The sequence below is a fragment of the Bubalus kerabau genome, chromosome 5 (genome assembly GCF_029407905.1).
Source record: "Bubalus kerabau isolate K-KA32 ecotype Philippines breed swamp buffalo chromosome 5, PCC_UOA_SB_1v2, whole genome shotgun sequence".
Lineage (NCBI taxonomy): Eukaryota > Metazoa > Chordata > Mammalia > Artiodactyla > Bovidae > Bubalus > Bubalus kerabau.
Genome location: NC_073628.1, coordinates 11,520,027 through 11,592,115, shown reverse-complemented (window position 1 = coordinate 11,592,115; position 72,089 = coordinate 11,520,027). Strand labels below are relative to the sequence as shown.

At 45.5% G+C, this 72,089-nt stretch overlaps 1 protein-coding gene and 2 pseudogenes across 1 annotated transcript in view; all 3 read left to right on the top strand.

Annotated features, from left to right (window-relative positions):
• The first annotated feature begins 4,798 nt into the window (after positions 1-4,798).
• LOC129654146 (pregnancy-associated glycoprotein 2-like) lies at positions 4,799-13,196 on the top strand (annotated as a pseudogene).
• Positions 13,197-24,303: 11,107 nt separating this feature from the next.
• On the top strand, positions 24,304-33,831 carry LOC129654145 (pregnancy-associated glycoprotein-like; annotated as a pseudogene).
• A 37,231-nt stretch (positions 33,832-71,062) lies between these two features.
• The window catches only part of LOC129653623 (pregnancy-associated glycoprotein 2-like), a 9,520-nt gene continuing 8,493 nt past the window's right edge, over positions 71,063-72,089 (top strand). The window contains exons 1-2 of the mRNA XM_055583367.1: positions 71,063-71,339; positions 71,920-72,070. Of these exons, the coding sequence (XP_055439342.1) occupies positions 71,239-71,339; positions 71,920-72,070 (252 nt within the window). The 5' untranslated portion in view covers positions 71,063-71,238. The remainder of the gene's footprint in view (positions 71,340-71,919; positions 72,071-72,089) is intronic.

The window sequence follows — 72,089 nt, the reverse complement described above, 5'->3', positions numbered from 1 at the left end:
GCCGGGATACTTGGATAAATAGGAAGTACTTAAAATGCTTTGGATGACCTGCCATAGTACTGCCTAGCCTGGGATGATGCCCACACTTAGAGTCGAATCAAATGACCCATGGGGAAGCTGTCTTTCTCCCCGTGACTCATTAGGAGTGAAGCCAGTTCTATCCCCTCCATGTTCAGAGCAGGAATTCCAGCAGGAAGGATGTGACCTCCAGCATGGTTAACAGAAAGACCTAGGTAGGTCTGGTCCTCTGGTAGGCATCATTTTTTTTCCCCAGTGCTTCTTCCTTCCTTCCTGGGTCCTGAGCAAGATGTCTACCTCTTGGTTACTGGGTTATAAATTCCTCCTACCTTCCCTTCCAAATATCCCTGCAGTCCTACTTGTGGCTCCCTTCCTACCCAGGCCCTACCCCTCACCTGAAGATGGCACTAAAGAAGGGAAAACCAAGGAGGAGGATGCCCAGTTCATTCTTTCTAATAATGTCAATGTTCCTTCTACCTCCAGGCCCTGACCTGATTCATCAGAGTCTCCAGTTGGATGACATCCACCTTAGCTGGGGGAGGGGCAGGGGTGGGGTGGGAATGAGTGGGGAAACAGTGATCATATGACAGGAGAACAGCTGACCTAATGAGCTCTATGTCTGTAACCACTCACCCAGTGGTGGCCTTCCCAAGCCTGCTTTTCTTGTGCTATTCAAGGTATAACTAATGGCAGAAACTTCAAAACGGACAATTTGTAAACTTCTTATTACAAAAAGATTTCAAACATTGCAAAAATATAAAGAATAGTAGCATGAACCCTGTTATTTCATCTGTCAGCATCTAGAACTACAACACTACTCTGTTAGTCTGTCATAGACTGGAGGCTACACGTCCAAGATCAAGGTGCTGGCCAATTAGGTTCCTAGTGGGGACTTTCTTCTTGGCCTGAAGACAGTTCTCATCTTGCTATGTCCTCACACGTGGTGGTGGAGGGGTCGGGAGGCAAGAAGGGGGCAGAGAGAGGGAGAATAAAAGAGAGAAAGATTGAGAGAGAGGAAGAGATCAAGGAATCTCTTAGGTGTCTCTTCTTCTAAAGACACTAATGAAATCATGAGGGCCCCACCATCAAGAAAATTGTTGAGCAGTCCTCTAAAGCAGCAGTCTCCAACATTTTTGGCACCAGAGACTGGTTTCCTGGAAGACAATTTTCCCAAAAACCAGGGTGTGGGGGATGGTTTCAGGATGATTCAAGGGTACTGCATCTATTGTGGATTTTATGTCTATTACTTTTGCATTGTGATATATAATGAAATAACTATACAAGTCACTGGTAATGCAAAAAGAGTGGGAGCCCTGAGCTTATTTTCCTGGAATGTGACTGTCCCATCTCTGGGTGATGGGAGAGCGATGGGGAGCAGCTGTAAATACAGATGAAGCCTCACTCACTGGCCTGCTGTGAGTGAGGCTTTTCAGCAAAATTATCTCCCAAAGGCCCTGCCTCCTAATACCATCACATTGTGAGGTAGGGATTCCACAACTGACTCTGAGGGTATAAACTATTCAATCCATAGCAACTATACAGATCTGTTTCTTAAATCAAGACAGATCCTCATTTATAATTATTCTTTGCTATTTATTCATTCTTAAATGAATAAATATTCATTTTAAGTATTTTAAGGAAGAGATTGCCATTTAACAAAATATATATACCCACAGTACTCTTTTGTTCCAAACAAATTAACATCTAATATCCAGTCCATGTTCAAATTTCCCTAATCCTCTAAAAACAAATGTATTTTAACAGTTTACTGATTCAAATCATGGACTAGACAATGCAAACATATGTTGTACTTGGCTGTTCTCAGACTTTAACTAGATATCAATCTCCCACTCCCTAGCTTTTTGTGGCATTTATTTAAAAAGTGGGAGGAGGCGGGGTAGTTTGTCTTATAGAATGTCCCACGTATTGGGTTTAAAGCAGGGCTCCACAACACGTACCAAGACCAGTACCAGTCCTTGGTCTGTTAGGAACCAGCCGGCACAACAGGAGGTGAGCAGCAGGCCAGTGAGTGAGGCTTCATCAGTATTTACAGCTGCTCCCCAGCGCTTCCCATCACCCAGAGATGGGACAGTCACATTCCAGGAAAATAAGCTCAGGGCTCCCACTCTTTTTGCATTACAGTGACTTCTATAATTATTTCATTATATATCACTATGTAATAATAATAGACAAATCCACAATAGATGCAGTACCCTTGAATCATCCTGAAACCATCCCCCACACCCTGGTTTTCGGGAAAATTGCCTTCCAGGAAGCCAGTCCTTGGTGCCAAAAATGTTGGAGACTGCTGGTTTAGAGGATTGCTTCTCTATTCCTTTATCTGTGTATTTCCCTGAAAACTGGAAGTTAGATCTAGAATTGAGTTCAACATCTCATCCATTCCACTCTTCCCTCCATCCATCTTATACAGTTATTGGGATGCTCTGTGTCTTATTCCACACACCCCTGTGGATGGTCATTTTTAATAACTTTCAAATCTTTTGCTTTTAAAAACAAAGTTGAAGTGAAAAGCTTGGGCATATGGTTTATTTGGTCTTCCTTGGTGTCTCAGCCATTAAGATTCCACCCACCAATGCCCGAGACTCAGGTCTGATGCCTGGGTGAGGAATATCCCCAGAGGAGGGCATGGCAACCCACTCCAGCATTCTTGCCTTGAGAATCCCATGGACAGAGGAACCTGGTGGGCTTCAATCAATAAGGTCACAAACGGTCGGAAACAACTGAAGTGACTGAGCGTGCATGCAGGAGTGTTATTCGACTTTGAATTTCTAGCATGTAACCCAGACCCCAGCACACAGGGTTCTCCTTATATGTTTGTTGGATAACATAAAGTATCTTGTGGGTGCACATATCACATATTTTCCAATATGAAACCATGCAATTGTAATACTGCTCTGGTCTAGCTCTTTGATACAGATTGGCATCAAAGGTGCCTCTGATCTGTGCTATCTGTTCCACTAACTGAAGTCACTCACAGGTTGCTGGCCTGCCCCTGAAGTCTTCACTTTGCCATTTGACCTCTTATCCTCCTAGCAAACTCCTCTCCAACTGAAGACTGCAATGCACATCTCATGACATGTCTAGGAAGACCACATGAGCTCAGGAATCTCTAGCTTGGCCCCTGGCATTTATTTTTATCACCTTATTAGCATAGGGTCACAAAGAGTCAGACTCGACTGAAGCGACTTAGCACAGCACTCAGCAATAGTGTTTTGTCTCCAAATTGGCAAAAGTCTCCCCATTCTTAGTTCAGTTTGGTTTTTCAGCCAAGCCACAAGGAAGAGATTACAGTAGAAACTCTGCATTCTGATAATTTTCCAAATCAACTCCCCTTGGACACTGATGGAGGTAAAGATTTTATAAAGAGATGGGTATATCTTATCAGATCCATTAGTGGCCTAGTGAATAGAATAGTGAAGTCGCTCAGTCGTGTCCGAATCTTTGTGACCCTGTGGACTGTAGCCTACCAGGCTTCTCCGTCCATGGGATTCTCCAGGCAAGAATACTGAAGTGGGTTACCATTTCCTTCTCCAGGGGATCTTCCCGAACCAGGGATTGAACCTGGGTCTCCCTCATTGGAGGCAGACGCTTTAACCTCTGAGCCACCAGGGAAGCCCCTATTAGTGGCCTAGAGGGGACAATTTGGGCAGGTCAGAGCATATATAGCTAAGAGCTCCTGGCAACCTCTGCATGCTAAGAACCCAATTGTTTCTGAGCACTTTGGACCTTTGAAAGAACCATGAAGTGGCTTGGGCTCCTTGGGCTGGTGGCCCTCTCCGAGTGCATAGTCATATTAGTATGGGGACTATAAGTAGCATCATCTCTTTCTCTGGGATTTTTTTTCCCCTTTCTCTTATTCTTTTACCCATCAGGGTTTGAAGAGAATGTAATCATTCCCTGACAGTCTTACAGTTCAAATTTCACTTATCGATAAGAACCTTTCCATTGGCAGCTGGGGCCCAAGGTTTTTGAGGTAGGCTTGCAGAATTGCACAACTCTGGGGGTGCAGTCACATCATGACACATGTGGAAATGGCACTCCTTGGAATTGCTCAGTGCACAACCTGTGCAACTGGAGGTGTGGTCCTGTGGAATAACATTTCTCTTGCATTTGTTTCTAGGTCTTCTCTCTGCCCTTTCTCCATTTCTGTGTATATGTGTCTGTGTCATCATCTCCGTGTCTATCTCTCCATCTCTCTGGATATCTCTGTGCATGGAGAACTCTCTGCTTTCTTTTTTCTATTCTGATTCTTCCTTACTTCTCTAGCTTCTTAATTTCCCTAATTTATTTCCCATCTCCTGGCTTCCTCTCCTACTCCTCTCTTGTGCTTGAGCCCCAGAGAAAAATCAGAAGTACTACTTCTAGGCTGTTATACCTCTAAATAGCAGTGTGACCACAGCCAAGTCACAAACTCCTTGCATTTCAAATTCCTCCCTGTAAAAAAGAGGATGATAAACCCACTTCTACCTTATTCCCTGTGTTTCTTTGAGAAAGATACAGTAGAATGGCCACAGCTATGGTAAGTCACTGTTGAGACTTCATATATATCAAGTATATTACATCCCTCATTTCACTTAATAACCAAACATTCTATATTGGTAGGGTAGAGATTTTTACATTCTACCTTTTACCACTGGGGAAACTGAAGCTTCAATTGTTCATAAAAATGGAAAATACACTGCCATTACAATACCACATATGACAGTCATAGTATAACACAGACAGCTGACTGCTGCCCCTTCTTTGCTTCCTTTTCCCCATGCTTGGTGAAAGAATCCTGCTAACAGAGATGAAGACCATGCAAGACACTCTCCCAGAAAAAAAGTGCTGAAAGATTTCCTGGAGAAACACGCTTACAGACTGTCCCACAATTCCACCAATGACCCAAAATTCACTTCTCACCCCCTGAAAAACTTGCAGGATGTATTTGGGGAGGGTGGTGCTCCACAACCCCCACTGGTGCTCTGGCCTAGCACTGAGGTTCACCTGGACTTTTCAGGTGGGATGTTTGGGGCTCCTGCAGGAGGCAGAGACAGTGGGGAACAGGGACCCCATTCCCAGAGGAGAAGACACTCTCACCCTCAAATCTTAGTCTGTGTTTACTGGGACAAACAATGACCAGGTGGAGGTAAACATCCATTTCTGTGTCAAAGTTGTGGCATTAGTTTCAAGGAGACTGTTATTTCTGAACCAAGTGAACCATTGAGTTACAAGTGAAGGGTGCGCCATGTCTGATCAAAAGCAAAGCTAACTGCAAATCAACTATGAAACCCTGGGCAGACAAAGTTCAGCCTTTGCAGATCCAAGAATGACACCATTTAAAAAAAAATAAAAAGATACTGAACCATGGTGCTAGTGGAGACATAAGAGATGCAGGTTTGATCCCTGGGTTGGGAAGATCCCCTGGGCATGGCAACCCACTCCAGTATTTTTTCCTGAAGAATTTCATGGACAGAAAAGCCTGGCAGGCTATGGTCCATAGAGTTTCAAGGAGTTGGACTTGACTGAATCGCCTTAGCACGCACATAGCATGTGATATATAAAAGTCTAATGCTATAGCTATTGATTTGAAAAATGTCTCCTATCTTCTTCCAGAATATGCAGGTCACCCTGAGACATAGGCAAAGAGTAGATAGATGTCAAATGAAAGGGCCACCTGCACAATATTGACAGGGTACGGTCTCAGTTTAGAGAAAGTGGCCCAGGGTGACCTCCAGGAGGGCCACCTGGACAAGGCTGTGTTCATGCTGAACATGATGAGGAGACTGGAGTGTTTCTCAAATGAATGCACTAGTCTGAGCAGAGGCTGTGAGATGGGGGACAGGTGGAGGGGGTGGAGGGTTGGAAAATGATTTTACAAGACATGGGAAACCCAGCAGGAGGCAGTACTCCAGGAATCAGAGGTGGCCAGGCAGTGAGGTCTGCCCTAACCACCAACCTCCGGCCCCTGTAGTTCACCTACCTTGGAAAAATCACCATTGGAATACCTCTTCAAGAGTTCCGGGTCGTCTTTGACACTGGCTCATCTGACATGTGAGTGGCCTCCATCTACTGTGACAGTCCAGGTTGCTGTAAGTACCACCCCAGCCCCGACCATCCCAGACTCCCCATCCCACCTCCTTCTCCATCCTTGGCACCTGACACGCTCATCTCTTTTGTCTCTAGCTGCACTATTTCACTTCAACCCGAATGCATCCAATACCTTCCACCCCTCAAACCAGTCTATCAACCTCATCTACGGCTTTGTGTGGATGAAGGGAGTTCTTGGCTATGACACCGTTTGGGTAAGTTAGAAACAAAGAGCTGAGTCAGGACAGGCTTTAAGAGTGACTGCTGCTCACAAAACAGACACAGGACCAGATGGCAAAGCCCTTCCTTCTGAAAGTCCCTTAGTGACTGGCTGTCTGCCCCTCAGACCTGTCCCTGGAGCAATAGCACCTCTGTTGACACACAACCTCCCAGAAAGGCCAACACAGAGAGTGGATTAGGGTGTGGACTTGCAGCTTCTTTGCCCATAAACAGCTCAAGGTTCATTTTGCTGGAAGCAGGGAGAGAAGGGGCGAAGCACCCACATTTATTCTTAGACTATGCCAGGTACATTCATGGTAATAACTTGTTTAATCCTACAACAATTCCACATAGCGGGTACTGTGATTAGCTTCATGATACAGGCAGGTAAGAGAACTGAAGTTCAGAGAGCAAGGACCTTGCCAAAGTCACACATCTGGTAAGCAATGGAGCTGGGCTGGCCAGTCAGGGCAGTCAAGCAGGTGTGGAGTGTTTCAGGAGAGGATAAAACTGATCTGGGGCCACTGGGGGCAATTCAGGGCTTCAGTTATCCACACAGGGAAATAGGGAGCCACATATGCTGGTGGGGCCTGATAAATGGGTTCTCACTCTGGGGGACCATTGACAGTCTAGTAAAAACTATGGCCTGTCTCCCCCAAAGTACCTAACTATTTTCCCTCTCTATCTCTCAGTCACTCACTCTCTGTCTCTCTCCCTCACACACACACACACACACACACACACACACACACACACAAAGGCCCAAACCTCTCCAAAAGCATGTTTCCCAGGCAGAGTTTTCACAAGAATGATGCCTGTACACAAGAACATTGTATAATGGGCTTCTGTCTTCCTGGGCAGCTACAGAACCCACAATACATTACAATGAATGAATTAGGTCCATTTCTGTCATCAGATCATAGCGATACCAAAGAGAAGGCTACCCTTGTCTCTATACATTTTGTCCTCAGGTGGGAACCACTGGGTCCTGTCCTAAGTCTTTGGTTGCCCCATCTGTACAGAAAGCATGAGGCCAATTTGACTCACACAGATGGTGTTTGCAGGAGTAGTTGGTGTTGGTTAAAATCCACATCCCCACACCAACGGAACCTGAATTCCTGTCCCAGCTTGGTCTAACAGTCTGAAGTCAATGCAGGCCATAGTCAGGCCTCAGTTCTTCTCTGCAGCGTTAATGGCATCTCCTCCCAGTCTCACTTTCCAAGCCTTTACATAGGCACACTCTCCTCTCCCACAGATCAGGAACCTTGTCATCGTGAACCAGACATCTGGCCTGAGCAAGGTATACAACAGACCCGTGGAATCCCAACCTGTTGATGGTGTCCTGGGCTTGGGCTACCCTAACTTAGCTGTCAAAGGAAGCACCCCGATCTTAGACAACCTGAAGAAACAAGGAGTCATTTCTGAACCTGTCTTTGCCTACTACTTGAGCATATAAGTCTGAGCTGGACAAGCCATGTCTCCAAGTTAACTGTAAGATTCTTTTAGTTGCATGAAAAGTTATAGACAACCTGATCCAGAATATTCCTGAGAGATAGTCTATGCAAGGAGAAATGCTGCCCTAGGGACCCACCTGGCCCCATCACTTGTTTTTGTCAAGAAAATTTTTTTGGAACACAGCTTTGCTCGTGGGCTCAAGGGGAGCAGTTTGGTCCAGAAGGGCTCGGGGAAGAGGAAGAGCAATAGGAGGTGTCAGGAAATGGGTTGGAGAAACAGGTAACTCGGTTTGCTGGTGGATTTGATATGGAAGATAGGTGAAAGATGGTGAGAATGTTCCCTTCCTCACTAACAGTTCACCAGGAGCCCAGGACCAGTGACAGAATTTGCATGGAGTCAATGCAAAATAAACATGTGGGACCCTTTGTTCAAAACATACTAGGAATTTCAAGGCAGGGAGAGCAGAGTTGGGGCCCTGCTGAGTGCGGGGCTTCATAGACAGCATAGGTCACAGGCAGGTGAAGCCAAACCTAGTTGACCCTGAACCCGAGTCCTTACCACCCTGGGGCCTTGGTCTTTCTGAAAAATGACAGGCAAAACAAGAAGGGGTGCTAGACCCCTCCAGCATGGTTCCTCTGAGGGTATCTGTAAGAACTCAGGTCACTGGAGGGGACCAGGCCCTCCTCAGAAGGCTGGTGGTCAAAGCCAAGTTGCTCAGATTCCAACCTCTTCAGTGGCACTCATTAGATGGTGACAGACCTGAGTCAGGTACTCAATCCCTCTGAGCCTCGATTTCTGCATCTGTAAATGGGGACCACAGTAGTGCCTCTGATGGGTGGGTAAGCACAGCCCTCAAATAGTTCCTGGTGTTACTGTCCTCATGGTGCTCCCCTCTTTCCTTCTCTCGACAGCCGGAAAGAGAACGGCAGCGTGGTGATGTTTGGCGGGGTGGACCACTCCTACCACAAGGGAGAGCTCAACTGGATACCAGTGTCACAAGCCGGCTTCTGGCAGATAGCCATGGAGCAGTAAGCCTCTCCCTCTGAGGACCACCTCAAGTGATGCTCCCACATGTGCACAAGGACACAGGCAGACACACACAAGTGCATGCACAGACACACAGACATACACACCCAGAAAGACACATAAAAACACATATGGAAACACATAAATACACACATGTAAACACACAGAGGCACACAGATACACGCAAACAGACACACACACACAGAGAGACAGAGGGAGACGTATAGACGCACCGACAAACAAGCAAACACAGATACGGAGACCATCCATGGGTTTAAAATCACCCCAAGCCTCCTGACCAGGCCTCTGGCCAGGGTCCTGAAAGGGTCCAAACAGGCCTGTGCAGCTGGGGGAGGCGGGAGGGGACCACCTGCTGTGCTATGAGGTGGGGAGCAGGGTTTAGGACCCTACACTGTGATGAAAAGTTGATCAGGGAGAATCTCACCAGTCTGAACAGGGTTGTGTTAAGATGTCCAATTGACCAGGGCTACCTGGGAGGGCTGTACTTCTTAGCACACAGAACTGCCCCTTGAGAAACAGAGCAAGTCCTAGACAAACTGAGAAACCTGGCCTCCTCAGAAAGAAGCTACACAGCAGTGGAGACAGGTTGGTTTCAGTGGGGAGAGGCTGTGACAGAGAGAATCAGGAAGCTGGGATCCAGGTGTGGCCTGAGAACAATGGGCAATAATCAATGGCATTCTGTGTGATCAGATCAGATCAGATCAGTCGCTCAGTCGTGTCTGACTCTTTGCGACCCCATGAATCGCAGCACGCCAGGCCTCCCTGTCCATCACAAACTCCCGGAGTTCACTCAGACTCACGTCCATCGAGTCAGTGATGCCATCTAGCCATCTCATCCTCTGTCGTCCCCTTCTCCTCCTGCCCTCAATCCCTCCCAGCATCAGAGTCTTTTCCAATGAGTCAACTCTTCGCATGAGATGGCCAAAGTACTGGAGTTTCAGCTTTAGCATCATTCCTTCCAAAGAAATCCCAGGGCTGATCTCCTTCAGAATGGACTGGTTGGATCTCCTTGCAGTCCAAGGGACTCTCAAGTGTCTTCTCCAACACCACAGTTCAAAAGCATCAAGTCTTCGGCACTCAGCCTTCTTCACAGTCCAACTCTCACATCCATACATGACCACAGGAAAAACCATAGCCTTGACTAGATGCACCTTTGTTGGCAAAGTAATGTCTCTGCTTTGGAATATGCTATCTAGGTTGGTCATAACTTTCCTTCCAAGGAGTAAGCGTCTTTTAATTTCATGGCTGCAGTCACCATCTGCAGTGATTTTGGAGCCCCAAAAAATAAAGTCTGACACTGTTTCCACTGTTTCCCCATCAATTTCCCATGAAGTGGTGGGACCGGATGCCATGATCTTCGTTTTCTGAATGTTGAGCTTTAAGCCAACTTTTTCACTCTCCACTTTCACTTTCATCAAGAGGCTTTTTAGTTCCTCTTCACTTTCTGCCATAAGGGTGGTGTCATCTGCATATCTGTGTGATACCCTCAGACAAAGCTGATGTGCCCTTTTGCATCCCATGAGCTAACTTGGGCATCCTCTAGCCACAGCCTCAGTCTGAGCCAGGTGGGGTGTTGCTAGGAGACAACGTCTCCTGGGGAGCCTGTATCTCCCCCACCCCCTCTCTGAACATCTGCTTCCCCAGAGAACCTCCATCTTCTCTGTGTGGGTTGAACTATTAATGGTCAACACCAGATACAGGTTTCTGAGTGTTCCTCATTCATTTCTTAATTCACTCATTCAAAAAAAAAAAAATACATCGTGCATCTGCTGTGCGCTGAGAAGCACTAGGGTCAAACTTGCGCTCTCGTCTAGTAAAGCAGTCATACATGAAACAAGTCACATACATAGTGAATTATCACTTTGTTACTTGCTAGACACAAGGAAGAGTCTACAGAGAGTGAGCAAGACAGGAACCTGATCTAGTCTGGTGGGAAGATTCCCTGACAAAGTGACAATTAAGCCTAAACCTGGAAGATGAGGACAAATTAATGCAACAAAGGGTATGGTGGTTGTGTGGGAAGAGCAATGGTACATGCCCAGGCCCTGAGGCATGAAAGACCTTGGTGCATCAAGAAGTGCAAGGAAGTCAAAGAAGGTTACATGATCAGAGCAAAGGAAAACAGAGTCAGGGTGAGAGCTGAAGCCCTGACTATTCAGGAGACATTCAGGGAGGCAGCAGTTGTAGGGGAGGCTACATAGTGACCCTGGTGCCTTCTTTGTCCCACTGTCTCCCAGCATCTCCATGAACGGGATGGTGATTGGTTGTTCCTGTGGATGTCAGGCCATTGTGGACACTGGGACGACGATGCTGATTGGCCCAAGTAACATGGTCGCCAAAATCTGGAGGTTCATTCACCCCAGGCTCAGTGGGAAACCCGAGGTGAAGGGTCATGCCACAGGGTCCCTCTCTGGCTCTCCACACCCCAAGGATCAGCTGAAGCCAATCTCTCTCCCTATTCCTCTAACAGATTCAGGTTCCATGTGATGTCATCAGTAAGTTGCCTCCTATCATCTTCACCATCAATGGAATTGACTACCCTGTGCTTACATCCAGAAGGTGAGGGGCCAATCCTGGGAGCTGGTTCTCAGATGTGGAACTTGCAGGAACCCCCGGGCTGCTGCTGGGAGGAGGGCAGCCTCTGCAGGCCAAGCCACGCCATTGCAGATGCTACTGAGCCCCTGTGGTTGGGCCACTGCCTCCCACAAAATCATCCACTTGAGCATAATGGACAGTCTGGGACATCCATCCTCCTGATATAAATATGGAGACACTACCCCATCCAGGCCTGGTGAGCGGCACAAGGAAAGGAGAACACTAAGGGCTTCTGCCCTCAGAGACCTTCAGTGCAACCAGAACCCTCAGATGCATGAACAAGGAAAGTCAGCTCTAGCAATCCCTGAAGTAGGACATGTGACAAAGGCAGGGGAGTGACTGAGGACAGTCCCAGTGTGCTGTCCCACCCTAGTCTCCCTTTCCTTCCCAAAAGTGTCCTGGTTTAGATGATCAATTATATAGTTACCCTGATCCTTGCTACAACTTCCCCTTGCTAAGCCCCAGGGCCCCCTCTGTGAGTTGGGGTACCCGACCCCTCTGTGGGGAAGTTGGATGCTAAGGTGAATAAAGGGTGCACAGTGACTGCTCAGCCCCGGCACAGGGTGGAGGCTCCATGTCAGCTCCCTGAAGGAGTTCAGAGCAGACTGATGGGCCAAAGAAGGCTTTGAGGAAGAGAGGGCATTTCAGGAATTCTAAAGCCCCAGCATCATGGAGGCATGAGGAGACCCACTTGGGTACAGGCAGATCTACATTGATTCCATGCAAATGCACCCTCCCCTTGAGGGATCTGCAAAGGAGTGCTGGGTCAGATTAGTGGGTGGGGGCTACACCAGGGGAGTACCATAGTAAGTCATCCAGCCCAGCCTGGAGTGGCCAGGGTGGCTTCCTAGAGGCCTGAGCACAGTACAAAGATCCAGGTGTGGGCACTGCTATTGAAAATGGAGAGCCAACAATGACCTCCTCTGAGGCACCTGTGTAGCTCTGCCCAGTGTGATGTGGCAGCCTGGATGGGAGGGAATTTGGAAGGAGAATGGATATCTGTATTTGTATGGCTCAGTCCCTTTTGCTGTCCACTGGAAACTATCACAGTATTGTTAATCGACTATACTGCCACACAGAATAAAAATTTTAAAAAGAAAACAACAGGTTATGGGGAAGGGGGAGAAAAACAGGCATTCTCTCCAGAGAATACAAAGGGCAGGGGTGGGAAGGAACAAAGCAGTCGAGTATGAGGGGAATTACCAGCCATTTTTGTTCTTTTTTTTTTTTCTCACAAATTTTATTGATTTACAAAATATAGTTGATTTACAATGTTATGTTAATTTTTGTTATGCAGCAAATTCACTCAGTTACATGTATATATTTACATTTTTTCCATATTCTTATCCACTATGGTTTATCATAGGATACTGAATATAGCTGCTTGTACTATACAGTAATACTTTGTTGTTTATCCATCCTCTGTATATTAGTTTGCATTTGTTGATCCAAAGCCCCAAGTCTCCCCTCCTTCTGTCCCTTTCCTTATGAAAACCACTCTACCTGAGCCCTCTTGTTCTGGGATGGGCCCCCATTTCTGCACCTGAAGAGAGCTGTGGAAAGACCCACTTGATTCTCAACAAAGGAGGGAAATAAAAGCAAGAAACTGCCAGCTCTGGATGTCAAAGGCAGTGACAGGTAAGGGCTCAGGCTGACTGGTGTGTATTTCTGCCTCCCCCAGATTTATGAGAACCTCTGCATTAGCAGCTTTGCAGGAGGCTCAGAAGGCTTTAAAGGGCCAGAGACCTGGGTCCTGGGTGATGTCTTCCTGAGGTTGTATTTCTCTATTTTCAATCGGAAAAACAACAGGGTTGGCCTGGCTCCTGCAGTGTAAATGCTGGGCTGCTTCAGGAGTCAATCAGGCCCACTCCAAACACACACTCACTCACACCTAGGGCACTCTGGCCCAAGGGAGTAGGTGATGAAACTGTGTTTGTTGCTCTGCAAAATCCTATTCTCAGTAAAAAGTAAAGGATTTCATCTCAATGGTGCTGATACGAATGGATACCTCTCTTTAGGGTCGAGGAGGTGCATCATAACCAGGAACAATCTAGAATCAAGTCTCAACCACAAGTGAAAGGAGCCCAATTTCAACTGGCTTCAAGGAAAGAGGAGACTTATTGGAAGGACCCTGGGGATCTGGGACACAGGAACCAGAGTAAATCCAAAGATCGGTGATTGGATCCAAGAAATCAGAAGCCATCAAGCTCACTCTTTCTCTCCCTTGTTCTTTCCATTCTTTCATCTTTGATAAGCTAAGCCTGAAAACTTTTTTCCCTCAGGCTACTACACCTAGTAAGGAAGTCTGAAGGTGCCTGCCACAGGGTTCTGTATCCATAAAGTATCTAACCCAGAAGAAAAGAAGTTCTGAAAAATCTGGTTACCACAGAGGTCTCTGATTGGTCCACCTCAGGTCATATATCCAGGCTGGACCAACCAGCCTGGCAGGGCAAGGGGTACTACGGCTTTAGTTGATCACGTGGCCCTGTCCCGCCCCCATTGCCCCACCCCCTCACCCCACGTTGGGTACAGAGGAGAAAGACGTTATCTGGGGACTTATGCCTTGGGTCTGCACTTTGGCTCCTCAGCTCTTTGCCTGTGTGGCCTTGATCATGTCCCATAACCTCAGTTTCCTCACCCAGAAAATGGGTGTCGTGATGAATCCCCACCTGGAGATTGCATGTGTGCCTGGGATTGGCAAGTGGCCTGGGTGAGCAGGCCAAATATTAATTATTCTGCCTCCTGGGGGACAATCAGATGATTTCAGGGGACACCTGACACCCACGGGGGTTAGTACTGAGTCAAGCAAATAACTGCTACTTCTGAACCATAACAGGGAGTTCTGACTGAGCCGGGGCTTCTGTTTTCCTGGTTCCACAAGGAGCTAAAGCACAGGCTCTGATTACTCCCCTCCTCATCCTTACCAGCCAACCTGTCCTTGCCAACTACTTCAAGCCTGAAATCACACTGCGAAGAGAGTTGTAAAGGCCTTTGGTTTCTTCTCAGTTTCCCACATCTCCTAGGGTAGCACAAGAAGCTGTTACCATGGCAGCCTTCACAGTTCAATCTCTGAGTGTTACATGGAACTGGACCCATTTCTCCCCTTGTGACAAAAGCATCTGCGGTTGTCTTAGAAACCTTTCTAAGCTTTCTGTTTAATGAGGAAATATATGTTGACCTGATCAAGTTTCTCTTCCCAGGATAATTCCGGCCACACAGTCAAGTACCCAGACATTCAGTCACCTAACTTCCCACAGATCAGATCAGATCAGATCAGGCACTCAGTCATGTCCGACTCTTTGCGACCCCATGAATCGCAGCACGCCAGGCCTCCCTGTCCATCACCAACTCCCGGAGTTCACTCAGACTCACGTCCATCAAGTCAGTGATGCCATCCAGCCATCTCATCCTCTGTCGTCCCCTTCTCCTCTTGCCCCCAATCCCTCCCAGCATCAGAGTCTTTTCCAATGAGTCAACTCTTCGCATGAGGTGGCCAGTACTGGAGTTTCAGCTTTAGCATCATTCCTTCCAAAGAAATCCCAGGGCTGATCTCCTTCAGAATGGACTGGTTGGATCTCCTTGCAGTCGAAGGGACTCTCAAGAGTCTTCTCCAACACCACAGTTCCCACAGCATATGCCAAAAGCAAACCACCCATTGTGCACTTCTCACTTGGCCCAAAGCACTATCGAATTGACCTGCCTAAACAATCCAAAAAGTTGGCATGTGTGCCCCAGAAGAGAGACTTTTTTAGGTTTCTTTCTATGGATATTCTGGAGTTGGGATTAGAATTGAAGATGCCATCATGGCCCCCGGTGCTTAATAGTTAAAACAGTGTGAAAGGCAGTGGAAACAGTTCAGGGCTTGAGAGTCTAATATTCTTCATTTAAATCCCAGCTTTGTGACCTTGGGCAAATTATTCAGCCTCTGAATTCTTTTCTTCTTGGTAACAAGGGACTAACTCTACCAACCTCATCGGGTAGTTTTAAGAGTTTAACAAGAAATAAACACAAAAGTTTTTGGAGGTGCTAGAAAAATCACCAGACCAGTGCTAGGTAGCACTAACTCATGCACTCTCACAGGTTTTGAAAATCTATTATTGTAAAATGCTGCCTGACAACCCTGAACTCTGAGAGAACAGGTCCTAGAAGACAGCAAAGGATGTGGCTTTCTTTTTTTTTTTTTTTTAAGTATTTCATGTCCCCCCCCTTTTTTTTCTTTTTTTTTTTTTTTTTTTTTTTGGTACATATACACAATGGAGTATTACTCAGCCATTAAAAAGAATACATTTGAATCAGTTCTAATGAGGTAGATGAAACTGGAGCCTATTATACAGAGTGAAGTAAGCCAGAAAGAAAAACACCAATACAGTATACTAACGGATGTGGCTTTCTGAAATAGGCTCCAGACCAATCTGAACAAAGTTCCACAAGATAAAGGGGACCAAGGTGCCTGGTACAGTTCGAATAACAATGGTAAGTTAACAACAGAAGTTGTTACCAAGTTAAAGTTAAAGCTGACTTCCCTACATTTACTTTTGTCCGCGTTCTGCTCTGAAAATTCACCAGAGAGTTAGTCCCTTTTTTGTGAAAAACTTTTAGAGACTTGAAGGTTGGTCCTTATGCCCCCACCAAAATCTTGATTCTCCAGTTTAAACAAGCCTCCAAAATATCCGCCCACATTCCCGCTTCCCAGCCAGATGGAGGGTTGGAAGCTAGTGGTCGTGACCTCTTCACTCAGTGTCCAGTCTTCCCCACCCAGTTTCTAGAGCTTCCGGGTTCTCTTCAGGCACTTCCTTGCTCATAACATTTTTCATCTCTTCTATTCGTTGCTGTCTAGTCTTCACTTTTCATTCCTCTCCTCCATTAGCACAGTCTAAAATCTCTGTGATCTCCATCACACACAGCACAAATCCCACACTCTTGAAATTAGGCTTGACTGCCAAGCCCTCCCCACACCACCCTGGGAGGTGGTCTTGGATTCCATCTTCTACATGGGCCTGTGTATCATTGGTGCTGTTGTCCAGATTTTCAAGTCTTTGTCCTAAATTCAGGCTGTATCACACATCCATAACTCCCTCATAATTCACTGTAGCCCTGTGGCTTGTTATATAAAGCAGGTAGCAGTGACACAGCCCACTCATGGCAAATGCTTTGATAGTGTCACTAGGAAAAAACAAAAAAAAACAGCACAAACTAAAAGTTGACAATTCTGTTTTATTTGGCAAACTTTCTGAGGACTTCAAGCCCGGGGGCATCCTCTCGGATAGCTCTAAGGGATTTATCTGAAAAAGTAAAGGAGACAAGAGATAGAGGAGTTTTTGCAACAAAAACCAGATAGTCAGAACATTAAAAGATTGCTGTTCATTAGAGAAGGTCAAATATCTCAGATTAAGGAATTTAAGCATTTTTCAATGTATGGGAAGATGCAAGAGCCTGGGTTCACTGAAATCATTTCTTTGATATGCACCTTAGCTATCCAGGGAGTGTATTCACTTTCTTCTCATCCTGAGGCCCTTCTAGATACACAGCTGGCAGGGGGGCAGATGGCTTCAGAGGCTGGGGGCTTGACCGAGGGCATCCTTTGCCATCCTGAATTCCTTCTGGGATGACCTTTATAGGCAGCTATGTGATAGCTAGACGGCTATAGCATCCTTGGTTTACTGATATGGCAGGCCACACTTTTCATTCACAATAGTCAGTACATACATTGGCACATGCCCTTCCCCCTGCCACAGCAACCAGGGACACTGCAGATGGTGAAGCCTCCATCAGTCTTCATCTGCAGGAGAAGAAGTATCCAGTCAGAGCCCCAAACAACTTGTGATGGACAGAAAGATTTCACTTTGGGAACCCACCACTTGGCATGTGGAATCTTAGTCTGTGACCAGGATTGAACCCATTTTTGCAGCTGTGAAAGTTAAGAGTCTTAACTACTGGATGACCAGAGAAGTCCTGTGTTCCTATTTTTAAACTGTGCATTCTTTGTACCACTGCCCAGACTGATTGATATAATGTATCCCTTAGGGCTAAGCTTTCAAACTGACTGACAATCCCTGGAGTTCAGTAGGATGTCAGTGCTACCCTCTTTGATAGGCATTCCCTCTGCCCACACTCACTCAGCAATGTCCTTTATCCATGGAGACACAGCTCAGTAGCCACCTCCATCAGGAAGCCTTCCAATGTTTCACCCAAGGTGAGAGAGTTAAAGCTTAGGGACCTTTAAGAAGGAGATGAACATTCAGGCCCATGCTTTCCTTAAATATACATTGTGCAACAATGTATCTTGCCTGAGAACTGATCTTTCTTTAGGTCTGGAACTAATGATCACAGAGCACAAAGTCTTACTCATGAAAATGCTTTTCTGAGGCTCTGTGTTAATGATCATAATTGTAACATATCTTGCCTGGAAACCAATTTCTCAAGACTTGTCCCCCTGATTACACAGCCAACAGTATATCTCTCCCAGAAACCAGGCCCAGAAGCCTATCTCCTTAGTTAATCTTGTGCCAAAGTTATCTCAGGATATACGTATACCTTGGGAAAGGGTCTGGTGGAACTCTTACAACCTTGAGGTATTCTTTTTATCTGTTCTCAGTAACCAGTTGAGAAGTATATAGTGAATGAGTGAAGCTGCTCAGTCATGTCCTACTCTTTGTCATGCCATGGACTGTAGCCTGCCAGGCTCCACCGTCCATGGGATTTTCCAGGCAAGAATACTGGAGTGGGTTGTCATTTCCTTCTCCAGGGGATCTTCCCAACCCAGGGATCAAACCCAGGTCTCCTGCACTGCAGGCAGATTCTTTACCATCTGAACCACCAGGAGAAGTATACATGGCCCCGCTTATTAAACTAGTGAAGCGGGTACTCTCCTGCCCCCTTCTAATGTCTCTGTCAGAAGCTTTTTCTTTCACTTCCACTTTTAATAAAAATGTACACAAAGCTCTGAGTGACTGACTATCTTTGGTCCTGGAGTTAAATCTTCTCCTTTGGAGACCATGAATCTGGTGGCACCATTCACCACAAGCTATCAAAGGCAACTTTAGGCTTCAGCTTCCCAGGACTCCAGGAACATGTCTCCATTGCAGGCTGCTTACATTTCTGTTCTGACATTTGGATTCCTGGACTACAAGGCCCTTGTTAGTCCACATAGGAAAATCTGGCACTCCAAAGATACAAGCTCTGGAGGGAACAAGTTCATGGAAAAAGTTTATGAACTGGGCTTCAGGCCATCTTCCCCCTGGGCACAGTGTCTGTATTGTGGGCACAGTCTGAATGGTGTTCCTGCACTCCAGGCTCCATCTATGCAGGGAGCATTTTCCATGTTAGGCTTTGAGCGCTTTGAAGAAATGTTCACTGAAAGAATGAATATCCTAAAAAATGAGATCCTTCCTCAGTTTTCCCCTCTGTCCCCTACCCTCTTGTCTTCTCTGCATCACTGGCTGGTCCCCCAAGCCCAGGACTAGGAACAGCTGGAATTAGCAGTCAGACAAACCTGGATTCAAATCTTGGATCTATGACTCGCAGGCCCTATGGCCTCCAGGGAGATGCTTCAGTTCAGTTCAGTCGCTCAGTCCTGTCCAACTCTTTGCGACCCCATGAATCGAAGCACGCCAGGCCTCCCTGTCCATCACCAACTCCCTGTCAGCATAATCGTCCATAAACAAGTAATTTGTATCAGGAGATTTACCACCAATTCTAAACAGTTCCACGAGATCATGAAATTGCCCATTCACATCTCCGCAGATGGTTACTGGACATCAAACTTCTTGTACATTGGATTTTGTGTGTGTGTGTGTGTGTGTGTGTGTGTGTGTCAGCGTTTCTTTAGTCTTCTTGCAGAGGCTCTTGACCTGGGATGCGGACAGCTGCTCGATCCACTTGTCCAACTCCTTGGTGAATACCTTCTCATCCGTGATGTCACCCGCCTGAACCGGCTACCGCTCCTTGCTCCTCCCGCTGGTACCCGGTTCCCGCTGTACTTGTGCCTGTACGGTGGTTGCTCGGCACTAGCACTGGCCCTCTGGCTCATCCCCCTGTGCCCAGCCACTGGCCGCTGCCCTCCTCCACTCACTCTAGGCCTGACACTCTGCTCTCTGGAATCTCCCCCTTCCTTTCTATGCCACTTATTTGTTTAAAAGGTGGGAGGAGGTGGAGTTGTCTTATAGAATTTTACAAGTATTGGGTTTAGAGCAGGGGTCTGCAACACCACTACCAAGGAGCAGTAGGGGTCTTTGACCCATTGAGAACCGGGCTGCACGGCAGGAGTGAGACTTCATCTGTATTTACAGCTGCTCCCCATCACTCTCCCGTCCCCCAGATGGGACACTCTTGTTCCAGGAAAACAAGCTCAGGGCTCCCACCGACTCTTATGGACTCTGTGGGAGAGGGAGAGGGTGGGAAGATTTGGGAGAATGGCATTGAAACTTGTAAAATATCATGTATGAAACGAGTTGCCAGTCCAGGTTCGATGCACGATACTGGATGCTTGGGGCTGGTGCACTGGGACAACCCAGAGGGATGGAATGGGGAGGGAGGAGGGAGGAGGGTTCAGGATGGGGAACACATGTATACCTGTGGCGGATTCATTTTGATATTTGGCAAAACTAATACAGTTATGTAAAGTTTAAAAATAAAATAAAATTTAAAAAAAAAAGATGAGTTGTATAATTATTTCATTATGTATCACAATGTAATAATAGAAATAAAGTACACAACAAATGCAATACCCTTGAATCATCCAGAAACCACTCCCCTCCACCACCACCTGTAGAAAAATTGTCTTCCAGAAAACCAGTCTCTAGTGTCGAAAAAGCTGGGGACCGCTAGTTTAGAGGATTGCTTCTCTGTCCCTTTATCTATGTAATTCCCTGAAAACTGGGAGTTAGATCTAGACTTGAGTTAAACAAGTTTCATTGGAATATTTTATACATATTTCCATATATTTCTTATGGCACCACTTTAAGAGGCTCATAATTTCCCCCACTCCTATGACAGATGCTGAGATGCAGCAGGTCCTGATGGTGCCAACGTCATGCATTCATTGTGAAACACTTCAGCCTTTCATCTTATGGTTTTAGCATCCATTGATGACCTTTGCCTAGATCCATTGATTCATCAGGATGTTGCAAAACAGAGGATTTATGTTTCTACCACTCCTTCTGAGTTTAATTCCTAAAATTCTTCAATTAAAGATCATTCTTTTAACTGTTTGTAGTTACATGAAATATGCTTCATATAAACAAAAAAAAGCATAAATGTTGGTGATTACTTCCCTTTCTCAGTGTCCATGTTGGTGAGTTGGTGCCCTAGCAATGTGTCACCGTGACAAATTAGATGTTATCTATTAGCCTTTGGATCTCCTGGCTTTTTATATATTTAATTTATTTCAGCTGGTTTGATCTGATGCTAAATTGTCCCAGTTTTAGCCTCTTCATATGGATTACTAAACTTTTTGTCCAGCCCTCACTGGTCTTTGAAGACTCAACTTTCTGGCGCTTCAAGATTCCCAGACTTATCTTGTACAATGCTTGACCCAGTCCTGAAATCAGCCATCTCCTCAAGAATCCATAGATCCTCTGGTGGAAAATGGTATTTAGAGGTCACAAGTTAGACCTCAGGATAATCACTATAAGCAAGCTGCCATCGCTAGTAGGTTTTTTAACCCATCAGAGTGAAGTACGCAATTCTTAAAAAAAAAAAATAATTAAATGTTACAAACTTAAGCTTTCAAATTTTAAGACTGCAAGATTTTAACTTAAGCTTTTTTGTTTTGTACTTGAACCTCTTTCCACTGATTGTCTTACTTTAGAATAATATTAGCTTTAATTACTTACTTGCTTTAACCTATAACACACATGCGATACTTTCACAATAGCAGAAGCAATATCACCAACAATAAGGTGTTGGATACAGTCTCAAATTTCTTTGCTTTTTTGTTTTTGGTTTTATTTTGGGTGTGGGGGCATGTTTTTGTTTCTCTTTGTGCTTAGAAGACATTCCACTCTGAATGCTGCTGCTGCTAAGTCGCTTCAGTCGTGTCCAACTCTGTGTGACACCATAGACGGCGGCCCACCAGGCTCCCCCGTCCCCAGGATTCTCCAGGCAAGAACACTGGAGTGGGTTGCCATTTCCTTCTCCAATGCATGAAAGTGAAAAGTGAAAGTGAAGTCACTCAGTCGTGTCCGACTCTTAGCGACCCCATGGACTGCAGCCTACCAGGCTCCTCCGTCCATGGGATTTTCCAGGCAAGAGTACTGGAGTGGGGTGCCTACAGAGTCAAAATTCCGCATTTTAAAGCCACTTACTTAGGTAATGTTTTGTTCTGGGCAGTTATGTCATCAACTTGATACAATTAGGCTCCTTAGTCTTAGTTTGTTCTCAGCTTCTACAGATGTGTTTATCTATTTTTTGATCCTGTAACATATATATTGTTGCAAATTCAAACTATAAAATAAGAAAAATCACTTCCTTCTCTGCCCCTCATCCATAAATTATATTTTTGGTAGTTTTTGATTTATTCTTGCCCTCTTTTTTATTGAAAATAGACATATGTGTATGTAAAAGTAACAAATTATAAGCATTTTTTTGGTCTGCTTTTTTAAATAACTGAACAGTGTACCCTGAAGAAATCACCCGTCCCACTCCTCCCTCCACCTGCATCCTACCCAGGTGTTGGGATGCCCTGTGCCTTATTCCACAGTCCCCCACAAATGGTCACTTGAGGTATGTTTATAATCTTTTGCATTTACAAATGATTCAGGATGAGGAACACATGTAAACCCATGGCTGATTCATATCAGTGTATGGCAAAAACCACTACAATATTGTAAAGTAATTAGCCTCCAACTAAAATAAATAAATTTTTAAAAAATAGTTGTTGTAGTGAACAGCTTGTGCATATGATGATTTCTACTTTTGCCAGTGTATCTTTGGAACAGATCCCTAGAAGTAGAATTGTTGAGTGAAGGGCATATGTGTGTGTCATTTGTTAGATGCTGTCAAATCCACTCTGTAGAGATTGAACAACCAATAATGAATGTAAACAGTGTTCAAAAATATGGGTTAAGACATAGCACCCTATCTATACACACCTGGTGACCGGGGAGCCTCTCGATGTTCTACCCAAGGGTCAGAGTCAGAGCTCGCTAGACCTCACGCAGGAACACCCAGGCCCTGGGAGTCCGGGGAGGAGCCATGAGGCACCATTGTCTTTACTTTGGCTGAAACAACAGTTTAACAGGCAGCCCTGTTCATCTCAGGCTGAGCAGGAGCTCTGCATGATTTGTTTGTTTATGGGGTTTTTTTTTTGTTTTTTTTTTTTTTGGTCCTCTTTGATTGATAAAAAACACTTCAAAATTATCTCTTTCTATGTTTGGTTTAGCAGTTAAAATGTTTCAAGGCATGAATTTTATTAGGGAATTATATCAGAATTCTATCCATTTGTCCTTAGCAAATGGATATTATTAAATTCGCTGGTTTATATGACACTGCTGATCTTTATTCACAAATGGAAGGAAAATTGACATAGTTAATATGTATTCAGTCTCTTACTCAGTCAACCAACTTGAATTGGATCCCCTCCTCTGTCCCCTCTGTACTCATACCTCTAGGCGAGAAATAAAAATCAGCACAGTCTGAAGGCTGAATCCCTCCAGCTTTTGAATCCCTTCAAATGAACAATGTATGCGCATTTGTTGGAGAATTGGTTCACACTATATTTTCTGGACAAAAAAAAAGTTTAGTTGCTAACATTTAAAAATCAGGAGATTATACATAGATTTACAGACTTCTGACTTCTCTTGGAAGCTTGGCCAACCAGCCTGCTTTCCGCTGTGGCAGTCCCTGGTTGGAGCAGAGGCGAGGCTTCCCCCAGTGGTAGGACCTGTGCTGCCCAGTGTCCAGAATATCTACCCAGCCCTTCCATTCATTTCTCTTGCTTCCTGGGCCATAAATCTGTGAGAACTGACCTAGACTGCTAGCCCCTGAAGATACAGACCACCTGTGTGTTACTGGACTTTGACTTTCCAGCATCCTACCCAGACTCCAGAGCACACAGGGCTCTCCTTATGTTTGGCAGGTGATATAAAGTATCCTGTGGATGCCTGCATCACCTTTCTTCCAATACTAAAACCATGTGATTGCAATACTGCTCCAGCCTAGATCTTTGATACAGACTGGCAGGAAAGGTGCCCCTGATCTTTGCCAATGTCCCACTACCCAAAGCCACTCAATATGTCACTGGGCTGCTTCTAAAGTCTTCACTTTGCTGTTTAATCTCTTTTCCTCCTAGCAATCTCCTCCCTAACTGAGCACAGCCATACACATCTCATATCATTTCTAGGACGACCACATGAGATCGCGAATGTATAGCATGGCATCCAGCATTTCTGTTTATTACATTCTTAGCAGCATTTTGTCTCCAAGTTGGCAAGAGTCTCCTCATTCTTAGTTTAGCTTAATTTTTCAGCCAAGCCTCAAGGAAGAGATTACAGTAGAAATCTCTGTAATCTGAGAATTTTCCAAATCCCATGTGCAGAGACTGACAGAGGTAAACATTTTATGGGAATCCCTGTGGTGAAGTGGTAAATAATCTGCCTGCAATGTAGGCGATCCAAGTTTGATTCCTGGGTTGGGAAGATCCCCTGGGGAACGAAATGGCAACCCACTCCAGCATTCTTGGCTGGAAAATTCCTTGGACAGAGGAGCCTGAAGAGTCCATGGGGTTGCAAAGAGTCGAAATGACTGAGCACGCACACATGACCTTATCAGAGCCATTAGTGGCCTAAAGGGGCTAATTAGGGCAGGTCAGAGCATATATAATTAGGAGCTTGTGTTCACCACTGCAAGCTCAGGACTTAATCTTCCCTGGGTCCTTGGAGCATGAAGGACCCTGTGAAGGTCCTTCACTTCATGAAGCATGAAGTGGCTTGTGCTGCTTGGGCTGGTGGCCCTCCTGGAGTGCATAGTCAAGTAAGTATGGGGACAGTTAGTGGCATCATCTCTCTGGGATTTCTCTTGTCATCCTCTTATCCTTACACCCATCAGGGTTAGAAGAGAAAGTAATTCTCTGGCAGTCCAAAGATCAACTCTCACCCATTGATGAGAACCTTGTCATGGGCACTGAGGGGCAAAAGCGTCCTGAGGTAGGCCTGCAGGGTTGCACAGCTCTGGGGATGCCAGTCACATTAGGACCCATGCAAGAACAGCACTCCCTGCAATTGTTCACTGCACAGCCTGTGCAACTCTAGGTGTGTTGCTGTGGAAACCCATTTCTCCTGAATTTGCCTCAGGGGCTTGTCTCTGCTCTCTCTCCTATTCTGGGTGTATGTATTTATGTCTCCATCTGCGTAGGTGCCAAGTGGTCATCTGGTTTACCCAAGATTACACAACAGAACCTGTATGCAGACCTAGGTTTTTGACATGTCTTTGCACGGCATTCTGATAAAAAGATGACACTCATAAGAATGCCTGGAAAATACACAGTGCTATTACAATGCCAGGTATGACAGTCATACTATATTACAGACAGCTGATGGCTAACCCTTCTTTGTTTCCTTTTCCCCATGCTCAATAAAAGAATCCCTATAAAGAAGAAGCAGGCCCTGCAAGAAATCTTCAGGGTAAAAGTCCTGACAAAAACATTTCCTGCAGGCAAAAGCTTACAGTCTGTCCAACAATTCTGGTCTTTACCAGAGTTTCTCATCTCATCCCCTGAGGAACATCTTGAACATGAGTGTTGGGAGGATGGTGCTCCACAGCGCCCCCGGGTGCTCTGGCCTACCACTAGGGCTCATGTGGAGGTGCCAGGTGGGATGCTGGGGCTGGGGCTCCTGCAGGAGGCAGAAACAGTGGGGAACAGGACCCCCTTCCCAGAGGAAAAGGCATTCTCATCCTCAACTCTTGGCCTGTGGTGACTGGACCCAGCAATGACCAGGTGGCAGGTAAACATCCATTTTCTGTGCCAAAGACATTAGATTGAGGGAGATTGTTCTTTCTGAACAAAGTGAGCTATTGAGTTAAGATGAAGAGTGAGCCATGACTAATCAAAAGACAGCCAACTGCAAACAAGTGTGAATCCTCAGGCAGAGAAAGGTCACCCTCTGCAAATCCAGGAATGATAACAGAAAAAATTACTGTGTCCCAAAGACATGTGAGGCCATAAAAGTCCAAGACTATAGTTATTGTTTCTGTTATTGTTTTTTTTTTAAGAGTCTTATCTCTTCTTTGAGAATGCACAGACCAGGCTGAGAGAGAGGCAAAGACTGAATACATGTCAAGTGAAAGGGCCACCTGCGTGTTGCTGACAGAAGTTTAGAGGGAGTGGCCTGGGGTGACCTAGGAGGCCCACAGTCTGGGGCTTGAAGAAGAAACTGGAGAGCTTCTCAAATGAAGCGACTAGTCTGAGCAGAGGCTGTGAGGAGGAAGGTTGGACAGTGATTTCTGGAAACCTGGGTTGCCCAGGGGGAAGCAGTACTCTGGGAATCAGGGGTGATCAAGAAGACTGGCCTGCACTAACCTCCCCTCCCCGGCCCCTGTAGATGGCCTACATTGGCAACATCACCACTGGAACACCCCCTCAACAGTTCCAGGTCATCTTTGACACCAATTCATCTGACTTGTGGGTGCTCTCTGTCTACTGCCAAAGTTCCAGCTGCTGTGAGTACCTGCTCCCCCGACCCATCTTGTCCTCCCCTTCCCACCCCCTTCTCTATCCTTAGCACCTGACAGATACACATCTCTTGTGTTGGCAGCTATGAATAGCAAATTCAACCCTAGTCAATCCAGCACCTTCCAGGACATGAGGAGGACAATCAACCTCAGCTTTGGCTCTGGGAGAATGAGTGGATATCTTGGCTCTGACATTGTTTGGGTAATGTGGGAACCAGGAGCTCAGTCAGGGCTGGCCCTGGGAGCAACTGCTATCTGCAAAACAGATGCAGGACTAGCTGGCAGAGACTGTCCATCCCCAAATCCCCTAGTGGCCACCTGCCCAGGAGGGCCCTGTCCCTGAGGAGACAGCTCCCCTGCTGACACACAAACTCCCAACCAGAGAGTGGCTTGACATGTGGATTTGTAGTTCCTTTCCCATGAGCAGCTCAGAGTTCATTTTGCTGGAGCAGAAAGAGTGAGTAATAAAGCACCCACTTTTATATTCTCAGACTCTACAGGGTACATTCATGGTAATAACTTGTTTGATCCTGAAACAACCCCAGGAAGGAGGTACTATTATTAGCTCCATGATAAGGATAAGGGACATGAGGTACATCGAGTCAAGGCCCTGACCAGGTCACACATTTTTCAAGTGAAGGAGCTTGGCTGTCCTTCAGGACTCAAGTAGGTGTGGGTTTGGGGGAGAGCATAAAACTGATCTGGGGCCCCTGGACAGCACAGGACTTCAGGTATCCAGGCAAGTAAAGCAGGGGTCACAGCTGTGGAAGTGGCCTGATAAATGGGATCTCACTCCAGGGGACCTTCGAGACTAATAAAAACTATGGCCTGCCTCCCCGTAAGTGCCTAGTATACTCTTCCTGTGTCTCTCTGTCTCTCTTCCTCTCATAAATATACTCACACACAGGTATACACATCAGCAAAAGCCTCTTTCCCAGGCCATATTTTCATAAGAACCCTGCCAGTGACATTGTATAATGGGTTTCGGTCTTCCTGGAGAGATACAGAATCCACAATGCATTGCAAGGAATTCAGTCCATTTCTGTCATCACATCATAGTGATGCCAAAGAGAAGACTAGCCTGCTCTCTAATCATTGCATGCTCAGGCAGGAACCATTCGGTCCTGTCCTGAGTCTTGGTTGCCCCACCTGTACAGAAGGCTGAGGTCAATTTGACTCACTCAGATGGTGTTCTCAGGAGAAGCAGATGTTGTTAAAATATACAGCATCACATAAATGGAACCTGAATTCCTGTCCCAGCTTTGTCTAGCCATCTTAGGTCCAGCCAGGGTACAGCCAGGCTTGTTTTTCTCTGACATTCTAATGATCTGCACTCCAGCCCAATCCCACTTCCCAAACCTTTATGTGGGAACTCTCTCTTCCCACAGATCAGGGACCTTGTAGCCCCGTGGCAAGCATTTGGCCTGAGCACAAATCTGTCCAGTGAGGCCATGGAATGTGGGCCTTATGATGGCATCCTGGGCTTGGCCTACCCCAGCCTTCCCACCGATGGGACCATCCCTGTCTTTGACAACCTGAATAACCAAAGAGTCATTTCTCAGCCTGTCTTTGCCTTCTACTCGAGCAGGTAAGTCTGAGATGGACAAGTCTTCTCTCTAAATTAGCTGTAAGATGCTTGCAGTTGCATGAAAAATTATAGACCACAAGATCCAGAATATTTCTGAGAGATAGTCTAGCCTAGGAGAACTATAGCCCCAGGATCACATCCGGCCTCACCACTGGGTTTTGTCAATAAAGTTTCACTGAAACACAACCATGCTGTTTGGCGCAAGGACAGTAATTTTGCCCAGGATGGGGGGAGGAGGTGGTGGATAGAGACAAGAGAGAGAGCAATAGTAGGTGTCAGGATATTGGATATTGGAGGAAAGGGCAACAGAATTTGCTGATAAATTTGATATGGAAGGAAGGAGTGGGATGGAGAGAACGTTTCCTTTCTCAGTAACATTTCACCAGGAGCCCAGGACCAGCTACAGAGTTTGCAAGAGCCAGTCCAAAATGAAAATGTGGAACCCCTTGTTCAAAACATATTAGGAATTTTAAGACAGGGATAGTAGAGTTGGAGGTCTGCTCAGCTGTAAGCCCCACGGACAGCACTGGTCACAGGCAAGTGAAGTTAAATTGAAACCATGCCCTTAGCTCCCTCGGGCCTTGGCTTTCCAGAATAATTATAGATTAGACAAAGAGAAAGTCAGACCATACCAGCATGGAGACCTCTGAGGATGTATCTGAGCACTCAGGTGGCTGGAGAGGACATGGCCTTCCTCATAAGATTGGGTGGTGGAACCAGGTTAGGCTGCCCAACTTTGAACCTCTTCTTTGGCACTCAGTATAGGGGGACCAACCTTGGTCAGGTACTCAGTCCATCTGAGCCTCAATTTCTGCATATGTAAAATAAAAACGACCATAGTAGCACCTCTGATGGGTGAAGAAGCACAGCCCGCAAACAGTGCCTGGTGTTACTCTCTTCCAACGAGTCCCTCATCCTTCTCTATTCGGCCAGCCGGATATCACCAGCGTGGTGATGTTTGGTGGAGTCGACAATTCCTACTTCCACAGAGATCTCAAGTAGATACCAGTGATTCGACCACACTATTGGCAGATAATGATGGATCGGTGAGCCTCTCCCTCTGAGGGTCACCCCAGTGATGCTTCCACACATGCACACAGACAGACACACACAAGTGCATGCACAGACACACACAGTCACACACAGACACTGGATCCACCCACAAACATACATAAAAACACGTACGAGACACATATAAACACACTCATAGGCGCAGATATAAACACACACAGCACACAGATATGCACAAACACAGACACACAAATATAGATACACACATCACCCATGGGTTCATAATTGCCTCAGGCCTCCTGTCCAGGCCTCTGACCAGGGTCCTGAAAGGATCCAGAGATGTCTGGGCAGCTGGGGGAGGGCTACATTCCTGTGCTGTGAGGTGGGGAGCCTGGTTAGAAGACTCTACAGTGTGGTGAAAAGAGGATCAGGGGGAATTTCACAAGTCTGGACTGGGTTGTGTTAAGATGACCTACTGACCAGCGCCACCCAGGACCTTGAGTGTTCTCAGTACAGAATTGCCAGTTGAAAAACTGAGAAAGTCCTGAAAGTCTGGGAAAACTGATCTACTCAGGGAGAAGCTACCCAGCAGTGGAGAGAGGTTGGCTGCAGTCTTGAGACCTAAAACAATTCATAAAAAGAGACACCCCACCTAAACAATGCTACCAACCACCCAAACCAGGCACACGGTGGGGCAGCAGCTGTGACTGAGTCAGGAAGCTGGGATCCAGGAGTGGCCTGAGAACAAGGGGCAATAATAGATGAGATTCTGCATGATACCCTCAGACAAAAGCTTTCCTGTCTTTTGGAGGCCCCTGGGTCTGCTCAAGCTCCCCTGGCAGGGGCCTCAGTGTCTGAGCCGGGTGAGGGGGTGGTGCTGGGAGACAACCACTCCCAGAGCAGCCTGTGTCTCCCCCACCACCACTCAGAACACCTACTGCCCCGAGGAACCTCCATCTTCACTGTATGGGCCGACCCATCATTGGAGAGACACCAGATACAGGTCTCTAGATGTTCTTCATTCAACAAACATACCTCACGCATCCATTGTGTGCTGGGCACTTGAGGAAGGCTCTAAGGATACAACTCGCCTTCACATCTAGTGATGGAGACTTAGATGAAATGACTCACACGGTAGTCCAATAGTGAATTACCACTTTGGTACATGCTAGACATGAGGAGAAGGCAATGGCACCCCACTCCAGTACTCTTGCCTGGAAAATCCCATGGACAGAGGAGCCTGGTAGGCTCCAGTCCATGGGGTCCCTAAGAGTCAGGCATGACTGAGCGATTTCACTTTCACTTTTCACTTTCATGCATTGGAGAAGGAAATGGCAACCCACTCCAGTGTTCTTGCCTGGAGAATCCCAGGGACGGGCGAGCCTGGTGGGCTGCCGTCTATGGGGTCGCACAGAGTCGGACACGACTGAAGCGACTTAGCAGCAGCAGCAGACATGAGGAAGGACCTACAGAGAGTGAGCAAGACAGGTGCTCAATCTAGTCTGGGGTGAAGACTTCCCTGAAAAAGTGACAGTTAGGCTGGGACCTGGGACCTGGAAGATAAGGAGAAATTAACTATAGAAAGGGGATGAGGGTCTTCTAGGAAGGGCACCAGCAGAGGTCCTGAGACACAAAACAGCCAGTTTACTCAAGAAAGGAAGTCCAAAAGGTGATGTGACCAGAATAAAGGTAAACAGAGTCAGGGCAAGAACTGAATGTCTCTTCAGGAGACAGTCAGGCAGGGGGCAGTTCTTGGAGAGACTTCAGAGTGACCCTGGTGCCTGCTTTGTCCCTCTGTCTCTCAGCATCTCCATGAACGGAAAGGTTATTGCTTGTTACCGCAGTTGTCAGGCCATTGTGGATACCGGGAGCTCATCGCTGATTGGCCCAACTGATGTGGTCAGCAGCATTCAGAGGCGCATCAACCCCAGTCCCATCAGGGATAGTGAGGTGAAGGGTCATGCCACAGGGTCGTTCTTGGGCTCCCCAAACACCAAGGATCACCTGGGCCAACCACTCTCCCTCTTTTTCTTTTAGCAAATGATGTCATGTAATGATGTCACGAACATGCCTCCTGTTATCTTCACCACCCATGGCACTGACTTCCCAGTGTCCCCTAAATACTACATCCAAAAGGTGAGGGTTCATCCCTGGGGGCTGGTTCCCAAATCTGGGACTTGCTGGAAACCTTGGGCTGCTGCTGGGAGGAGGGCGCCCCCTGCAGGTCAAGCCACACCATTGAAGACGCTGCTGAGCTCTGTGGCTGGGCCAGTGCCTCCCACAAATCAACCACTTGAGAGTAAAGGGCAGTCTGGTAGATCCATCATCCTGAAATAAATAGAGAGACACCACCCCGTGCCAGCAGTGTCGAGGCAAAAGGGAAGGGGAACTCTAAGGTCCTCAGACCTCAAAGAGCTTCAGTTCAACCGAAGCCCTCAGATGGATGAACACAGAAAGTCAGCTCTAGCAACCCTTGAAATAGGTGACAAGGGGGAGTGACTGGGGATGGTCCCTGTGTGCTGGCCCACCCTAGTGATTGACAGTCTCTGCCGGGGTCCAGCCCCGGCTGATCCAGGGTATTCGAAGCGGGGACGGCGTCGGCGACCTATTTAATTATTTATTCATCAAAGATATAAAGAGTAATAGAATGAGGATAGCTCAGTGAGGAAATTCAGTGGAGAAAAGCGGCTGAAATGAGGATAGCTCAGTAGGAAAATTCAGTGGAGAAAAGAAGCTGAGTGGCTTGGTTTACGCGGAAAATCAATATAACCCGTGACACCAGGTTAGCTCTGACCACGGAGGCCGCAGGCGCCCTCTCGAATAGCGGAAGGTGCCCCACCTTAGACACCTTCTCGAGTGGGTCTTAGAAGCCCAGGCAAATAAATGGTCGCAGAGGACATCCGCGCTCCAGATGGACGCTCAGCTGGAATTTGGGAGAGAGAGTGACATGGGGAGACCAAGTTTTGGTGAACAAGGCCCGCACTTTATTTTCCAAAGTAGTTTTTATACCTTAAGGTACGCATAGAGGATAATGGGGGAAGGGGTGGAGTCATGCAAGGACAGCAGTTCCTGGTTCTAATCTAAGCCAGGCTTTCAAACTTATCATATGCAAAAGTTCAGGTGATTGACATCATCTTCTGGCCCCGAGGCCTGTTAACATTTTAAGAAACTTATCTTTCTCTAAAGGTGATTATTCCAAAGTCAGGCGCCAGCCTTCCAAAAAGCATTGGACAAAGCTGCATTTTACATTTCTATACACCCATTTTATCAATCAATACACTGCCAAGGACACAGTAGGTAAGGAGTATGGAGACTTAGCAGCAAACATTGGCCCAACAAGTGAAAAACCCTTCACCAATACAATTTCTAATCAATCTTTTAACTACTCAAAGGAATCTGTGTTTAGGCAGTTTAGAACATCTCCTGCCTCTCACAGTTGGGAGGCTCTGAACAATCACATGTGGCCGGAAAAACCCATTCAGGCAGGCTAGAGGATTTCCAAAGGAGTTTGTAGGTTGAAACACTGTCACATCCAGGAATTATTAACTGGAGCTGTAAGCTAACTCTTTTTTTCAGAGAGAGGTAGTGGGGGACAGCCCCCTGTAAAGTCAGAGGTGTAGGTGAAAGCACAAAGCAGAAAGTAGGCAGACTCTGGTTTGGGGGGTAGATGCTCGAGAATTTCCAGGGGGACTCCTGAGGCTCGATCCCGCCTTTGCGTATGCCGAGCCTCCTTCCTCATGACCTTTGTCATGGGCGGAGTTCCTCACGCTGGCTCCCAGCAGTGATAGAATTCCAGTTGAGCTATTCCAGATCCTGAAAGATGATGCTGTGGAAAGTGCTGCACTCAATATGCAATATGCACTCAATATGCAATATGCCGGCTCCCGGCAAGTCTCCCTTCCCTTCTCGAAAGAGGCTGATGGGCTCAAAAAAAAGGCATTGAGGAAGAGAGGGAATTTCAGTAATTCTAAATCCCCAGCCTCATGGAGGAGTGAAGAAGCCTGCTTGGGTTGAGGGATATCTACACCGAATTCCATGCAATCCATTGCATGGAATGGTTGGTGAAAAAGGGATCTGGAGGCAGATTAGGGGTGATGAGGGCTACAGACCAGGGTTGCACCAGGGGAAATCACTCAACCCAGTCTGGAGTGGCCAAAGAGGATGAGTATGGGTCCAAGGAGGCTTCCCAGTGGGCCTAAGTACATATAAAGGGCAGGTTGTGGGCGCTGCTATTTAAAGTGGATAACCAACAATTACCTACTGTGTTGAACATGGAACTGTGCTTGATGTTATGTAATAGCCTGGATGGGAGGGGAGTCTGGGAGAGAATGGATACATGTAGATGTATGGCTGAGTCCCTTTTCTGTCCACCTGAAAGTCTCACAATACTGTTAACTGGCTACACTGTGATACAAAATCAAAGTCTTTTAGAAAAAGAATGGGTTGTGGGGAAGGATGAGAAGAATAGGCATTTTCTGCAGAGCACAGAGCAAGCAGGAGTTGGAAGGAAAGAAACAGAAGAGTGTGAGGGGAATTATGGGACATTCTTGTTCTTTTTTAAAAAAGTATTTTGAAGTATAGCTGCTTTACAACGTTGTGTTAATTTCTGCAGAACATCAAAGGCACTCAGTTTTATGTATGTACAAATATATACATATTCCTTTTCATGTTCTTTTCCATTACAGTGTATCAAGGGATACTGAATACAGTCCCTGTGCTATACAGTAGGGCTTTGTTGCTTAACCATCCTCTCTATATTTGTTTGAATCTGATAATGCCAAACTCCCAATCCTCTCCTCCTCCCCTCATCATGACAACCACATGTTTTAGCCCTTCTTGTTCCTGTACCCCTACTTCTGCAGCTGTTTTGAGAGCCACTTGATTCTTCCCACAGGAGGGAAAAAATGGAAAAGCTGTCTGCTCTGGATATTAAGGGGGATGGCAGGTAAGGGCTTAGGCTGACTGGTATGTATTTCTGTCTCCCCCAGATTTCCAAGAGCCTCTGCTTTAGCAGTTTTCAAGGGGGCACAGAGAACATGGTCCCCTTGGAGACCTGGATCCTGGGTGACGTATTCCTGAGAGCATATTTCTCAGTTTTCGATCAGAGTAAAAACAGGATTGGCCTGACTCCCGCAGCATAAATCTGCACTGCTACAGGAATCACTCAGGCCCACTCCAAACACACACACCCAGGTAGGGCCATCCCACCCAGGGATGCTGAGGAACTGTGTCTGATGATCTGCACGGCCCTATTCTCAGTAAAGAATAAACAGTTTCACTCTTAATGGTGCTAAAACAGATGGGTATCTCTGTTTGGGTCTGGGAGGGTATAATGATTAGGAAGGAGCAGGAACCAAGTCTGAACCACAAGTGAGAGGAGCCCAATTCCAACTGGTTTCAAGGAAAGGGGAACTTATTGGAAGGACACTGGGGATCCAGTGACAGGAAGATGTTCTAGACCATGGAAGTGTTTATGACTGCACCACCAACTCCACCATTCCCCATCCAGAGGGATAGGGCTGTTTTGCCTGCATGCTCAGTCACATCTGACTCTATACAACCCCATGAACTGTAGCCACCCCCCCCCACCCCAGGTTCCTCTGTCCATGGAATTCTCCAGGCAAGAATACTGGAGGGGCCATTTCCTTCTCCAGGGGATCTTCCCAACCCAGGGATCAAATCCATATCTCCTGCATTTCAGGTGAATTCTTTAACTCTTGAGTCATCGGGGAAGCCTGCTTTCAGAGGGATGGTAAGGGATAATAAAAAATAGCTTCTATCCATCCTCTGCATCTCAGAGGAACACTGGCAGTGAATTTCTGCCCTAGGGGGATCTCTGTGAGGCCCTTCAAGTTAAGATGATTCCTGTTTTCCTTCCACCCCAATCACCAGCTCTCTGCCACCCACACCAACTATGTCCTTTCCAGTCCCATTTGCCAAGTTTTGGGCCGTGTGGATCCCTGAGCCATCCCTCTCCTCCAGGGCAAAGCACACCCTTCCCTTGGCCCCCAGTGCTGCTGGGGGGAAGACATTCATGTCAAAGGAGAACTCAGGATGCACAGAGCATTCAGCCTGCCTGAGCTTCCTTCAGAGGCAGAGCTACAAACCATTTGGTTTGAGCTGCCATGGTTTGACACTTGCAAGTGAAAGCATGACTTTGTCCCACCTAGAGATCTGAGATAGAGAGCCTGGCTGCGGACGAGGGGTCAGAGGCAGAGGGAGACCCAGATAAGAGAAAAATAAATAAGTAAGCAAATAAATGGGTGAACTAGTAGATGCTCCCACCAGACCACACTGCTGTGTTCATATTGGGAGACATAGATGGTCTCAGCATGGGTACTGCCATGAAATCAACTGGGATTCATAGACTTCAGTGAGAAAATAGGCAGGAAAAAATAGCAAAAAGATAAGTCTTGAACACTTCTTTTTTTTTTTTAATTATTTATTTATTTATTTATTTTTACTTTACAATATTGTATTGGTTTTGCCATACTTCAACATGAATCTGGCACGGGTGTACACGTGTTCCCAATCCTGAACCCCCCTCCCACCTCCCTCCCCATACCATCGAGTATAATTTATTAAATCTTTTTGGAGATGTTTTGTCCTAAACATACATATGACCTTTGTCACAACAATTTTGATTCTAACATTTATTTTAAAGCAATGAGCAGAAGCACCAGCAAATATAAATAAGCAAGAATGAAGTCCTCAGAATCTCCTACAAAAGAGAATATCTAGGACTTCCCAAAATTCATTCAGCATAAAAGAGTCCACAGCATAAATAGGCCATCACACAACGAACTACCTGATAATTGTACTTAATGTTATGGGAAATCCTTTCAATAGGACACTGAGAGAAAAGAACAGAATACAAAACAGCATGGTTCCAGGTTTGCAAAGCACGTGGAAGACAGTGCAGCAACCTCACCAGGCATGTGCATCCTGGAGCTTTCCTCAGTTCAGTTCAGTTGCTCAGCCATGTCTGACTCTTCCCGACCCCATGGACTGCAGCACGCCAGGCTCCCCTGTCCATCACCAACACCCCAAGCTTACTCAAACTCATGGCCATCAAGTCAGTGACGCCATACAACCATCTCATCCTCTGTCTCCCCTTCTCCTCCTGCTTTCAATCTTTCCCAGCATCAGGGTCTTTTCCAATGAATCAGTTCTTCGCATCAGGTGGCCAAAGGGTTGGAGCTTCAGCTTCAACATTAGTCCTTCCAATGCATATTCAAGACTGATTTCCTTTAGAATTGACTGATTGGATCTCCTTGCAGTCTAAGGGACTCTCAAGAGTCTTCTCCAACACTGCAGTTGAAAAGCATCAGTTCTTCAGCATTCAGTTTTCTTCATAGTCCAGCTCTCACATCCAAACATGACCACTGGTAAAACCATAGCTTTGACTAAATGGCCCTTTGTCGGTAAAGTAATGTCTCTGTTTTTTAATATCCTGTCTAGGTTGGTCATAGTTTTTCTTCCAAGGAGCAAAAGTCCTTTAATTTCATGGCTGCAGTCACCATCTGCAGTGATTTTGGAGCCCCCAAAATAAAATCTCTCACGTTTTCCATTGTTTCCCCATCTATTGCCATGAAGTGCTGGGACCAGATTCCATGATCTTAGTTTTTTGAATATTGAGCTTTAAGCCAACTTTTTCACTCTCCTCTTTCACTTTCATCAAGAGCCTCTTCAGTTCCTCTTCGCTTTCTGCCATAAGAGTGGTATCATCTGCGTATCTGAGGTTATTGATATTTTCCCAGCAATCATGATTCCAGCTCATGCTTCATCCAGCCCAGATTTCTCATGATGCACTCTGCATTTGTTAAACAAACAGTGTGACAATACACAGCCTGCCGTACACCTTTTCAATTGAACCCCCTCCCTGTCCCCTCTCTACTCCCACCTCTATCCAAGAACTAAAAGCTTGCACAGCCTTACGCCTGAATCCAGCACACAGTTGTTGGAGATTTCGCTCTCATTATGCTGTTTGGAATTTTTTTAAAAAATAAGTTAGTTGCTAACATTTAAAATCAGAAGATTGTACATAAATACTCAGACTTCTGACTTCTCTCTAAACTGGGCCAATCAGCCTGCTTTCCAGCATGGCAACCACTAGTTGGAGCTGAGGAGAGGCTGCCCCAGGGGTAGCGCCTGTGATGCTGGGTGTCCAGGATGCACGTCTACCATTTCTCTTGCCTCCTAGGCCATGAGTTTGTGAGAACTGCCTTAGACTGCTAGCTCCCTGAAGATAAGGACCACCTGTGTCTTACTCAACTTTGACTTTCCAGCATCCAACCCAGACCCCAGCACACAGGCTCTCCTTATATGTTTGTTGGATGATATAAAGTGTCTTGTTGATGCATGCATCACATTTCTTCCAAGACTGAAACTGTAATTGTAATAATGCTCCAGCCTAGATCTTTGACACAGACTGGCATCGAAGGTGCCCCTGATCTTTGCCATCCATCCCACTACCTAAAGTCACTCACATGTCACTGGGCTGCCCCTAAAGTGTTCATTTTGCCATTTGAATTCTTTTCCTCTTAGCAATCTCCTTTCCAACTGAGGACAGCAATGCACTTACATGACGTGTCAAGGAAGACCACAAAAGATCATGGATGTGTGGCATGGCCCATAGCATTTACACTTTTCACATTATTAGGAGTGTTTGTCTCCAAGTTTGCAAGAGTCTCATCACTTTTATTTTAGTTTAACTTTTCAGCCACGCATCAAGGAAGAGATTAACAGTACAGACTCGCTGTCGAAGGGACCACAACCATCCTGGATAACCTGAGGAATCATAGCCATTTCTCAGCCTGTTTCTGCTTTCTACTTGAGCTCATAAGTCTGAACTGGACAAGCCCTCTCTATAAATTAGTTATAAGATGCTTTCAGTTGCATGAAAAATTATACACCACCAGATCCAGAATATTCCTGAGAAACAGTCTAGCCTAGGAGAACTGTGTCTCAAGGATCATATCTGGCCCCACTATTGGGTTTTTGTCAATAAAGTTTTATTGGAACACAACCATGTTCATGAGTTCAAGGACAGAAGTTTGGTCCAGAGGAGTGGAAGTAAGAAGGATAGCAATGGAAGGTGCCAGAATATGGGTTGGAGGAAAAGGCAGCAGGATTTGCTGATGGATTTGATATGGGAAGAAGGAGAGAGATGGTAAGAATGTTTCCTTCATCACTAACATTTCATCAGGAGTTCAGGACCAGCGACAGAATCTGCAGAAGCCAGTGCAAAATGAACATATGAGACCTTTTGGTCAAACATATTAGGAATTTCAAAACAAGGATAGCAGAGATGGGGAGCCTGCTCAGCTGTGAGCCCCATGGACAGCACTGGTCACAAGCAAGTGAAGCCAGTCATGGATGTGCCTGAACCCCCACACTCAAAGCACCCTCTGGCTTTGACTTTCCTGAAAAATGACAAGCTAGATGAGGAGGAAACCTGACCCCTCAAGCATGGTGTCTTCTGAGAGTGTATCTCAGCAGTCAGGTCACTGGAGAGGACCAGGCAATCTTCAGAAGTTTGGGGGGTCAGAGCCAGGCCAGGCTGCTCAGCTTTGAACCTCTTCTGTGGCACTCATTAGACAATGACTGACCTCGGTCAGGTACTCAATCCCTCAGAGCCTCAATTTTTGCATCTTTAAAATGGGGACTGTAGTAGTGCCTCTGATTTGTGGAGAAGCACAGCCCTCAGACAGTGCCTGGCATTACTCTCCTCCAACCAGCCCCCTTCTTCCTTCTCTCTTCAGCCAGCCAGAGAACAGCAATGTGGTCATGTTTGGCGGGGTGGATCATGCCTACTACAAGGGAGATCTCAAGTGGGTACCTGTGACCCAAGCCTGCTACTGGCATATGCTCATGGGCCAGTAAGCCTCTTCCTCTGAGGGCCACCCCAAGCGATGCTCCCACACGTGCATGTGTACACATGCAGACACACATAACCTCATGCACAGACAGTCACAAACACATGCTCCACACATAGAGACACATATAAACACACTTATAGGCACACAGATATAAACACACATATACACAGAGACCCAAACATAGATACACATCACCCACAGGTTCATAATTGCCCCCTGGAATCTAACCAGGTCTCTGACCAGGGTCCTGAAAGGGTCCAAAGAGTCCTGGGCACCTGGAGGAGGGCTGCATCCCTATGCTGTGTGGTGGGGACCATGGATTGAGAAACCTATGTTGTGCTGAAAAGAGGATCAGGGGGAATTTCATCAGCCTAAAGAGGGTTGTGATAAGAAGACCTACTGACCAGGGCTACCCAAGACCTTGGAGGTTCTCAGTACATAGAATTGCCAGTTGAAAAACTGAGAAAGTCCTAGACAATCCAGGAAAACTGGTCTCCTCAGGGAGAAGTTACCCAGCAGAGCAGAGAAGTTGGCTTCAGTCTTGAGACCTGAAAGCAATGTGAACAAAGAGACACCCCACCTAACCAATGCTACTTACCACCCAAACCGAGCACACATTCTCTCCTGTGACAGAATCAGGAAGCTAGGACCCAGGAGTGGCCTCAGAAGGAAGGGCAAAAATTGATGGGACTCTGTATGATATCCTCAGACAAAAGCTTCCTTGTCCTTTGGAGTCCCTTGGGCTAGCTCAGGCATCCCCTGGCCAGAGCTTCAGTGTCTGAGCCTGGTGAGGGGGCGGTGCTGGGAGACATGCACTCCAAGAGCCGCCTGTGTCTCCCCCGCCACCACGCTGAGCATCTTCTGCCTGGAGACCTCCATCTTCACTGTGTGGGTTGACCCATCATTGATGAGACACCAGATACATGCCTCTGGGTGTTCTTCATTCATTCAGCAAACATACATTATGCATCCACTATGTGTCAGGCTCTAGAGGGAGACACTGAGGATATAACTTGCCCTTGCTTCTGCTAAGGCAGACCTATGTGAAACAACTCACACACATAGTGAATTACCATTTGGGTACAAGCTAGACTTGAGAAAGTACCTGCAGAGAGTGACTAAGACAGGAACCTGATCTTGTCTGGGGTGAAGGCTTTCCTGGCAATGTGACAATTAACTAGGAACCTGGAAGATGAGGAGAAATTAGCTAGACAAAGAGGATGAGGGGGGTTCTAGGAAGGGCGCCAGCACAAGCCCAGGCCCTGAGGTACAATACAGTGTGCATTCAAAACTGAAAGAAGTCAAAAACGTGATGTGACCAGAGAAAAGGAAAACGGAGTCAGGGCAAGAGCTGAAGGGCTGCTCGGGAGACATTCAAGGAGGGAGCAGTCACAGGGGAGACTTCAGAGTGACCCTGGTGCCAATTTTTCCCATTTTCTCTCAGCATCTCCATAAATAAATAATAAATGGAACAGTTATTGCTTCTTCTGATGGATGCCAGGCCTTTGTGGATACCGGGAACCCATTGCTGGTTAGCCCAAGTGACCCGGTCAGCAACATCCAGAGGCACATCAACCCCAGGCCCAACCAGGATGACCAGGTGAAGGGTCATGCCACAGGGTAATTCCCAGCTCCCCACATACCAAGGATCACCTGGGCCAACCTCCTTCTTTCTCTACAGCAAATGATATCATGTAACAATACCAAGACCCTGCCTCCTGTTGTCTTCACCATCTACAGCATCGACTACCCAATGTCCCCTCAATACTACACCCAGGAGGTGAGGGGACAACACTGGGAGCTGGTTCGCAAATCTGGAATTTGCAAGAACCCTTGAGAGTCCCTTGGACTGCAAGGAGATCCAACCCATCCATTCTAAAGGAGATCAGTCCTGAGTATTCATTGGAAGGACTGATGCTAAAGCTGAAACTCCAATACTTTGGCCAAACGACCCTGATGGTGGGAGGGACTGGGGGCAGGAGGAGAAGGGGACGACAGAGGATGAGATGGCTGGATGGCATCACCGACTCAATGAACATGAGTTTGAGTTAAACTCCGGGAGTTGGTGATGGACAGGGAGGCCTGGCGTGCTGCGATTCATGGAGTCGCAAAGAGTCGGACACGACTGAGCGACTGAACTGAACTGACTGAACTTCCGACTGCTGCTGAGAGGAGGGAGCCCTCTGCAGGCCCAGTCACCTCATTGCAGCTGTTACTATATAGAGTGTTAAAATTTCTCCAGAAAAGGTAGAAGTCGAGTCAGTATGGACATAATTGAGTGAAAATTTTTATGGAAAGATGACTTCTGTCTAATACTAAGGTAGAGGTTCCAAAGTACAATCTTACAGAATTCAGCAGGTCTTACAAATGAAAAAAATAGGAGTGGGGAACTCTAAGATAACAATAGCTGTGGGGAACATGAGGGTGCGTACTGGCTGAGCACGGGCATTGGCTGGGCCAGTGCCTCCCACAAAACTAACCTCTTGAGAGTAAAGGGCAGTCTGGGACATCCATCCTTCTGAAATAACTATGGAGACACCATCCTGTGCCTGCATGGTGGGAGTCACAAGGAGAGGGGAACACTAAGGGCCTCAGCCCTCACAGAGCTTCAGTTCAACCAGAGCCCTCAGATGCAGGAACACGGAAAGTCAGCTCTAGCAATCCCTGAAATAGAACAAGTGACAAGATGGGTGACCAGGGACAGTCCCAGTGTTCTGTCCCACGATAGAGTTTAACTGTCTCCCTTCCTATCTCCAAGGTGTCCAGGTTGGGATCATAAATTACATGCTTACCCTAGAATTTCGCTGAAACTTCACACTCTGTGAGTTGGGGAACCCGGGGATGCTAAGGTGAATAAAGGAGCACAGTGACTGCTCAGCCCCGGCACAGGGTGGAGGCTTCATGTCAGCCCCCTGTGGGAGTTCAGAGCAGGCTGATGGGCTCAAAGGAGGCTTTGAGGAAGAGAGGGAATTGCAATAATTCTAACCCTGCAGACTCATGGAGGCATGAAGAAGCCTGCTTGCTGCTGCTGCTGCTGCTAAGTCGCTTCAGTCGTGTCCGACTCTGTGCAATCCCATAGACGGCAGCCCACCAGGCTCCCCCGTCCCTGGGATTCTCCAGGCAAGAACACTGGAGTGGGTTGCCATTTCCTTCTCCAGTGCATGAAAGTGAAAAGTGAAGGTGAAGTCGCTCAGTCTTGTCCAACTCCTAGCGACCCCATGGACTGCAGCCCACCAGGCCCCTCTGTCCATGGGATTTTCCAGGCAAGAGTACTGGAGTGGGGTGCCATTGAAGCCTGCTTGGGTTGAGGCAAATTATACTGGATTCTATGCAAATGGCCCCCTGGGGGCTGTGCAAAGGGAGACAGGGGAAGATTAGGGGTGATGAGGGCTGCAGATCAGGGAGAACCAGGGTAAGTCGCTCAACCCAGCCTGAAGTGGCCAAAGAGGGTGAGTGTAGGTCAAGGGAGTCTTCCTAGAAGACTGAGAATAGTATCAACAATGGGTTGAGTACACTGCTATATTTTAAATGGGCGATCAACAATGACCTACTGTGTAGCACAGGGAACTCTGCTCACTGTTACATGGCAGCCTGGATGGGAGGGGAGTTTGGGGAAGAATGGGTACCTGTATATGTATGGCTGAGTTCATTTGCAGTCCACCTGAAACTATCACAATACTGTCAATTGTCTACACTCCAATACAAAACTAATTAAAAAAAAAAGAAAGAAAGGGCTGCGGGCAATGGGGAAAAGAAGAGGCATTCTCTGCAGAGCAAAGAGCCAGCTGGGGTCAGAAGGAATGAAATAGCAGAGTGTGAGGGGAACTATGGGCCATTCTTGTTCTTTTTTTAAAAAATTTATTGAAGTATTGTTACTTTAAAATATTATGCTAATTTCTGCTCTCACTAAGTTTTATATATGTGTGTGTGTGTGTGTGTATCAATTCAGTTCATTTCAGTCTCTCAGTCATGTCTGATTCTTTGTGACCCCATGGACTGCAACACGCTAGGCCTCCCTGTCCATCACCAACTCCCAGAGTTTACTCAAACTCATGCCTACTGAGTTGGTGATTCCATCCAACCATCTCATCCTCTGTCATCCGCTTCTCCTCCTGTCTTCAATCTTTCCTAGCATCAGGGTCTTTTCAAATGAGTCAGCTCTTTGCATCAGGTGGCCAGAATATTGGAGTTTCAGCTTCACCATCAGTCCTTCCAATGAATATTCAGAACTGATTTCCCTTAGGATTGACTGGTTGGATCTCCTTGCAGTCCAAGGGACTCTCAAGAGTCTTCTCCAACACCAAAGTTCAAAAGCATCAATTCTTCAGTGCTCAGCTTTCTTTATAGTCCAACTCTCATATCCATACGTGATTACTGGAAAAACCATAGCCTTGACTAGATGGACCTTTGTTGGCAAAGTAATGTCTTTACTTTTTAATATGCTGTCTAGATCATAACTTTCCTTCCAAGGAATAAACAACTTTTAATTTCATGGCTGCAGTCACCATCTACAGTGATTTTGGAGCCCCAAAAAATAAAATTTGCCACTATTTCCACTGTTTCTCCATCTATTTGCCATAAAGTGATGGGACCAGATGCCATGATCCGTGGATGCCATGGAACCAGATATGTGTGTGTGTATGTGTGTGTGTGTGTGTGTATACACATATTCTTTTTCATATTCTTTTCCATTACAGATTTTATCACAGGGTATTGAATACAGAATCCAGTACTATATATTAGGACTTAGTTGATTATACATCCTCTATATATTAGTTTCTGTATGATAATCCAAAACTCCAAATCCTTGCTACCCACCCCCCTCTGTCATGCTAATCACATGTTTTATCCCTTCTTTTTCTCATAATCCCCATCTCTGAAGCTGCTGAGAGAGCCACTTGATTCTTCCCAAAGGAGGGAAAAAAATTGGAAAAGCTGCCTGCTCTGGGTATGGAGGTGGTGGCAGGTAATTGCTCAGGCTGACTAGTGTGTATTTCTGTCTCTCCCAGATTTCTCAGGACCTCTGCTTTATCAGCTTTCAAGGGGGCACAGAGCTCATGAGCCCCTCAGAGACCTGGCTCCTGGGTACCGTTTTCCTGAGAGCATACTTCTCAGCTTTTAATCAGGGAAACTACAGGATCAGCCTTGCTCCCACAGTGTAAATGCTGGCTGCTTCAGGAATCAGTCAGGCCCACTCCAAACACACTCATACGCAGGGCCATCCCACCAGGGATGCTGGTGAACTGTATTTGGTGCTCTGCAAGCCCTATCCTCAGTAAAGACTAAAGGATTTCATCTCAATGGAGCTAATACAAATGGCTGCCTCTCTTTGGGTCGGGGAGGTGCATCATAATTGGGAAGGATCTAGAATCAAGCCTGAAGCACAAGTGAGAGGAGCCCAACTCCAACTGGCTTCAAGGAAAGGGGAGACTTATTGGAAGGACACTGTGGATTTGGGACACAGAAACCAGAGTAGATCCAAAGAGCTCAATGACTAGACCTGAGAAATTAGAAGTCATCAGTCAGTCTTTCTCTCCTTCCCTCTATTCGTTCTCTATTCTTCGCTTCTCTTAGCCTGACAGCTTTCTTCCCTCAGGCTTCTGCAGCTGCTGAAGGACTCTGCAGCTGCCTGCCCCGGGGCTTTACATCTCTAAAGCATCTAGCCAGTATGGAAAGAAGCACAGAGGGCATCAGGGTTCCTGGGATGGATATGACTGGCCCAACTCAGATCACAGGTTCAGCCCTGGACCAACTATCCTGTCAGGGGCACGAGGTTCTATGATTGGCTTTACTTAGTCACATGCCCCTGTCACCTCTGCTCTCAGCAAACAAGATTAATAGTTTCCTCCAGAACCACATGGCTGGAGGTGGAGAGAAGCCGTCCCAGAGGAACTGTCAGGGGGATGTTCTAGATTATGGAAGAGTTTATGACAGTCCCACCAAGTCCACCACTTCTTCATTCAGACAGATGATAAGGGGTATTAAAAATAGATTCTATTCTTCTCATCTCAGAGGAACACTGCTAGTGGCATTCAGTTCCAGGGAGGTTCCAGGTGAGGTCCTTCAAGCTAAGATGGTTCCCTTTTGTATTCTCACAACAGTCACCAGCTCTCTGCTGCCCACACCTGCTGTGTCCTTTCCAGTCCCACTTCTCAAGTGACAGGCCCATGAGGATCCCTGAGCCATCCCCCACCCTTCCAGGGCCCAACATGCCCCTTCCCTTGGCCTCCAATGCTGCTGGGAAGGATGCTATTCATGTAACAGAGGACCCACGATGCAATGAGCATTTCAGTCTTTCTGAGCTTCCTCCAGGGGCAGAGCTACAAACCATTTCATTTGAGCTGCCATGATTTGGCATTTATGAAGTGGAAGCATCACTTCTTACCTGGAAATCTTCGTATAAAGTCCAGGCTATGGGACAGCAGGTGTCAGAAGTGGAGTGAGACCCAGGTGAGAGAAGAAACAGGAAGGAATAATAGCAATGTAAAACACTCTCCAAGACAACACATAATATGGACCTTTACTCAGGCAAGACAAGCATCAGCAGAAGCAGTGTCTCACTCCCTTCCTTCCCCATCTTTCATACAGTACAAATTTACTGAGCATCTATTATGTGCTAGGTGCTGTGGAGGACCCCAGAGTTAGAGAGCTGGCTTAGGAACCACCACCAAGTCACGGAGACAGATAAAGAAACCACACCAAGGGGCAGGGTCAGATGGAGAAAACAATAAACATGTGGGAGGTGGGGCAGAGGAGTGAGGGGCTTCCTCTTCAGGGGGACAGGGAAAGTCTATCATAGGGTGACAAGAAGGGCACTGACTTCAGTCTTGCCACCCCAAACCCTGTGAAAGACACCCCTAAACCCTGCAATTACCATCTGTGTGCAGATTGGCCTTATGTCCACAGTTATGTGTGCCTAGACCCTTTTGGATGGCCCTGAATTATGATCAGCTTGAGGAAAGAAAGTGGACTGTGGTTGAGCTGATAAGGGGAGAAATATGAGAGCAGAACCAGTTTTTCTTTTTTAACAGTATATGCCAACAAAGGTCCATCTAGTCAAAGCTATGGTTTTTCTAGTAGTCATGTATGGATGTGAGAGTGGGACTATAAAGAAAGCTGAGTGCCAAAGAACTGATGCTTTTGAACTGTGGTATTGGAGAAGACTTTTGAGAGTCCCTTGGACTGCAAGGAGATCAAACTAGTCAATCCTAAAGGAAATCAGTACTGAATATTCATTGGAAGGAGTGATGCTGAAGCTGAAACTCCAATACTTTGGCCACCTGATGCAAAGAACTGACTCATTTGAAAAGACCCCGATGCTAAGAAAGATTGAAAAGGGGAGGAGAAGTGGAAGACAGAGGATGAGATTGTTGGATGGCATCACAGACTAGATGGACATGAGTTTGAGCAAGTTCCGGGAGTTGGTGATGGACAGGGAGGCCTGGCGTGCTGTAGTCCATGGGGTCACAAAGAGTCAGACATGACTGAGTGACTCAGCTGAACTGATCTCTAAGCGAGCTAAATGGAGACTCAGTGAACAGTTTCTCAAACACATTTCCGCAGTGGTCTTCACAGAGTCATAAGCAATGTTTCTGTTGGTGAGAAACCACCACCAAGAGTAAGAATAATGGCTCTGATTAATTACATATGCTACCTCACTGCCTCCCCATGAATCCCGGCAAAAAAATGACCTTCTTTGTACAGATGAATGAAGTTTTCCTCTGATCTTCTGGCTCCACCACTAGTGAGAGGCACTTAGCAGGCCCCCAAGAAGTACATGCTGACTAAATGAATGTGTGAATTAGCAGATGCTTCCACTAATACATAGGTGCATCCATGTCAGGAGACATACATGATCTCAGCATGCTACTGCCATGATAAAACCTGGAGACGGTTGGGCTGTACTCCCGTAGATCAGTCCAAGGTTGGGGAGCTAAAGCTGGTGTCCATTAATGAGCCCCCTGGTCTAGAGGCTCCATACTTGTAGCCTGTGCCACCAACATGAGGATGAATTCTGATCTTCAAAGCAACAATCTTATCCCACCTTCCACTTTTATCCTTTACAAATTCTAATTCTAAAAAATTATAGCCTTCCGTAAGAGAAAATGTAGAAAGAAAAAAAAAAAAAAAAAAAACAGGAAAACGCTAGGTCTTGAGCACTTCCGCTAAGTGTGTGAATTTCTTCAATCTCTTTGGAGATGATTTGTCATAAATATACGTATGACCTTTGTCCCAGCAAATTTGCTTCCAACTTTCTGCTAAAGCAATGATCAGAAGCAGCCATAAACATAAATAAGCAGCAAGGAAGAAGTCCTCAGAGTCTCTAAAAACAGAGAAGATCAGTAACATCCCAAGGCCTTTCAACATCATAAACTTCAAATGTCCACAACACAGGCCATCATGCAACCGACTACCTGAAAATTATATTTAACATTATGAGAAATCATTCCACTAGGACATTGAGAGAAAAGAACAGAATACAAAGCAGCATGATCCCAGGCTTGCAGAGCATGTGGAAGACAGTGCGGCATCCTCACCAGGCATGTGCATCCGGGAGCTTTTCTGCCTGGGATCAGATCCCAGGACAGGAGTCAGAGGGTCAGGATCAAGCAGCAGCAAGGCCACCATAGGAGCCACTGTAGACCCATGAGGTCCAAGACAGGGTGGGGAGGGCTGGGAAGTGGGGAGGTGCTCACACAGCGTCCACAGGTACAGGGACAACAGCTCTTTGGGGGATATTACCTCCCATTCTAAGGAGATCAGACTGGGACGGAGGTGGGAAAGGAACAGGTGCTGATCTGCATTCCCTCCACCGAGTAGAGACAATGTATCACTGTTATCTCACTAACAAACCCTGAGAAAGAAACTTTCTCTTTTCCTTCTTTCTTTCCTCCTTTCTTTCCTTCTTCCTTCCTGTCTTTCGTCTCCTCTGAGCTTTCACCTCCACAGAACTCACAAACCCAGATGCCGACACAGGAGGCCAGCGTGTCAGAGACCGTGTTCTCTGAAAGCTCCATCCCAACTCGGGCACCTCCTGCAAGTAGGAAGGCAGGCCCAGCGCGACCAGACCTGCCTGGTCTCCAAGGGAGGCTATAAACCCACATCGCTGTGATGTCTCCCCATTTTTAAATTTCAATAGCAAGCTAAAGCTGTAACAAACATGAGGTGTGCTGTGGTTTGCTACCTGACATCAACATCACACCCTCCATGAGAGATACACAGGGAGGACAGAGTCCATGGAAGGAAGGGTGAAAGGGGTGAGGAGACAGACATTTCTCAGGTGTCCTGGAGCCCAGCTTCTGTCCCTGAGCCCTGTGTAGGGGCTGACAGAGCTGGAGCAGTGCCTGTCAGAACCAAGAACACAGTTTCTAGGTACAGACCCTGGGCCTTGCTCCCACAGCATGGGGAGGGGTCACGAACTCTCCAGCTACTGGCCCTACTGCTTGAGTTCTTGCCCTCAACTTCTTTCCACTACATTCTATTTTGATGAGATCCAGCGCACATACCTGGAACACGGGAAACTCAGTATATGGAAGATAGTGAGGCCCAGAGGTGACTGCACAATATCTGGTGGATGGAAGCCAGACTGGCACCCTCAGTTACCACCCCAAAGGGGAGTCTGAAGAATGTCCCAGAGGGGGAGGGATGCAGGCGAGGACTAGCTCAGGATAACTCTGAAGGTCTCACATCTGTGGGGTGAAAAACGTGAGGTATTGTTGGCTCTTGCTGAGTAAGGATCTAGCGTATGACCATTCAGCTCAACAACAAATAGTTTCAACTGATATCAGATCCTGTGCAAGGTTGAGGCATTTGCTAAGCATGAGGGCACTCAGATTAGAGTAAGGTGTGCAGCCCTAGAGATGGCTGGCAGTGCCCCTTGCCCCCTTGCTTCAGCATAAACAACTAGTGCCAGTTCTCCACTCCCCCCACACTGGGTGCAGAGCAGAAACATACAACATGGGGACTGATGTCCTGGGTTTGCACTTTGACTCCCCAGAACTTTACCTGTGTGACCTTGATCAAGTGGCATAACCTCAAGTTTCTCGTCTGCAAAACATGTACCGTGATGATAAATAGGGATCACATGTGTTACTGGGATGAGCAAGGGTCCCTGAGAGGGCTTTGCAAACTTATAAGTCTGGAACAAATATTAATTATTCTACCTCTTCTGTTTCTGTTATGCATCCGGTCCCATTACTTCAAGGTAAATAGAAAGGGGGGAAATGGAAACATTTTTTATTTATTTTATTTTAAATAAAGCCCAAGACTTTATTTTCTTGGGCTCCAGAATCACTGCACACATGACTTCAGCCATGAAATTAAAAGACACCTGCTCCTTGTAAGAAAAGCTATGACAAACCTAAACAGCTGTTACAAAGCAGAGACAGCACTTTGCCAACAAAGGTCTGGATAGTCAAAGCTATGGTTTTTCTAATAGTCATGTACAAATGTGAGAATTGGATCACAAAGAAGGCTGAGCACCAAAGAATTGATGCTTTTGAATTGTGGTGCTGGACTCTTGAGAGTCCCTTCGACTGCAAGATCAAACCAGTTCATCCTAAAGGAAATCAACCCTGAATATTCTTTGGGAGGACTGATGCTAAAGCTGAAGCTCCAATACTTTGGCCACCTAATGTGAAGAGACCACTCTTTGGAAAAGATACTGATGCTGGCAAAGATTGAAGGCAGAGGGAGAAGGGGACATCAGAGGATGAGATGGTTAGATAGCATCACCGACTCAATGGACAAGAACTGGAGCAAACTCTGAGAGATAGTGGAGGACAGGGAAGCCTGGTATGCTGCATGTAGTCCATGGGGTCATAAAGAGCTGGACATGACTTAGCACCTCTGCCGGTGGAAATCTCCAGGCAACAATACTGGAGTGGGTTGCCATTCCCTTCTCCAGGGGATCAGAGAGACCCAGGAATCGAACCCAGTTCTCGTGCATTGAAAGCAGATTCTTTACCATCGGAGCCACAAAGGAAGACCAGAAGTGGAGTAGAAGAAACTTGAGAATTAAACTCAACTACAATAATACTTATATTAAAAGTATGTGGTCTAAACATTCCTTAAAAGGCAGAAACTGTAAAATTGGATTTTTAAAAAATGCAAAACTCATCTACATGCTGCCAGCAAGAAATCCACTTTAAATATACAGACACAAATACTTTAAAAGTAAAAATATATAAGAGATACACCACACTAATTTTTTAATCCCTGTCCATTTATTCAATTATGGTAAAACATGGTGATGGTGATTTAGTTGCTGAGTCAAGTACATCTCTTGCAATCCCATGGACTGTAGCCTGTCAGGCTCCTCCATCCATGGGATTTTTCCAGACAAGAATATGGGAGTGAGTTGCCATTTCCTTCTTCAGGGGATCTTCCTGACCCAGATATTGAACCCTGGTTTCCTGCATTGCAGGTGGACTCTTTACTGACCGAGCTACCACTTACCATTCTAAACATTTAAAGTGTATAAATACTTCACACTGTTGTACAAGCATCATCACCATCTACCTCCAGAATTCTTTCCTTATTCAACTGAAACATTGTACCCATTAAACATAAACTCCCTTTCCTCCCTTCCCCCAGTCCTTGATAACCCTAATTCTTCTTTCTCTTTCTATGGGATGGGCTCATAAAATTGGCTCTTAAGGATATCTATTTGAATATCTGTCCTGCCAGCCTCTCCCTGAGCCCAGTGTGCCTCATTTCTGCTCTCCACCCTGAACTCCTTTCAGGTGGGTTGAACATCATCAGCTTCTGCAGCAGGATTTATTCCTGGAAAAGGTATATGTCAAGTGCCCATGGCAAGTGCCAATTTGCAGCGGATGGAGCCCCTCAGGGTTATCAGTTCGACCATATCTAGAGAGGCATTTCATGACCATTTTATCCCACGGTGCTAGGAAGCTTCTTTCCAAGATCAGGCAAAGAACTAGGGATTGGTCAGTGATGCTGGGAAAAGAATACAGGCCAGGAGCAGACCCAAGGCTGAAAAGCCACATCCTCACTAGCCTGGAGAAAGTGCACAGCTCAAAGGGTTGCAGACCAGAGCATCCCTCGGAACCCACTCAGTTGTTAGACTCCTGCTGGTAAGTCAGACCCGACTCTTACCTTTCTTTCCGAATCTATACGATGGGCAACTTGGCTCTAGGATCACCAGAACTGTAACTAGCAAGATGCTCAAGCACAGGGAGGAGGGTAAAGGTGACGGTGATGAGTGCAGGAGACGGGTGGCACGACCTGTGTGGGGAGCTCAGGTGGAGCTCCCACACCCACACTCCCACTGCAAGGGGCCTGAGCCTGATGGAACTCACATGCTCCTCATGACCAATCACCAGCCTCTGCAAGGTGAGGCATGCAGGAGTGGTCATGCAAGGAGAGGTTGCCAGTCCTCGTCCCAACCAACACCAGGACTCCACAGCTGCCACCACCACTATCTCCAGTTAAATCACAACCCAAGCCCACGCCTCTAGGGACCACAACCACCACCTTCCCACCAGGATATGACCCCCTTCCAGTATCCAGGCCCTGGGAGCTGGGGCTCAGGCCACTTATGAGAGGCAGATGACATTAGAAAAGGGTGCTCCTCCAACCTCATTTCCTCCTATTTTCCACTTCAGGCTATTTTCAGCCTCCCCACTCTCTGTGAGCCTTGTCCCCTATCACTTGCTCCTATGTCCTCAGACATCATGCTTCAACTAAACACAATGACATTCCTATTCAGACCAACTCTGATACAGGCAAAAATGAGAGAGGAAGAGAAGGCAGCTCCTTACTGTCTTCTCTTCTTAATTCACTCCAAATACATTGACTGAATCCCTGTACTGCTAAGATCTGTGGATACAAAATTGAACACACCATCCCCAGGTTCAAGGAAGTCACCTTCTCGGTTGGGATTTTACAGGAAATAAGAGATCTCCATATTCTAGCCAACTCAGTCCTTCAGATGAATTTGATCAGGAAAAAAAAAAAATACTGCAGTGGGAATAGTCATCCTGTTTCTACCCAGTTCTAGAAGGTATTGTTTACCTCCTCAGTACTGGATCTTGTTATGCTAGTGGACTAGATGGAGATGTGATATGAAGTAAGGAAGATGAGACAGGTAGGTCAGAATGTGAGGTAACAAAGATAAAATATTTAAGAAGCTGAAGTATTGAGAAAGATATGGGACCTGAGTTGGAAAATAACTTTTCAAGAGAAGTTAGTCATTGTGGTATGTATAATCCCCAATTCAGTGCTCAGGAGATCTTCAGTGAAGACTTTGTCTTTTTTTTTTTTGGAACACAAGTCAGATTAATCTAGCTATTTCTCAGTCCTGGGCCTTCCTTCTTTCTCTAAAACTATGTCCAGCAGTTCAGCCCAGATCAACTGAGAAAGGTTTTGTTCTCTGAGCCTTCAACATACCCAGTTTATAAGAGCCCTTGCATATGAACCCTATGATCCTCCTTAGACAAGTTAAAGACAACCCATCAGGATCCTCTATCCATGGGATTTTACAAGCAAGAATTCTGAACTGGGTTGTCATTTCCTTCCCCAGGGAAATGTTCCAACCCAGGGATCAAACTTGGTTCTCCCGCATGGCAGGTAGATGGTTTCCAGACAGAGCCAACAGGGAAGCCCAACTATTAAAAGAAGCAAGAGGAAACCAACGTGAAGGAAAATGTAACCTCAGATAATGAAATGTCAGATAATGTCAAGGTGTTCTGTACCCAGTCTGCCCTCTCCAGTGTCACATCAGGAATCCCACGAAGGGAAAGAGCCCCTTCTGGTCTCTGCAGGAAATCTTTTTAATTTGATTTTTCTTTTATAATGAAATATAGTTGATTTACAATGCTATATCAGTTTTAGCTGTATGGGAAAGTGATTCTATTACACATTATTCATGAATCCTTGCTTTTTTAGATTCTTTTCCCATACAGGTTATTACCAAATATTGATTAGAGTTCCTTGTGCTATAGAGTAGGTGCTAGTTGATTATTTATTTTATAGATAGTCCATTTTATACATTAATCCCAAATGCTCACTTTATCCCTCTCTCCCCACCTTTTCACTTTAGTAACCATAAGATTGATTTTGAAGGCTCTGAATCTGTTTCTGTTGTCAAGAAACAATTTGTGATGAACCAGGATGAGTCATCAGCTGGAGGGAGGAGTATTTTTCATAGCAATAGAGACCATTTCACACTAGCTTTTCATACTGCCCCCCTCACCTACACACACACACACACACACACACACACACACACACACAATCTATGCTTTTAACAGCAAGATGAAGGAACTAATGGGATTGCTGATAAACTACATAGCCAAACAGGTCGGGCTCAGTCTTCAGTTTGGGTCCCCTTTGGCATCCCACTGCAGCCCCTCACACTTGTGTTCCCACTGACCTTGGCATCAGCTGTGATAAGGTTCCAGAGGTTAAACAAAGCTCTCCAAGCCCTCAGACCAGCTATATGTGAGAGGGAAAAACCAGCCTCTCCTCCAGGCAGTCCAAGGCAGTCCCCAGAGCAGCTGTAGGCCAGTCTCCACTTGCCCCACTCAGGCCTGGAGACCCACAAAGCAGCAACTTCATTCCAGAGCTGGATAGCTCCTGACAGCGATCACACAGCTCATGAGAGGCTGACTCATGACTCCAACTTGCCCGAGTTCCAGTCCCAGTTTTGTCACAAAATTTCCTGGGTGTACAGCAACCATGGTCAAGTCCTGGCTGCTCTCTTGGCCTTGATTCCTCAACTGCAAAGACAGAGATGGGACCAGATATTCCCTCAAATCATGACATGACCTGAGGCAGCTCCCAAGTCATCGACAAGCTCCTCACATACAGCAGGTGGAACAGGTAAGAATTTGACTCCAACACACCTGATTAATTTTGCCAACTACACATTGTCCCTCACCATCTGGCACTACCAGGATGGAATCATTAGCCACTGACATCACTGACTTCCAACACACCCTGCAAGGAGGTCAGCGCAGAGGGCAGGAAGGAGGCACTCGGTGCTCTGGGAAAACTGACAGAACAAGCCTTCAGAGAAATATTTTCAAAAGGAGACTTTATGAGCCCATTTTATTGTGTATTCTCATATATAGAAAAGCTCTAGCATCATAAACAGAGACATCTGCTCCTCATAACAACCAGTGGCCTCTGCCAAAATGTGTGCTTGGCTGCACATCCTGCTGCACCAGGTCACATATACACTGACCTCTCCCACACACGAACCTCTTTAATGAAGTTCCTCAGGGCTATGTGAGAGGCTCTGTCACAGGCTATAGTTCTCACTTTGCCTCAAACAAAACTAAGCTCACAACTCTCATATTGTGCTCTTATTTATTTGACAATTTTATTTTAAAACTCATATAGCACTTACCAGGATTCAAAGCACTGTACACACTAACTCAGTTGGTTCTGTTATTATCCGATGTTTAAAGATGGGAAAACCTGAGGCACAGACAAAGAAACTTGCCCAAGGACACACAGCTAGTAGATGGGCAAGCTGGGATTTGAACCCAGAACATCCTGGCTTCCCTGGTGGCTCAGATGGTAAGGCGTCTGCCTGCAATGCGGGAAACCTGGGTTTGATCCCTGGGTCGGGAAGATCTCCTGGAGAAGGAAATGGCAACCCACTCCAGTATTCTTGCCTGGAAAATCCCATGGACAGAGGGACCCTGGTAGGCTGCAGTTCATGGGGTCTCAAAGAGTTGGACATGACTAAGCGACTTCACTTTCTTTTTTTTCTTTCATCTGGCTCCAGCACTATGTTAAGTGCTATGCTCACTCCCATTTTGAAAGGATGTCATACACCCTTATCTATAACTCAAGTTCCATCTTCTCACTCTTCAAGCCAGAGAAAACTTATACCCCACTCTTTTTCCTCCTCCATAGAATCCTTGGAAATTTGTGGTGTCAGAAGGAAAATGAAACGAGGTGGTGTTTGTGCAGACACCATGAGGTCACCCTCATATAGCAGTTCCCCCACCCACATGGTGGCATGCCACTGGACTCTGCATCTGAGAAGGCCACAGAGCTGCCCTCCCAAGGTCCAGGCAGAGAAGCGGTCAGTCCTAGGGGATCACATCAACTCCTCTGAAGGCTACATGCTCAGGGATCAGACTACAGTACCCACCGACCTCTGGTAGAAGTTATGCCCCTTCCTGTAGTCGTGACAGGAGAACCAGCCTCAGCATGGACCACCCCACTTTCCCTAGAGAGGGCTTCCTCCTGCTTTCCACCCCACCAATTACCCTTTTGCATTTCTCCTTTTCTAAATTCATTTAACTTGCCATCAAACCACAAGCAAGGGTGGGAGCTGGGAGTTTTCTTCAATGCAGTTGTAGAACACCAAAAGCTCTTGACTCCCACCCCGTTCCTAAGCCTAGAGTATGACCTTTCCATGCCATCTTCCCTAGGGTCTGAGAACAGGAGGGAAGTGAACATTTTTGGATATCACACACACAGCCCAATCTGTGCGAGATTCTTCTAAACAGTTTGAATAACAAGGGTAAGTTAATGACAGAAGCTGTTATCAAATTAAAGTGACATCTGGCTTCCTCCCATCTAACGTTTGTCCTCATTCTACTTAGAAAATTCACCACAGAATAAATATAGTCCTTTTTTGTGTGTGAAAAACTTTTAGAGACTTTTGATTGTTCCTTGTACCTCTACCAACGTCTTGATTTTCCTGTGTAAATGACCCTTCAACATTTCTGTCCACAGTCACCTTCCTCAAGGAAAGGAAGGAATGGAAGCTAGAGGTCATGGCCTTCACTCACTGTTCAAAGGGTCTTCTCCGGCCCATCTCTACAGCTTCCAGTTTCTCTTAATGTACTTCCTTTCTCTTCACATCTTTACTCTCTTGTATCCATCTTATGTTTTAGCCTCATTTTCCCTTGTTCTCCTCCATTATCGCAGTCTAACATCTCACTCGCCTACTCAAAGATCCCCATCACCCCCAGGATAAATCCCACACTCTTGAATGTGGATTTGAACATCAAGCCCCACCCCAACCCACCCTGGGACCTGGTCTTGGTTCCCATTTTCTATGTTGTCCTGTGTATCATTACTGCCATTGTACAGATATTCAAGTCTTCATCCTAAACTCAACCTGGATTACACATCCATATTCCTTCATATTTCATTGTGGTCCTACGGCTTCTTTATACCAACATAATACCAGTATCCGTGATACAGGTCACTCCTGACAAATGCTTTGATAGTGTCCATTGAAAAAAATGCACATACTAAAAGTTGATGATTCTGTTTAATTCGGCAAACTGTATGAAGACTTCAAGCCAAGGGCAGCCTCTCAGATCTCAGGTGCCACTCTGAAGAGGTAAAAGAGGAGCCAGGATATATGGGAGTTTTGCAACACAAAAGATAATTGGAACATTAAAAATTGCTATTCATTAAAAGAAGTTAAATATCTCAAAGAATTTAATAGTCTTTCAATGTATGGGGAAGGAAATGGCAACCCACTCCAGTGTTCTTACCTGGAGAATCCCAGGGACAGGGTAGCCTGGTGGGCTGCCATCTATGGGGTCGCACAGAGTTGGACACGACTGAAGCAACTTAGCAGCAGCAGCAGCAGTGTATGGGAAGATGCAAAAGCCTGGGCACGTTGGAATCTTTCCTTTGATATGCACCTTAGCTATTTAGGGCAAGTATCCACCTTCTTATCATCCTGAGTTTCCTAGATACACAGTTGGTGGGGTGTGGGAAAGGTGGCTTCTGTAGCTGAGACTCGATGGAGGGCATCCTTCTGCCATCCTGAATACCTTCCCGAGTGACCATTGGGAGTGGATGTGATGTGATCGCTGGATGGCGGTACAGCGTTTGTTTACTAATCTGGCATTCACAATAGTCAGTATACACAGTGGCACGTGGCTGGCCCCCTGCTGTGACACTGCAGATGGTGAAGCCCCCATCAGTGTGCGTCCCCAGGAAAAGTCTCCAATCAGAGTCCCAGACAACTTGTGATGCTTGGCATGCCTCCTAGCTTCATTGAATTACATACAGCTGTGATCCAGGTGACCATTTTGCTTAGTTTTCTAAACTTGTGGTTTTCATTCTGGAAGCTGTATATTGTAGTTCTTCCTTCTTCTGTCTGCACTCTGATGGATGAGTATAAGAAGCTTATGCATACTTCCTGATGGGAGTGACTGACTTGTTCTGGTGGGCAGGGCCATGCTCGTAAATCTTTAATCCAATTTTCTGCTGATGGGTGGGGCTGTTCTCCCTCGCTATTAGTTGTTTGAATTGAGGCAGCCCAGTCCTGGAGTCTATAGGCTCTATAGTACAGCTAAAGGTACAGTCCAAAAGAACTTAAGTCAACACACACCTCCCAGGACTGCTGCTACCAGTGCCCCTGTGCACAAGGCAGGCCACGGCTGACACAAGTTGCCACAGGAGACCCTCAAAACTCAAGACTCTGGCTCAGTCTCTTGGGGGTCACTGTTCCTTCCCCCTGGGTCCTGGTGCACAGAAGGATTTGTTTGTGTCCTCCAAGAGTCTCTGTTTCACCCAATCCTGTGGAAGTTTTATAATCAAATCCCACTGACCTTCTAAGTCAGATTCCCTAGGGATTACCAGTCCCTTTTTTCAGATCCCCAGGTTGGGAAGTCTGATGTGGGGCCTACAGCCTTCACAAAAGTGTGAGAACTTCTCTGGCAACATTATTCTCCATTATGGGTCATCCACCGGGTGGGTATGGGATTTGACTTCAACGTGATTGTGCCCCTCCTACAATCTCTTTGTGGCTTCTCCCTTGTCTTGTGACATGGAGTATCTTTTCTTTTCTTTTTTTTCTTTTTTTTTTTTTGGTGGGTTCCAACATCCTCCTTAATGAAGGTGAAAGTGGAGAGTGAAAAAGTTGGCTTAAAGCTCAACATTCAGAAAATGAAGATCATGGCATCCAGTCCCATCACTTCATGGGAAATAGATGGGGAAACAGTGGAAACAGTGTCAGACTTTATTTTGGGAGGCTCCAAAATCAGTGCAGTTGGTGACTGCAGCCATGAAATTAAAAGATGCTTACTCCTTGGAAGGAAAGTTATGACCAACCTAGATAGCACATTCAAAAGCAGAGACATGACTTTGCCAACAAAGGGGCGTCTAGTCAAGGCTATGGTTTTTCCAGTGGTCATGTATGGATGTGAGAGTTGGACTGTGAAGAAGGCTGAGCGCCAAAGAATTGATGCTTTTGAACTGTGGTGTTGGAGAAGACTCTTGAGTGTCCCTTGGACTGCAAGGAGATCCAACCAGTCCATTCTGAAGATCAGCCCTGGGATTTCTTTGGAAGGAATGATGCTAAAGCTGAAACTCCAGTACTTTGGCCACCTCATGCGAAGAGTTGACTCATTGGAAAAGACTCTGATGCTGGGAGGGATTGGGGGCAGGAGGAGAAGGGGACAACAGAGGATGAGATGGCTGGATGGCATCACTGACTTGATGGACATGAGTCTGAGTGACTCCGGGAGTTGGTGATGGACAGGGAGGCCTGGCGTGCTGCAATTCATGGGGTCGCAAAGAGTCAGACATGACTGAGCGACTGAACTGAACTGAACATCCTCCTGTCAAAATCCAGGAGATAGTGAAGGACAGGGAAGCCTGGCGTTCTGCAGTCCACGGGGTTACAAAGAGTTGGACACGAATTAGCGACTGAACAACAATGAAAGTACTGAGTCTTGCTCCTCCCAGAAGCCTTCACGTCCAGATTTGTCTTGGCTGAGGGGTGCATGCACACCCAGGGGAGGTTCCCAGGGTGAGTCAGGTATGGAAAAAGAGATCAGATAATTGGCCTGGAGGAAGACAAAGACCCTGAAGAACTGACCTGTATAAGTAACTTTACTGCCTCTTTACTGCACTCCTACTCACTAGGCAGTTGCCCCCACCCTTTCTCTCAGGTGCGCCTTGCTTCTAGCTCATCCATACAAACCATTTCTCTGTGGGCTTTCCCACTTGTTGTGCTATGTCTCTCACAATAAACTTTGTACCTCCATCTATAGTTTCTGCCTCTGTGATAAATGCATTTTTCACTAGGGACAAAGATCCAGGGGAAAATAGATTCTAGCCTCTAGCCCTTGCTGGTCTGGTGGCTAGGATTCCTGGTTCTCATCCAGGCTACCAGGTTCAATTCCTTGGCAGGGAATCAAAATCTTGCTTCACACCACGTCTCACTGCTGCCTCACCAAGATCAGAACTACAACACTACTCTCATAGTCCACCCAGGGTGTCAGACCTGAGGCCACATGTCCAAGATCAAGGTGCTGGTCAATTGTGTTCCTGCTGGGAACCCTCTTCTTGGCCCAGACAGTTCTCTCCTTGCTGTGTCCTCACATGTGATGGGGAGGGATATCGAGGGAGGAGAGAAGGAGGAGGGAGAGGAAGGAGGGAGAGAGAGGAGAATGCGAGAGAGAAAGAGAGGAAGTTCTCAGGGGGCTCTTCTTATAAAGGCCCTGATCCCATCATGACGGCCCCACTATTAAGACCTCATCTCAGCTGAATAACCTCCCAAAGGCCCTGCCTCCTAATACCATCACATCAGTAGTTAAGGATTCAACATTCAAATTTGGGGCTACACACAATTCAATCCATAGCAACTACTCAAATCTGTTCCTTTAAAGCAAAACACATCCTCATTAAAATTTTATTTTTTTTACCATTTATTCATTTTTGCTGAAGTATTTAAAGGAAGAGATTGTTGTTGCTCTTGTTTAGTCCAACTCTTTTGTGGACCCATGGATTGTAGTCTGCCAGGCTCCTCCACCCATGGAATTTCTCAGGGAAAAATACTGGGGTCAGTTGCAATTTCTTTCTGCAGGGGATCTTCTCCACCCACGGATCAAACTGACATCTCCTGCATTGCAGGCAGATTCTTTACCACTCAAGACGCCTGGGAAGCCCAAGTAAGGGTACCATTTCACAAAATGTACATAACCAAAAATGCTATTTTCTTGCAAATAAAATTAACATTTGATACCCAGCCCATGTTCAAATTGCCCTCAGTTCAGTTCAATCACTCAGTCATGTTCGACTCTTTGTGACCCCATGGCTTGCAGCACACCTGCCTTCCCTCCATCACCAACTCCCAGAGGTTGCTCAAACTCATGTTCATCGAGTCAGTGATGCCATCCAACCATCTCATCCTCTGTTATCCCCTTCTCCTCCTGCCTTAAATCTTTCCCAACATCAGGGTCTTTTTCATGAGTCAGCAACAGATGGCCAAAGTATTGGAGCTTCAACTTCAGCATCAATCCTTTCAATGAATATTCAGGATTGATTTCCTATAGGATGGACTGGTTTGATCTTGAAATCCAAGTGACTCTCAAGAGTCTTCTCCCAATACCGCAGTTCAAAAGCATCAATTCTTTGACTCTCTGCTTTCTTTATGGTCCAACTTTCCATATGTGACTACTAGAAAAACCAGAGCTTTGACTATATGGACCTTGTTGGTAAAACAATGTCTCTGCTTTTTAATATGCTATCTAGGCTTGTTATAGCTTTCTTCCAAAGAGCAAGCATCTTTTAATTTCACGGCTGTAGTCACCATCTGCAGTGATTTTGGAGCCCAAAAAAATAAAGTCTGTCACTGTTTCCATTGTTTCCCCATCTATTTACCATGAAGTGATGGGACCAGATGCCATGATCTTAGTTTTTTTGAATGTTGAGTTTTAAGCCAGCTTTTTCACTCTCTTCTTTCACTTTCATCAAGAGACTCTTTAGTTCCTCTTCACTTTCTGTCATAAGGGTGGTGTCATCTGTATATCTGAGGTTATCGATATTTCTCCCAGCAATCTTGATTCCAGCATGTGCTTCATCCAGCCTACCATTTCGCATGATGTACTCCGCATAGAAGTTAAATAAGCAGAGTGACAATATACAGCCTTGATGTACTCCTTCCCAATTTGGAACCAGTATGTTGTTCCATGTTCAGTTCTAACTGTTGCTTCTTGACCTGCATACAGATTTTTCAAGAAGCAGATGAGGTTGTTTGGTATTCCCATCTCTTGAAGAATTTTCCACAGTTTATTGTGATCCACACAGCCAAGGCTTTCCCGTAGACAATGAAGCAGAGGTAGATGTTTTTCTGGAACTCTCTTGCTTTCTCTATGATCCAACTGATATTGGCAATTTGATCTCTGGTTCCTCTGACTTTCCTAAATCTAGCTTGAACATCTGGAAGTTCTCAGCCACATACTGCTGAAGCCTAGCTTGGAGAAGTTTGAGCATTACTTTGCTAGCATGTGAGATGAGTGCAATTGTGCAGTAGTTTGAACATTCTTTGGCATTGCCCTTCTTTGCGGTTGGAATGAAAACTGACATTTTCAGGTCCTGTGGACACTGCTGAGTTTTCCAAATTTGCTGGCATAGTGAGTGCAGCACTTTCACAGCATCATCTTTTAGGATTTGAAATAGCTCAGTTGGAATTCCATGAGCTCTATCACCTCCTATGAGCTCACCTCACTATGAGCTTTGTTCATAGTGATGCTTCCTCTTATCCTTATCCATCAGAGGGCAGACAGAATGAAAACCACAAATTTCTCCAATCTTCTAAAAAAAATCTTTAGCAGTTTATTTATTCAAATCTAGATCTAGAGGATGAACATTTGTATGTTACATTTGGTTGTTCTAGGACTTTTAATAAATGAAAGTCTCCTTTTTAAACCATTTATTTGTTTAAAATGTGGGAGGAGTTAGGTGGTTTGTCTCATAGAAAGTCCCACATCTTTTGTTGAGAGCAAGAGTCCACAACACCAATACCAGGACCAGTACCAGAACTTTATCTATTAGGACCCAGGTCGCAGAGCAGGTGGTGAGCAGCAGGCCAGTGAGTGAGGCTTCATCTGTATTTACAGATGCTCCCATCGCTCTCCCATCACCCCCAGATGGGGCAGTCTCGTTCCAGGATAATAAGCTCATGGTTCCCACTGATTCTGCATTATGGACAGTTGAATAATTATTTCATTATATATCACAACATAAGAAATAAAATTAAAAAGAAATGTAATATCCTTGAATCATCCAGAAATTACCCCTTCTACCCAGGTCTCTAGAAAAATTGTCTTCCAGGAAACCAGTCCCTAGTGCTAAAAGAGCTGGGGACTGCTGATTTAGAGGACTGCTTCTCTGTTCCTTATCTGCTGCTGCTGCTGCTAAGTTGCTTCAGTCATGTCCGACTCTGTGAGACCCCATAGATGGCAGCCCACCAGGCTCCCCTGTCCCTGGGATTCTCCAGGCAAGAACACTGGAGTGGGTTGCCATGTCCTTCTCCAATGCATGAAAGTGAAAAGTGAAAGTGAAGTCGCTCAGTCGTGTCTGACTATTAGCGACCCCATGGACTGCAGCCTACCAGGCTACTCCATCCATGGGATTTTCCAGGCAAGAGTACTGGAGTGGGGTGCCATTGCCTTCTCCAGTTGTAATTCTTAAAAACTGGTAGTTAGATGCAGACCTGAGTTCAACAAATTTTATTGGAATATTTGTAGTTCCAATTGGAATATTTGTATTGGAAGATTTGTAGTTCCGTACATTACTTATGGCATCACTTCAAGAGATATAATTGCTAGTTGCCTCACTTTGATGTATGCTGAGATACAGAGGGTCCTGATGTTGCCAACATCATGCATGCATTATAAACTTCCAGTTTGACCTTTCATCTTGCATTATAAACTTCCCCTTTGACCTTTCATCTTAAGGTTTTTGTCTTATGGTCTTATGGGCTTCCCTGGTAGCTCAGCTGGTAAAGAAACTGCCTGCAATACAAGGGACCATAGTTTGATTCCTGGGTTGGGAAGATCTGCTGGAGAAGGGATAGGCTACCCACTCCAGTATTCTGTGGCTTGCCTGGTAACTCATCTGATTAAGAATTTGCCTGCAATGTGGGAGACCTGGGTTCGATCCCTGGGTTCAGTAGATCCCCTGGAGAAGGGAAGGCTACCCACTCCAACATTCTGGCCTGGAGAACTTCATGCACTCTATAGTTCATGGAGTCGCAGAGAGTCAGAAATGACTTTCACTTTCACTTATGGTTTTATCATCCATGGATGATCTTGGCCAAGATCCATTGATTCGTGAGGATGTTGCAAAACAGTGGTTTCTTTTTTTTACCAGTCCAGAATTTAATTCCTGGAATCCTTCAATGAATAAGAACATTCTTTCAAATCTTTATAGTTACATGAAATATGCTTCACACAAAGATAGCACTGGAAAGCCAGTGCCCAGAATAGTGAGTTGGTACTCCTAGCAATCTGACACAGTGACAAATTAGATATTATCTGTTAACATTTGAAACTGTTGGATTGTTATATATTTAATTTGTTTATATATTTAATTTGTTTTATATTTTAATTTTTATATATTTAATGTTTAATTTTATACATTTAACTTGTTTAATATATTTAATTTGTTTAAATTTTATTTAATTTAATATTTTTAGCATCAATTTGATCTGATGCTAAAATTGTCTCATATTTTCCCTCATCAGATGGATTCCTAAACTTTTTGTTCAGCCCTTGCTCATCTTTGAAGGCCCTCAAATTTCTGGTCCTTCAAGATTCTCAGGCTTATCTTGTTCATTCCCTGGCCCAGTCCTGAAATCAGTCATCTCTTCAAGAATCCATGGACCCTCAGGTGGGAAATGGAATTTAGAGGCCACATGATCGACCTCTGGATAGTCACTGTAACCGAGTTGCCATCCCTTCTTAGGCTTTTCAGTTGTCAGAGCCAAGAAGTACAGATTTCTGTAAAAAAAGAAAAATAAGGAAAATAATTAAATTGTACAAACTTATGTTATCAAGTTTTAGGCTATAGGACTTTACTTAACGTTTTGTGTTTTAGACTTGAAACTTTTTTCTAGCCACTGAAAATCTTGCTTTAGAACATTAGCACTAATTACTGGCTTGCTTTAACTAATGACATGTATATGATACTTTCACAATAACAAAAGCAATATCACCAACAATCAGATCAGATCAGTCGCTCAGTCGTGTCCGACTCTTTGCAACCCCATGAATTGCAGCACGCCAGGCCTCCCTGTCCATCACCAACTCCCAGAGTTCACTCACACTCATGTCCATCAAGTCAGTGATGCCATCCAGCCATTTCATTCTCTGTTGTCCCCTTCTCCTCCTGCCCCCAATCCCTCCCAGCATCAGAGTCTTTTCCAATGAGTCAACTCTTCACATGAGGTGGCCAAAGTACTGGAGTTTCAGCTTTAGCATCATTCCTTCCAAAGAAATCCCAGGGCTGATCTCCTTCAGAATGGACTGGTTGGATCTCCTTGCAGTCCAAGGGACACTCAAGAGTCTTCTCCAGCACCACAGCTCAAAAGCATCAATTCTTCGGTGCTCAGCCTTCTTCACAGTCCAACTCTCACATCCATACATGACCACAGGAAAAACCATAGCCTTGACTAGACGCACCTTTGTTGGCAAAGTAATGTCTCTGCTTTTGAATATGCTATCTAGGTTGGTAAGGGAATGGATAGTCTCAAATATTTTGCTTTTTTGTTTTTGGTTTTCTTTTGGATGTGAGAGAGTATTTTTTATTGTATTTGTCATTAGAATACATTCCACTGTGAATGTAGAGTCAAATTCTGTGTTTTAGAGCCACTTAAATAATGTTTTGTTCTGTGCAGTCATGTCACCAACTTGATACACTAAGGCTAATTTGCTGTCAATTGTTCTCAACTTCTACAGATATATTTATTTATTTTTGATCCTGTAACGCATTTTCCTGGTTGCAAAGTCAAAGTATAAAACAAGAAAAATCACTTCTGTCCCTGGCCCTCATCCATATATTATATTTTCAGTAGGTTTAGGCTTATTCTTCCCCTGTTTCTTATTGAAAATAGACATATATGTGTATGTAAAAGCAAGAACTGTAAGCACTTTTCTGGTCCCTCTTTTTCAAAAAACTAAAAACAGTGCACCCTGAGGGTCTCACACATCCCACTCCTCCCTCCATCCACATCATACCCAGGTGCTGGGATGCCCTGTGCCTTATTCAACACTCCCCCATGGAAGGTCACTTTGGGTATAATTATAATATCTTGCTTTTACAAACAGTGTTGTAGTGAATAGCTTCTGCATATGGTATTTGTATTTTTGCCAGTGTATTTTTGGGATAGATCCCTAGAAGTAGAATTGCTAAGTTAAAGGGCATATGTGTGTGTCATGTGTTAGATGCTGTCAAATCCCCTCTGTAGGAACTGAACCACAAAAACTGGGTGTTAACAATGAGCAAAAATGAGGGATAAGACCCAGCACCCCATCTATACACACCTGGTGACCAGAGAGCCTACCAATACTCTATGCAGGGGACAGGCTTGGATAGACCTCACATAGAAACACCCAGGCTCTGGGAGTCGTGGAAGGAACCATGAAGCACCATCACCTTTATTTTGCATGGAATAACAGTCTAAGAGGTAGTCCTGTTCATCTCAGGCTGAGCAGGAGCTCTGAATGGTTTGTATTTTGTTTGTGTGTTCTTTAATTGATTAGACTTTGCAATTATCTCTTTCTGTGTTTGGTTTGACAGACAAAGAGTTGCAAGGCCTGGATCCTATTGCTATTGTTCAGTCACTCAGTCATGTATGACTCTTCATAACCCCATGAACTGCAGCACGCCAGGCTTCCCTGTCCTCCACTGTCTCCTGGAGTCTGCTCAAACTCGTGTCCATGGAGTCAATGATGGCATCCAACCATTTCACCCTTTTTTGCCCTCTTTTGCCCTCTTTTCCTCCTGCCTTCAATTTTTTCCAGCATCAGGTCTTTTCCAATGAGTTAGTTTTTCACATCAGATGGACAAATTATTGGAACTTCAGCTTCAGCATCAGTCCTTCCAATGAATATTCAAAGATTTCCTTCAGAACTGACTGGTTTGATCTCCTTGCTGTAAAAAGTACTCTCAAGAGTCTTCCCCAGAACCACAATTCAAAAGCATTAATTCTTCAGCACTCAGCCTTCTTTATGCTCCAACTCTCACATGTGTACTTGACTACTGGAAAAACCATAGCTTTGACTATACAGACCTTTGTTGACAAAGTGATGTCTCTGCTTTGTAATATACTGTCTAGGTTTGTTATCGCTTTTCTTCCAAGGAGCAAGTGTCTTTTAATTTCATAGCTGCAGTCACTGTCCACAATGATTTTAGAGACCAAGAAAATTAAATCTGTCACTGTTTCCATTATTTCTCCATCTATTTGCCTTGAAGTGATGGGACCAGATGCCATGATCTTAGCTTTCTGAATGTTGAATTTTAAGCCAGGTTTTCACGCTCTTCTTTGACATTCATCATGAGGCTCTTTAGTTCATCTGTGCTTTTTGCCATTAAGGTAGTGTCATATGCATATCTGAGTTTGTTGCTATTTCTTCCAGTAATCTTAACTCCAGTTTGTGCTTTATCCATCCCAGCATTTCCCTTGATGTAGTCTACACATAAGTTAAATAAGCAGGGTGACAATATACAGCCTTGATGTACTCCTTTCCCAATTTTAACCAATCCATTGTTCCATGTCCAGTTCTAACTGTTGCTTCTTGACCTGCATACAGGTTTCTCAGTAGGTAAGTAAGGTGTCTGGTATTCCTAACTCTTTATGAATTTTCCACAGTTTGTTGTGATCCACACAGTCAAAGAGTTTAGCAAGTCAATAAAGCAGAAGTAGATGTTTTTCCAGAATTCTCTTGCTTTTTCTATGATCCAATGGATGTTGGCAATTTGATCTCTGGCTCCTCTGCCATTTCTAAATCCAGCTGGTACATCTGGAAATTCTTGGTTCACATATTTTTGAAGCCTAATTTGAAGGATTTTGAGCATTACCTTGCTAGTATGTGAAATGAGGACAACTGTGTAGTCAATATCAAAATCAGATTGATCATATTTTTTGCATACAAAGGTGAAAGTGAAAGTGAAGTCTCTCAGTCATGTCCGACTCTTTGCGACCCCGTGCACTGTAGCCCACCAGGCTCCTCCATCCGTGGGATTCTCCAGGCAAGAATACTGGAGTGGGTTGCCATTTCCTTCTCCAGGGGAATCTTTCCGACCCAGGGATCGAACCCAGGTCTCCTGCATTGCAGGCAGATGCTTTAACCTCTGAGCCACCAGGGAAGCCCTGCATACAAAGATGGAGAGGCTCTATAAAGTCAGCAAAAACAAGACCAGGAGCTGACTTGGCTCAGATCATGAGCTCTTTTTGGCAAATTCAGACTTAAATTGAAGAAAGATGGGAAAACAATTAGGCCATTCAGATATGACTTAAATCAAATCCCTTATGATTATACAGTTTAAGTAACTAATAGATTCCAGGGATTAGATGTTATAGGCAGAGTGCCTGAATAACTACAGACAGAGGTTTGTAACATTGTACAGGAGGTGGTGACCAAAACCATCCCCAGGAAAAAAAAGAAATGCAACAAGGCAAATTGTCTGAGGAGGCTGTACAAATATTTGAGAAAAGAAGAGAAGTCAAAGGCAAAGGAGAAAAGGAAAGATATTCCCATCTGAATGCAGAGTTCCAAAGAACAGCCAGGAGAAATAAGAAAGCGGCCTGAAGTGAACAATTCAAAGAAATAGAAGAAAACAATAGAATGGGAAAAATTAGAGATCTCTTCAAGAAAATGAGAGATACCAAGGGAACATTTCATGCAAAGATGGGCACAATAAAGGGCAGAAATGTCAAGGACCTAACAGAAGCAGAAGATATTAAGAAGAGGTGGCAAGAATACACAGAACTATAAACAAAGATCTTAATGACCCAGATAACCTCAGTGGTGTGATAACTCAAGTAGAGCCAGACATGCTGGAGTGTGCAGTCAAGTGGGCCTTAGAAGCATCACGATGAACAAAGCTAGTGAAAGTGATGGAATTCCAGCTGAGCTATTTCAGATCCTAAAACATGGTCCTGTGAAAGTGCTGCACTCAATATGCCAGCAAATTAGGAAAACTCAGCAGTGGTCACAGGACTGGAAAAAGTCAATTTTCACTGCAATGCCAAAGAAGGGCAATGCCAAAGAATGTTCACACTACTGCACAATTGTGAGTTGTGAATGTGAATTGTGAATTGTGCTCATTTCACATGGAACCTATTAGGGAAGTAGAATTCTATCCATTTGTCCTCAACAAATGGATATTATTAAATTTTTTGGTTTACATGACCCTGCTGATCCTTCTTTACAAATGGAAGGAAAATTAACACAGGTAATATGCATCCAGTCTCTTAATCAACCAACTTGAATTGGATCCCCTCTCTGTCCCCTCACTACTCCCACCTCTAGGACAGAAATAAAAACCTGCACAGCATGCAATCTGAATTCAGCACAAAGTTTTTTGACATTTGGCTCCCACTTGATCTCAGAGGGAGAGTAGTGAGCAGTCCTGAAGAGAGATCTTTGCTTCCTGCCCAAGAATTAAACCTGGGTAACTGTGAAGAAAACCAAGAGTCCTAGTCACTAGACCACCAGGAGCTAGAGGTTAGAAGCAGTGTGGTCCTGGTTCTTACCCCTGTTTGAAAGCAAGAATGTTTCAAAGAGGCAAAAACTGTAAAATCAGGTACAAATTTTATTATTAGAGACATGATACGATGTATGGGAGGGCACATAGGAAAACAATTGTTCCATTCACCTCAGAAGCAGGGCAGAGAAACACACAGGGAGGGAAAGCATATGGGCATCTTCTCTAACAAAGAGGAGTACAGTAAGTCAAAAACTAGGCAGAGACGATACCCAAAGAGGAGGGTGGGTATCCAGAGTGAGAAGGAGTGCAGTATGGAGGTGAAGTAAATCATTTATATAGGACAGTCCTTCTGGGTCTTTGTTACCCTTGGCCAATTATCTTCTTTCTTTCTTCACACCTGACTGGTCCATGGATCCTCCCCAAGATGCATTCACAAAATTTTGGTACGATGGATCCCACTGCACAGGCCTATGGGTGCATGTCCACACTTATTATGGGGTGAGGTCCCCTCCCTTTTCCACCCCCAAGAAGCCTTCTTCCACATGTGCAGACAGGTAAATCTTCCTTGACCTCAGGAGTGGGCACCTTATCTCCTTGTTTTAGTAGAGCTCAGTTTTACCACTAACTTTGTCCTCAGACAGTCTGGGTGAAAACATACTCCACTTGTCAACTACCAGGTATCTAGCCCAGAGGCCAACTGTCCGCTACCTCATTTTGTTTTCAAAAACCAAAATAAAAAAGAGATAGAGATAAGTTGTCTGCATTTGAATCAGGAGACAGTACACAAATATCTAGACTTCTCTAAATGGAGCCAATCGCTATGCTTTCCAACCTGGAAGCTGCTGGTTGGAGCTGAGGAGAGGCAGCTTCCAGTGCAAGGTCCTGTTATGCCAGGTGTCCAGGATGCCCACCAAACACTATCATTCATTTCTCTTGGGCCAGGGGTTTGTGAGAAATGACTTAGACTGCTAGCTCCTTAGGATAAGGAACACCTGTGTGTTACTCGACTTTGACTTTCCAACGTCCTACCCAGACCCCAGCACACAGTTCAGTTCAGTCACTCAGTCATGTCCGGCTCTTTGCGACCCATGAATCGCAGCACACCAGGCCTCCCTGTCCATCACCAACTCCCAGAGTTCTCCCAAACTCATGTCCATCGAGTCGGTGATGGACATCCAGCCATCTCATCCTCTGTCGTCCCCTTTTCCTCCTGCCCCCAATCCCTCCCAGCATCAGAGTCTTTTCTAATGAGTCAACTCATCAGGTGGCCAAAGTATTGGAGTTTCAGCCTTAGCATCAGTCCTTCCAAAGAACACCCAGGACTGATCTCCTTTAGAATGCACTGGTTGGATCTCCTTGCAGTCCAAGGGACTCTCGAGAGTCTTCTCCAACACCACAGTTCAAAAGCATCAATTCTTTGGTGCTCAGCTTTCTTCACAGTCCAACTTTCACATCCATACATGACCACTGGAAAAACCATAGCCTTGACTAGACGGACCTTTGTTGGCAAAGTAATGTCTCTGCTTTTGAATATGCTATCTAGGTTGGTCATAACTTTCCTTCCAAGGAGTAAGCATCTTTTAATTTCATGGCTGCAATCACCATCTGCAGTGATTTTGGAGCCCAAAAAAATAAAGACTGACACTGTTTCCACTGTTTCCCCAACTATTTCCCATGAAGTGATGTGACCAGATGCCATGATCTTCGTTTTCTGAATGTTGAGCTTTAAGCCAACTTTTTCACTCTCCTCTTTCATTTTTATCAAGAGGCTTTTTAGGTCCTCTTCACTTTCTGCCATAAGGGTGGTGTCATCTGCATATCTGAGGTTATTGATATTTCTCCTGGCAATCTTGATTCAAGCTTGTGCTTCTTCCAGCCCAGCATTTCTCATGATGTACTCTGCATACAAGTTAAATAAGCAGGGTGACAATATACAGCCTTGACGTACTCCTTGTCCTATTTGGAACCAGTCTGTTGTTCCATGTCCAGTTCTAACTGTTGCTTCCTGACCTGCATATATGTTTCTCAAGAGGCAAGTCAGGCGGTCTGGTATTCCCATCTCTTTCAGAATTTTCCACAGTTTATTGTGATCCACACAGTCAAAGGCTTTGGCATAGTCAATAAAGCAGAAATAGATGTTTTTCTGGAACTCTCTTTCTTTTTCCATGATCCAGCAGATGTTGGCAATTTGATCTCTGGTTTCTCTGCCTTTTCTAAAACCAGCTTGAACATCTGGAAGTTCATGATTCATGTATTGTTGAAGCCTGGCTTAGAGAATTTTGAGCATTATTTTACTAGCATGTGAGATGAGTGCAATTGTGTGGTACTTTGAGCATTCTTTGGCATTGGCTTTCTTTGGGACTGGAATGAAAACTGACCTTTTCCAGTCCTGTGGTCACTGCTCAGTTTTCCAAATTTGCTGACATATTGAATGCAGCACTTTCACAGCATCATCTTCCAGGATTTGAAATAGCTCACCTGGAATTCCATCACCTCCACTAGCTTTGTTTTTAGTGATGCTTTCTAAGGCCCACTTGACTTCACATTCCAGGATGTCTGGCTCTAGGTGAGTGATCCCACCATCATGATTATCTGGGTCGTGAGCACACAGGGTTCTCCTTAAATGTTTGTTGGATGATATAAAGAATCTGGTGGGTGCCTGCATCACATTTCTTCCAATACTGAAACCATGCAATTGCTGTACTGCTCCAGCCTAGATCTTTGATACAGACTGGCATCAAAGGTGTCCCTGACCTGTGCCAATGTCCCACTACCTAAAGCCACTCATTTGTCACTGGGCTGCCCCTAAAGTCTTCACTTTGCTAGTGACTTCTTTTCCTTCTAGCAATCCCCTCTCCAACTGAGGACAGCCACATACATTTTATGACATGTCTAGGAATACCACATGAGATCACGAATGTCTAGCATGGCCCCCAGCATTTACTTTTATCATATTATTAGCAGTGTTTTGTCTCCAAGCTGGCAAGAGTCTCCACATTCTTCGTTTAGTTTAATTTTTCATTCAAGCCTCAAAGAACAAGTTACAGTAGAAATATATGTATTCTGAGAATTGTCTAATCCAATGTCCACAGAAACTGGTAAAGATAAAGATTTTATCAAGAGTTTGGTTTTCTTTATCAGATCCATTAGTAGCCTAAAGGGGAAAATTATGTCAGGTCAGAACATATATAGTTAGGAGCTCTTGGCCACCACTGTATGCTAAGAACCCGAACTTCCTGGAGTCCTTGGACCCAGGAAAGAAGCATGAAGTGGCTTGTGCTGCTTGGCCTGGTGGCCCTCTCAGAGTGCATAGTCATGTAAGTATGGGGACTGTAAGTGGCTTCATCTCTCTTTCTGGGATTTCTCTTTTCGTCCTCTTATTCTTCCACCCATCAGGGTTAGAAGAGAAAGTAATCATTCCCTGGCAGTCTTAAATTTCAGCTCTCACTTATTGATGAGAATCTTGTCATGGGCACCGTTCATGGGGCAGGCCTGCAGGGTTGCATAACTCTGGGAGTACCAGTCATATCATGACCTATATAAAAATGGTGCTCCTTAGAACTGTTCAGTGCATGACCTGTGCAGCTCTAGGTGTGGTGCTGTAGAAAAGCATTTCTCCTGCATTTGCTTCTAGGTCTTCTCTCTGCCCTCTCTCCTCTTCTGTGTGTATGTGTCAGTGTCTTCATCTGTGTAGGCTCCAAATGGTCATCTGGTTTACCCAAGATTACACAACAGAACCTGTGTGCAGACCTAAGTCTTTGGCATGTCTTTGCATGGCATTCTGATAAAAGGTGACACTCATAAAAAGGCTTGGATAATACAGAGTGCCGTTACAATGCCAGATATGACACTCATACTTGGTTATTGGCTCTTCCTTTTCCCCGTGCTTGGTAAAAGAATCCCTATGATGAAGATGAAGACACTTCAAGAAGTGGTCTTGGAAGAAATCAAGCCAAAATATTTCCTGGAGGAACAATCTTATAGCCTGTCCCAGGAAACTACTCTTGACCACAAGTTCTCATCTCATCCCCTGAGGAAAATCTTGAACGTGAGCGTGTTGGGAGGAT